This window comes from Pecten maximus, chromosome 14 (genome assembly GCF_902652985.1).
Source record: "Pecten maximus chromosome 14, xPecMax1.1, whole genome shotgun sequence".
In the NCBI taxonomy this organism is placed as follows: domain Eukaryota; kingdom Metazoa; phylum Mollusca; class Bivalvia; order Pectinida; family Pectinidae; genus Pecten; species Pecten maximus.
The window spans coordinates 29073539-29145627 of NC_047028.1; the positions used below are offsets into that span (position 1 = coordinate 29073539).

At 35.7% G+C, this 72089-nt stretch overlaps 1 protein-coding gene across 1 annotated transcript; it reads right to left on the reverse strand.

Annotated features, from left to right (window-relative positions):
* Positions 1–6141: 6141 nt before the first annotated feature.
* LOC117341916 lies at positions 6142–16329 on the reverse strand. Its single transcript, XM_033903776.1, has 8 exons — positions 15030–16329; positions 13799–13886; positions 13473–13526; positions 12664–12849; positions 9735–9920; positions 8369–8569; positions 7660–7803; positions 6142–7140 (listed from the first exon to the last, which is right to left on the reverse strand). The coding sequence occupies exons 1-8, from the start codon at positions 16242–16244 to the stop codon at positions 6800–6802; spliced, it is 2415 nt and encodes an 804-aa protein (XP_033759667.1). The 5' UTR covers positions 16245–16329; the 3' UTR covers positions 6142–6799.
* Between the last annotated feature and the right edge of the window lie 55760 nt (positions 16330–72089).

Genomic DNA, 72089 nt, shown 5'->3' on the forward strand with positions numbered 1-72089 from the left:
TTGCTCAAATCTTGTATTATAGATCAACATTAATCGTTCATGTTTTTAAGGCTAACAGTTTTCAAAAGAACCTTTTAATTTGGTATGCTATTGTAAAAACACTTTTTTTTTAAGTTGAAAATAAAAAGTGTTCATCAGAAAAGGGCTTTTTTTTGCACTGAGGCTGGTGCTTACGCTTCAATAAGTAGGAAGGTGTAAGATTTGAAATAATTGCAAAATCGAATTTACATTTATCATTGTTATACGACTTAGACAATTTCTCTTCTGTGGTTGACGGAGAGGTCCCCCTCGCCCGTAGTCAGGCATATTGTGACCGGATGGGGTGTTTCTGCTGGAAGTCATCTGTAGCACGCTTCAGTGAGATTGCACTATAAAGTCGTCAGTTCCGGACTATCACAAGGGGGCAAACACGAACACACCGCAGCCTCTAAATCCAAAAACATTCACCACATGCATGCATCAAGTTTCCTCGTTACAACGCTGAAGCGCTGACGAATTTTAAGCTACTCACTACTCACCAGCGACTTTGCGTGTTATTCGCCTGACTGCGAGGTGCCCGATTAATAGAAATCTGATCAATTATCCGATTTGTTAAGAAGTCTAACGACAGTTCTATGGCAAAATATATATAGAATCGTATACCTTTCGATTGAAATCATTTCCATCGACGTATCTTAAACGTTTCGTCAACAATCACAATTTTCTCGAACTTGGGTCGTTTTACTAGGCCCATAGAGTTCCTAACCTAGATTATAAATCGGGTGTATTCACAGACGAGTCGAGTACCAATAGGGATGAAACCATTATCTTAATATATTGCAAATCGTAGATTGGTAAAACATTTATAACGATCCGGCATGGCCTTCCTGCAGGTACGAGTTATGACCCTCGCATCGTCAAGTCTATGGTAGATTTTAAACTGTATGTTAATTGTTGCTATATTGCACTGAACCCAAATACCTAACTTACACTGGCAAGTGTCCATTTAATGCGATAAGCTCTTTTCAGAATAATTTCAACAAATGATTGGCTACTGACAGACTCTTTTATAATACTATCATACTGAATATCCTACTTCTTAGCCATTCGGCGAATCATTCGTCCCAGCGAGGAAATATTTGGTTTGGTTTAGATTTCATCCTATCAACATGGGAAATGCTTACTGGTGAATGTGTGTGTATTGGAAGGCTGTGGAGTTCCGTCGCCATGTGATAAAGCGGAGCTGATGCCGGCTTAATATTACTAACTCAATTGGAGAACCCAGGAATAATGCCCGCTGTATCCCACTACATGTTAAACATAGAAGGCGACTGAAAGTGGTTTCCCTGAAAAATCGGGAATTTTCTTTCGTGTCCTCTATTTAGGGGAATTTTAAGTAAACAAAAATATCTTTCGTAACTACTTTTGTCTTTCTGTGCTTTGTTTTCTTACTCCAGGTGTTTCATTGACACCCGTCTTCATATGACATTGGCTGTTGCGATGACGTTAAACCCCTTAAGATACGTGGGACATTGGTTCGGTTTGGTTTATTTTGTTTAATGTCCTATTAACAGCTAAGGTCATTTAAGGGCGGCCTCCCGTGTGTGTGACATGAATGGGTGTGTTTTGGATCTGGGACACCCCAACCGGTCTCGTTATACCAACAACTGGCGAACCAGCCGTTCCACAACAAAACTACCGAGCGTTCAGCAATATTAGCAACTGCCATAGTTACAGACTCTGGTATGGTTAGTGCCTCTTGACAGAGACTAATCAAACGGCGCTTGCTGCTCTCTGGGGGTACATATTAAAGTGAGGAATAATTCGCCCGTTGTCAGTATAATGTGCCCGGACGGTTTTCATGCTTTGTATATTTGGTTATTCCGTTTACATGCAACGGTCCTTGCAACAATCATCTACTAAAAAAATCAGCTTTTGCACATAGGGCAGGTCAATTTCAAACAGTTTTAACAATGCTTTTATCGATTAATTCCACACGACATATGTTTACTTCGTTCATATTATTTTAATACTCACCATATGGTCGTTGTTCATTAAATTATAAAAATCAAATTACAATTTAAAAGTACACCTACTGGCCCTGCCCACTTACCATACACACTTTATCGTTATATAATGGATGTGTTGACATTTTCACTGTTTACCGTCCTATCAACAGCTTAACGGTGAAAATGAAAGTGCAATCAAGTCAGTATCGATTTTGTGTCGAACAACGTCCTGACTCAGGAACTAATTTAATGTATCATTATTCTCTCCTACCTTATCAGCCCATTGTCATAGACTGTGACGGGACATTTTCAGGGCGATAGATTTACATTGTTATATTTGATTCTTTCTCTCATTGTTGTTGTTTTTTTACGTTCATTGTCATTAATATTAATATTAACGGTTCATCAACAACAAAAGGTAATACGCATTTACGAATGGTGAGTGTATACACTGACGTACATACATAGCTTAAAGTGATAAATGTGGCAATATATTAGTCAGTACAAAATTATGTATTATGTTAACAGTTTCATAGTGTTAGAAAAGATAAGTTATTATCGAAAATTATCTCTTGAAGGTTGTACATAACACAATAACACAAAATGTGTTTAACGGTAAATTGTTCATTTATGTGATGCACTGCAAAAACTCTTCACGCCTCAATAGCCAATCTAAAGGCGTACAAGGTCAAACTTGTCTCGGTAAGTCCTTACGCTTCAATGACTAATCTGAAGGATGACAAAGTCGAACTGGTCTTGGCAGGTCATCATGCCTCATTAACCAATCTACGACGGACGAAGTCTTGCTTATTTCGACAGGTCCTAACGCGTCTATGACCAATCTGAAGACGGACGAGGTCTTACCTATTTCGACAGGTCCTAACGCGTCTATGACCAATCTGAAGACGGACGAGGTCTTACCTATTTCGACAGGTCCTAACGCGTCTATGACCAATCTGAAGACGGACAAGGTCAAACTTGTCTCGGCAGGACCTCATCCCTCAATAACCAATCTGAAGGCTGACAAGGACAACCTTGTATCGACGGGTCCTCACGCATCAATGACTAATCTGACAACAAACAAGGTCAAACTTGTCTCGGCACGCATGTGGGTTAGTGTTGCATTTATAATTAAACGGAACAAAAATCGTTAAGTTTTAAAATAAATTCATTTTCATTGCTTAATAATTTCCCCGTCAGTTCCCTGTTTACTCGACCGGATTTTTATTTTAATGTTAGGTGTCCAACGTCCTCATCAGGATGTTTTCATCGGACCTCGTGTTTCAGGGTGGTCACGGGACCGGCACGAAGGACTACATTGACACTTGGTCGGTAAATATGGCCAGAGCACCCGATTAACGTATTTTGCCATCCAAACATACGTGATATACTTGATTATCGTAATTAGAAACCGAGGAAAAGTGCTGTACATTCTTTTATTTATTCACGTACAGTTACATAACGGCATGTTTGTCATTTTCGTAAGAATGTACAGCAATTTTCGTTGTTCTCGTACCTTCACGCTCTTATCTGTTTAATAAGTATTGATTTTAGGTAGTCGGATGCTCTAGGACGATCTATAGAGCAAATGTTAATGTTCAATATTGGAACACTTCAGTGTTTTAAGTATCGAAATCGGCATATAGAAACGAACAAACGCTGATAGGCGAATGCAATGGATCGTTATTAATTTCAATAAACTATTTACAGATGATTTCCAAAGAAATAAGGTATAGTTAGAAGTTTTCGGTTGTACATCCAACTTTGTTGATTCAACACTGTTGAAATCTTATGCGCAACATGCCGTTTTTTCTGAAATCTACATTCACACCTCATATTGATTTAGGTTGTTTTATCATACCTGATCAATTGAAATATAAGAAAACTAACAAACACACTAAAACACACAGAATGAAGCCTTCATGTCAGGCAGTGCAGATACAATGCGGGATCGGTAAACAATGTGACGTCATCGGAACGGAATGTACACGTTGCAACAATGTACAACAATGTATATTTTACATGAAGACACTGATGAACAACATAATGGGATGCAACATTAACCCACATGCGCAGGTCGTCACGCTTCTCTGACCAATCTAAAGACAGACGAGGTCTTCCTTATTTCGACAGGTTCTAACGCTTCTATGACCAATCTTAAAACGGACAAGGTCAAACTGGTCTCGGCAGGTCCTCCCGCATCAATGACTAATCTGAAGGCAGACAAGATCTAACTTGTCTCACGCTTATCTGGCCAACCTAATGACGGACGAGGTCTTGCTTATTTCGACATGTCCTCGCGCTTCAATGAACAATCTGAAGACGGACAAGGACAACCTCGTCTCGGCAGGTCTTCATGCTTTGATGACCAGCGATAAGATAATTGAAAACATTGAGTTCAAAAATTTCCCTTACAATGTCCGAACGATTTAAGTATGCAGTATGCATTATTCTGTAATATCATACTGGTATTGGATCTAAGCTTATCAATCTCAATGAATGTTGTTTTAACAATATTGCAAATGAGACTCCGTGAAATCATTCATTAACAAATGCCATCGAGATTTGAAATATCGGACGTTACATGTATAAATCGTTCCAAGTGCTGGAATAACAAACGTCATAAAACACTAAAGTACATGTATTAATGCATGGTATGCTCTGTTGATAACAGTAATTGCCGAACCTGCTATCAATATAAATCGCCCAGACAATTAATTCCCTGCTATATTTCCCCACGTTTTGTGTAAATGCAAAAAGGATAATGCAGTTTGGTAGAGTTTTTCCGATGGATTTCCCTGTATATTATTGTGGTTATCCATGCATCCTGTATAATATTAGTACTTTGATTTCCGGGACATTTGCATGATCATTTTCTTATCTTTAAAATCTACATAAATTTATTTATTTGTATTCAAATCAATATACATGTATATGTTTCTCCAGTTTGAATACAGTTCTTTATTAGAATGAGCACGATACCAGGTCACGTATATGTATTATATATCCACTTGTAAAAAAAACACTTAGTTTTCGATTTCAAACGAACATAACACCGCGTATACCGTGAGTGTAAGCTATAAACTCATGATACTACGGAACATGTTTTTTTGTCATTTTGCATTATTTATCACCAAATCGTACTCCAGCGCCCACGTGTGTGATGTAACCAATGGTTTTGGTGCCTTGTGCGATCCCAGACTTGTGTTTTTGTATTGAGATTTTGTCAAGAGTCAGTTCGATAAGTTTTTATAACATAGAGTCAAAATGTAAAATTGCAGACTAGGAATATAGAATATAATATATAAACATTAAAAGGCCAAAGCATGCACGGAAATATCTTTCAAATAAACCGATAATCACGAGATAATTTCCATTGGTGATCTTGTCACAAGAAGAGAGGGGGATATGCTCTCGTTAGTCAGTGACACCGCAAAAATACATCAAAACCCGAAAGTTGAACAATATCTCTCACCTCAATGTACCCTTCTCAAATAATTGAAATTAATCACACAGAAAGAAAATCTTGATGGATCTTCAACAAATCATAATCCGCAGAACAGAACCATTGCCACCACAATATACAGGATTTATTAAAACGTTAAAAATGTATGGCGTATATTGACATGTTTTGACGTTAGTGTGACAGTTTTCAAAACATAATTGAGTGTTGTTTTTTTTAATATAAATCTAAAATTATACGATAAATTTTCTTGTTTGCGAATATGGCATTTATTAATTGCAATGGACATTTCTTGATACATGAATGACCTTAAGTTGTTGCATTGGGCTTTTTGCAACTTTCGGGGTGTTTCCTCAAGTTCAAATAGTTTTTGAGCGCGCAGCGGAGGACCAACTTTTATAAAGTCTTACATAATTCTTTGTACAAAAAGACAGCTGAATTGCTATTCCTAAATAATGGTCATCTGTTTCGCTGGTATCGATTATTTTCACTTGGATAATTAATAAAACGTACGATTCTCTCCATATTCGTTCAAATTAAAATGTAAACAAATTGCAGCGTCGACAAGAGTCATACATGAATGGGTATTGTAAACTAATATCGAATCTACAAAATTTGTCTTTTTCATACATTATTTATTGGATATAAATACGGAATATTTTTGAAATACATTGACAACGCACGGCGCACCAATTGTGAGTTGAAAATTTGTCAAAATGCAGGAAATATATTGTAAAAGATTACGTGACCAAATAATGTGTATTGTCCTATACTTTTTTGTCATTTGTCTCCCTTGAATGGGGTAATCTGGATTAGTGATATGTATGAAAATTAAAATGCATTTCCAAAATATGGATTGTTATTAGCCAAAAATTTAAGTATTGCAATTTATTCACATTATTCCATATTGTCACCGAGAGAACAATTTTTGTGTCATCACATTTTTAAGCAAACTCTTTCTCTAGAGGAAGTATTTACTGTGCAATTTAACAGCCCGTCAAAAATTGCAATGAATAAACATTTCACAAACATTATTTTAAATATGGTCTCACGAACTTATTTGAAATAGCAGCATGAAACATAAAATGTTGGACAGTAAAATGTCGGTCGCAGGCATAATGAAAGGGAGGACGTTCCTTTTGTTATATATGACTGTTCCAGTGAAAGTTTCGAAAGTTCCATCATGTGGGTCATTGTGGAAGCAGACATAATATCATGTACCACTAATAAGCAAGATAGAAGGAATCTACAATAAATATGCAGAATCGCAAAATATCCAGACGACTGAATTATTTTTCATCGTATATCGGTCCTTTTGCTTACGTTTAAGCAACAAAACAAACTATACTTATATAACTCCGACAGGCTCCCGTTCTCGGAGGAACCTGCAAAGTCTGTCAAGATCCATCAGCATGAATCCCAATAGTCCGATAACAATTATGCTGATCATAAGCAGCCCCATGGCTTTACTGCTTCCTCTGGGGTCAGACGCGGAAACGAGACTTCTCTTGTATCTGGACGTCTCTTTTTTATTTCGTCTAAGTTGAATATTAAGGTCTTGAAGGATCTTTGCCAATTCTTCTGGAGGAGGAGGCGATGGGAAAGATGGTGTGACATTTGTAGCAGTTGGCACGGGACATGAGCACTGAGTTGGGGGTACTGTGGGTGCTGCTTCTGTAGGACCTGCTTCTGAAGAGAATAACGATACAATTATTTAAATTTGTAAAAAAAAAAAAGGCAAATGCAATGAATGAACAACGTGGGTAAAATGCTCTGCATAATAAAATTTCGAAGTACGCAATAAGAGCGGTTTCGTTTGTTTTAACATTGGTTAACATCCTATCAAGAACTATGGTCATTTAAGGACGGCCTCCCCTGTGTGCCCTGGCTGTTAATAGGATGTTAATGGGGAACAAAATAACAAAACCACTGTGTACGAGATGCATACGTTCGGTGAACGCATGTGCTTTTGAGAGTCTGCTGAGAAATGTCCACGATATGAATATATTTAGTTATATGTTAAATAGTTATTACAATAATGTATCACATTCTCAGTGGCCTAAAACATATTTCTCAACTGTACATGTTTTAAAACGACATCTTCAAATACTTTGTTAGTCCCTATATCATCATAGATGTTGAGTGGCCACTAAGTCTCTCATTAATCAATCAATATCATTATATTCGTGTTTCCATTATAGATACTACCTGATGAACAGTTCGTTGTTTGATTATTTTCTCCCATGCATTCGATTCCTGTACCGTAAGGAGCGGGGTTATTACAAGTCCTTTGTCGTATGCGTACGCATTCTGTCCAAGAGCCCCAAGTAGCCCAAATTCCATCCGTACTTCCTATCAATATAGATAAGCATGGCTGTATAATATTTAATATACAATTATCATAATGCTTTGTTCTTACTTCCAAACATTACCCGATAAAAACACAATAGCATACTCAGCAGCTTTTTATGATGTATATAATATATAATTATAATATATAATCATGTTTTATAACTCGTCTTGCGTCTTTTAAAATTGGAATATGTTGCCCTCTTTCGACGTCGATATCATGTGAGGGGTTGGGGGTCTTAGGCTACTGTACACAGATATGACATTTCATCATGATAACACTATATCGAAGGTCAGTCAGTTTTGTGTTATCACAAATTTTGTTAACTACTCGGACAGGAGAGAAAATCATTACAGACGGAAAGAGAAGGCAGTAAAGAAAAAAACCGGCAAAAATATGTTACATGAATTTGAGATACGACAGATATTTTCTCACTTCTGCACAAGCTACACTGTCAATTGATCCCATTGGTTCGTTGATACAGTCTTCTTAGCTGTCGCAACGGCGCATTAATAATCTGTCTGTCTGAAACCTTGTTCATATTATTTAAAAGTGTTCGACACTTACCCGGACAAGAAGTATTGTTTTGGCAACTCTCGGTATCTCGATAATTTCCATCACATGGTATGCCACCGTGCTGTGGGAATGGGTCGGAACATGATCTTGACCTTGTGTGTGTTCCAGTGATTATGAGGTCACTTCCTGTATATGGGTTACAAGTCATCGAACAATGATTCCACGGTTCCCAGTTTGACCATTTTCCATCAACTGCAGGATAAAACAAGTTTCTGTTTTATAAAGAATTAATGAAAAAGGTATAATTTTAAACTGTAATTTGAGATGACTGGTTAAATGGTCTTTGGTTGTGTTATGTTATCAGCATTGATTTCTATTTGCAGAGTATCGAAGAGGTATCACTCACGAAAATAAGCAGAATATACCGGACATTCTTCAAAGAGAACTGTATTGTTATCGGATTTCTTTTTTTTTTGGTATCGTTTAACGTCATATCATATATTATTCTATTGACTTCTAGTCATTTCAGGCCGGCCTCCCTAGCGTATCTTTTTCTCCTCGTGGCAGAGCGAACCTGATTTCGACTTTATGGTGGTACCTGACTGAAGCATGCTGCTGAGGACATCCAGCAGGACACTTCAGCCGGTCACATTATACTGACAACTGGCGAACTAGTCGTCCCACGCTATAAAATGCTGAGGATAAGCAGTGGTAGCAACTCCCTAATTGTAAACTCTTATACGAATTATGTCTGGGCCAGGAACCAGAACCCAAAGTCTTCGTGACAAACGCGAAAGTTCGGCTAAATGCCAAATCAGAGACAATGTAATGAGAGATATTAGGAAGAAGTTGTTAAGGAAGAAAATATAATCCAAATTCAGTCGTCTCTCAAGGTCATACAATGGCATGTAGAATTATTACGCCCTGTCAGCAGGGCATAACAATGTACGCCATGTCTGCAGGGCATAACAATGTTGTAGGTATTTCGGGTCTTCTAAGTTAATGTTAACATCGCAGCCAGTGCTGACGTGAATGATGGATGACTCGAAATGCATGACGATAATAATTAAAAAGTTAGCCTATTACATGAACTAATCAATTTGTTAATTTAAAAGCTACTCATGAAATTGCTTCTTTCGATAAGCAGTAAGATACAACAGGTTTATTATTCTATTGACCTTAAAGTATTGTATGCGTATTGGACAGCATCGGTATATTCGTATTTGTTTGCTTAAGATATTGCAGAATATGCTCGTGTAAAGTGTAATCACATGCAATCAAGATTTAGAACAAAAAATAAATAAAAGAGGATGTGAAAACAATTTGTTGGTATGGTTTACCATTAGATCATACCTCCAAATAAAAGAAATCAACGACTGCTTAAAGGTCCTGATACACGAATCCTTAACAAGCTTACTTGGACATGAGCACGTGTCGGATTCCTCAGATAGGTCATCTGCTGGACACTCCAAGCCACCAAACGCTGGACTCGGATTGGTACAGGTGCGGACTCTGGTAAGTGAACCAATGGTTGGAGTAAATGACGAAACGCATCCTGTGCAGTCACTCCATGGACTCCAGTCAGACCAGCTTCCGTTAACAGCTGTAAAAAATGGCACAATTAGACCTAAAATTATCTGTTTCCGTTAGTCATAATAAGACCTATGTTTTTGTGTCAAACCTGATTTTAGTCAAGATTCCTACATGAATTATTAACCTTTGTTTTTGTGTCAAACCTGATTTTAGACAAGATTCCTACATGAATTATTAACCTATGTTTTTATGTCAAACCTGATTTTAGACAAGATTCCTACATGAATTATTAACCTATGTTTTTGTGTCAAACGTTTTTGTGTCAAACCTGATTTTAGTCAAGATTCCTACATGTATTATTTCAAGCCTTTATACAATTGTATGTATGGTGACATTTTGTATAGGGACCAACCAACCAATTGTTTTTCCATAGACTTTAGTGTTAACGTTTTGGAGTATATCATTCAAATTCTTGAATTCAATTTGGCAATTATGGTTTATAACAAAAGTTTAGGGTCTCGTATAACACTTAATAAAAAAAAGTTGGGCCCTTCAGCTCACTGCCCTGCAGGTAGGGCGTAAGAATTGTACCTGCTGCCCCCATTGCATGATCGTAAGAGGCGACTAAATTTGGGATCTTATATTTTCTCTTCTTTCTTAACAACTTTCTTCTTCCTAATGTCTCCCTTGACAATGCCTCACATTTGGCCTTTAGTTGAGCGTTCGCCCCTGTGAGGAAGGCTTTGGGTTCTGTCCCCTAGCCCAGACATACCAAAGTCTTTAAAAATGGTAGTTGCTGCTCCTGCTTAGCGCTCAGCATATTAGGAGTGGGACGACTGGTTCGCCCGTTGTCAGTATAATGTGACCGGGTGGGGTGTGCTGCTGGGTCTTCGGCAGTATGCTTCAGTGAGGTAGCACTATAAATCGGCAAAAGTTCCGGCCTATCATAAGGAGACTTAACACGAATATACCGCAGCCTCCCAAAACACACATACGCACTCAACACACGCATGCATGTCGCACGCACGGGAGGCCGTCCTTAAATGACCTTAGCTGTTAATAGGACGTTAAACAAAATAAACCAAACCAAACCTTCAGCTCAAATTTTTTCCAGGGTAGCCATTTTGAAAATGGGTGAATTTCGCAGTAAAAATTCTGAAAAGTCTGAAATGTTTACCTGCTATTTATTATGACCTGAACCTTTGGGAAAAAATTAAATCGGACTTACGAAATTTATATCAGCATATCTTATGGACAGTTACCTATCAGGCCACATATCTATTTTGTTACTTCATAACATACTGGCCAATCAGTGGCTGCCAGACATTTTATTCCTGGCTCAACATTCTATACTCAGGGGATGTTTCAAAAATCTATTTTTTCAATTGGTTGGTTGTTCCCTATACCTGTGCAGTTGACTCGTTTTATTCCAAGTATTTGGCATTTATTTATCTATTGTAATGTCGTACAATGTTCTTTAGCAAAAACCTGCTCAATTTGCCCTTGACCTGTGTTTTAAATTTTACTTGACCTTAGGTCAGTTGACTCTTTTATTCTGACCAACTTAGCTTCATAATGTCTTACAAAAGACACAGAATTAGACCCTGACCTTGGCATTTGACTGCGACTTTTGGTCAGTTCACTTGTTTAATTCTAACCAAATGTTTATATGAAATTTGTTCCCCTTCACCCAAGACTGCTTTAGACCGAATCCTTTTATTCATTTCTACCGAGGCCGATTTAAAGAATTTGCTATAATGTCCTCTAATGGACCACGAGGGGCCAGACCCAACGTTTAAGACAAATTGGCTCCCTTTTGCTGAAGGATGTTTTAGACCAAATTTGGTCGTTCACGACAAGTACCACTTTCGAGGAAAAGGTGACGGACGACAGACGCCGCGCTACGTTATAAGCTAACCAGTCCTTCGGACCATATGAACTTTATGTTACGAGAGCACCGCGGGGCAGAATACCATAGGTCCGTCGAATGCAATATAATAGTATACACTATCTTGCATTAAAAAATATTTGCATTACCTTAAATAGTGGCTAATTTGAGGAAAACAGGTAATAAAACGTCTCCAACTTATTAAATACAACTCGCCGTGATAATAAATGCTAACAAATATCAAAGAAAATGGAAGAATTGTAGTAGAAATTAAGAAATCGCAAGAACTTCTGTAAAATTATTTAAATATAACTTTATCATGACTACAATGCAGTCCAAGTCCCAAAGCAATCGGTCGAAAATGTAGCTCTCCCGATAAAAGTCAAGTACTGAAATGAACATAGGGCATAAGCTTTTGCAAAAAATATCATATCAAAAGTACTTTCAGAAAACACCTTCTGATTATAAAAGCAAAGAAATCGGCCAAACATGTAGAAGACCAGCGAACAAAAAAATAAATTCTAAACTTAGCAAGCAACAAAGTGGGCTGATGCCGTTTGTTCGTGTCAGTCTCCTGGTGACAGCACAAAACTGAAGCCGACTTTATAGTTCAACAAATGGTATGTATTCTTTGCATAACAGCAACAAACATATACTATCAATAGAATAATGTTTCGGTTAGATATTATAACATAAGCATATCGAATACACATTTGATATTTCCTAGTATAATAAAATGTTTTAAACGTTACTAGCACGCCCTATTGTCATTGTCAACGCATCATTGAGAAAAAAACAAACAAAAAGGAAAAAACTCAATAATTTATTTTTTTTTTCCATTGAAGTTTTATTTTCTGGAAACTTCTATGAGTATTCAATCATTGAATGTACCGATATTCCCGATACAATTATTACCACAACTTACGTGGACACCTATCAGGCGTGCATGTCAAATACTCTTCACCATTTCCCGAGCAAGTTTTCCCGTCGTATTTAGGAGTAGGTTCAGAGCAAGTTCTGATTCGGACTGATTGGCCGGATGGATTGATATCTGATGTACAGGTGATGCTGCATGTTCCCCATCCTGACCAAGATGCCCAATTACCATCGACTGTAGGCCAAAACATCCAATTTAGCAATGTGAAATATCGGATATTTAGATAGCAAGCGTCAATAAACATACCGACATAATAATGACAACATAATTCTAACTCAATATCGAGATGTATGTGTCTCGTGAATTTGTGTTTTATTTGACTATGGTATGATTATTTTATCTTGTAAAAGCGCTTGGGACTGATTCCGATTTTATAGTGCTACCTTGCTGAATATTTTTTTGCAAAAACTGTCGAATCAAAATGCTTCTCAGGAAATACAACTTTTTATCTTGATTATAAAGCCTACAATGCTTCAGAATAATCTGTTAAATATGTAAGAAATCTCCGGACAAGTTATCAAATACTGAAATAAACAAAAACAAACAAAACAACAACAACAAAAAACAACAAAACACAATAAAAAAACAATTAGCTAAAATAGTCGAATCAAAACGCCTTTCATGAAAACACATACATATTATGATAATGAAATATCACATGATTCAAAGAGATCGGTTGATAAATGTAGGAGGTGATCTTCGGACAAAGACATGTTTGCGCTGCACGGACAACGCCATACCATAATACGTCATTCAGATTTGACGGGCGTATGGCAAATAAAGCATGATATACTTACTGGGGGATGTCGGTACAGCACAGTCCTCATCTATTTCTCCATCTCCATCGTCATCTGATATTCAAAATCGTTAAACCGAACGTAAATACATATATAAAGGATTCATAATTAGAGATGTTTCAGTATCAGAAAGAATAATTAGCTTCGCAGTCGAGTGTTTGTTCCGTGATACCTGTGTATTCATGAATATGTGATACACACACATGCATTGATGATCATGTACAGTGAATAGAAAAATACTCTATAATTAGCTTGCTACTTTTTCTAATAACAGGATATATCCATAAAGATAGGTGTATAGTCATAAATAAGTACAAAGGGCATACCTAAAGCGTTTGGCAGCTCCTCGTCGATAAACCCGTCACAGTCATTGTCTACTACGTCACCAGCAATCGTGGTACTGCGGCTGCAGGGCTGATTAAATAATAGTAAGAAAAGAGGAAAGAGTAAAACAAAAATGCCGAATTTGGAATTCAGGTAGCCATAATCGGTACAGTGAAGCCTGACGTTATCGACACATTATGTAACCGGGTCTGTGAAGTCAGTGTTGGCAATGACGTATGACGGATGAAAATAGAATAATACAAAAAGGATGTACTCACAATGTATTTCATTAAATATTCGTAACAAAAAGATCTTTTCGTTAAACCCCCCTTAAGAAATGGAAAATAGATATATGTGTATAAATTTCTTTTACATGAAGTGCGATGTTTAGGGTTTTAACCATTTGTTTCCATGGTTACAGGTTTGGATTTGATTTTTATTGTTTAACGTCCTGTCAGGAGCCATGGTCATTTAAGGATGGCCTCCCCTGTGTGCTTACATGTACTTTACACCGTCCTTATCATAGTCTATAAAAATGGTAGTGAGTACTCCTGCTTATCAGGATTAAGGGAAAGGGACGACTGGTTCGCCTGGTGTCAGTATAAAGTGATCGGGTGAGGTTCCCTGCTGGGTGTCGTCGGCAGCATGCTCCAGTGAGGGAGCACTATAAAGTTGTTATCTTTTCCGCGCTATCACTAGTAGACAAATACTAAAATACCACAGTCTCCCGAAACACACACAAGATCAGTACACGAATGCAAATTGCGCATAAGGGAAACCACCCTTTAGTGACCTTGGTTGTTAATAGGACGATAAACAATTACAAACCAAACTGATCAGTATAAATGCGCTGAGAGTTCAACGAAAACGATGAATTAGCGTTTGTTTGTTTTGTCCATGTATGGCTTCCTTTAAGTGGGGTTTTTGTTTTTGTTTTCAGAAGGCAAATGAAAGAGATTTCTGCCGATTTTACTCTCTTTCGTTTTATTAACGTATACGATGTCGTTCTGTGCCTCCTTACAACCAATCCGTACTATTTTGACAAGATGTAAACATGTAAAATACAAATAAATAATGGTTGATTTCCCACTCAGTCGACGGTCCGAGTTTTCTATAACCTGTTAGAAATTAAAGAAGGAAATAATATCACATCATATCTATATAGGTCCTATGCAAAATTTGATTCTTCGTCTATTTTCTATAGCTCTATAGTTGCAAAGCAGTCTTACTCACCTCATTCACATTTGCCATGCGTGTTCCGGCCGGTATGCCGTAAGTCTCAAATCTCGCCCGTCCATAGAGGTATCCGCCAAATACTACTATAGGAGAGATATGGTATACAGCGTGATATCCGTCTGATACTTCCACATATCCACCCACCAGATCAGTACCAGGGATATCAACAAACTCCGTACTGCTTGGCAGGACGTCATTGTCCACTCTAATACCTGACCGCTGGTCAGACTTAACGACAAACAGGAAGAAGTTCTGGTAGGTCCCCCAAGTGAACCGTGGCGTATTAAATCTATACTCTGACTCGTATTGTTCCACCGGTGTAATCAACATCATGGCAGGGTCATGTTTGTCTGTGTGGTCATTGGCATCTTGGCTATGCACAAACTGAACTACCATAACGGCTTTATTCGACAGAAAGGAACAATACTTCTCAAATGTTATATGCAGATGCACAAAATCTCCAGAGTTATGTAATGTTTTCTCGTAGTTCATCCTATTACCGAAACGGTCCGAACACTTTACTGTAAGAATAGTGTTTGTAGAACTAGCAACAACTTTATAGAAATCTCCAACTTTTCTTCCTGGGATAGGAACTGAAGCAAACTTTGAACCCCATTTATTTACTGGGGTCAAATATTCAACCAAATGATCACTAGACCTAGTTCCATTTCCTATATTTGTTCTCTTATTACCACTTAGGAACCCTACTGGTTTGTCTGTGCCGATGAGGGATCCAGTCAGATCGCCTTTACTCTGTATCTGTACCGAATCAAATTTATCAATCGAGATAAGTATTGTGTCACCTGGCTCATACGTGGTGTTATCAAACTGTACAACATCAGCGTTTGGATTGGTAGAAAGTGTTATTTTAACTTCTGTATTATCTTCTGTGCCAATAACAACAAACTGTGAAGGATACCATGTCGGGAAATAGCTTACAGCATAATACTTCGTCCCCAATGCCGGTTCAGGGATGGCAAGAAAGGCGTCATTTGTGTAAGTCTCGCGGTTTACCGCTATAACCACTACCTCACCGGTTGATTGAACTAGAATGCCCTTTGGTGCTACCTCTGTATTGTCAAGGCGAATCAAATTGTTGAATGTCACTTTCACATAATCTTCCTTTTGTATTGTTCGACTTTCAGAGAGTGTGTAACCAAGGAAAAGGGGTGCACTGACGTCAACTGTCACAGGCACATCAACAGCATTCATAATAAAAAGTTCCAAATCCTGAGGATAATTTCCAGTGTAATGGTTGTCCGAAAAAGCTACGAAAAACGTTTTCCCTCGGTTTCTGATCCCATCACATAAACCTGAAACGAGATAGGACTTGATAGTATTTCTTCTGTAAGCAAAACATGACGGGTTATTAACTCGTTATTATCTTTAAGTCTTCTATCGAATTTACCACTGTAAATAAGAAAGAAACTATCGTCAGAACGTATACTACGAAATACTAGACGACCATACCCTTATGTCACCAATATTCGAAGATGGGCTATCCATTTTTGGAGTGGGACGACTGATTCTCTCGTTCTCGGTATAATATGACCGGTTTGGATGCCTGCTGGGGTAACACTATACAGTCGACATCCGGTTCGCACACTTTCAAAAGAGGTGACAAACACGAACGTAACGCATCATCCAAAGCAACCACACATTGACCAGTATCTTTAACACAAGAGAAGCCGTCCTTAAATGACCTTAACTGACAGGAAGTAAACCAGCGCAAAACAAAACAAGAGGCACATCGGTCTTAACGGTCATCTAATTTAACAGACTCTGATACTATTGTAGTATACGTAGTCAAAAGCATTAAAGTAGTACTGTCAAAATTGGTATTGTGCATTAGTGTCTGTTGGTAATGACGACCATATTGGACTACCTAGCAACTTGTGGAACAAGCTAATTTTCATGGAATCATGTTTTACAAAGGTTTTTTTTTTATTTTGCCATATATCAGATATATATATAGGCAATTGTTTGAAGGCACTAAACTTACTGAAAATACTTTCGAACACCGGCTGGGGCTCAGACGGATATATGTTACTGATAATCTATAGATCACTGATTAGCTTGATTTCGGCTTAACAGGTTATGGCAAACCTTTAAAATCTTACCTTTAAATTCTCGACCCAGTACACAATTATTTATTTTGATAGTCAAGGGAGCTTTCGAAACACCTGCTCCGAGTCTATATGGGGGCTAATGAGTAGTCACTTTCAGACGGAATGACAAAACTGTCATTGCAGAATTCCCTATAAATATAATCGAACATAAGTAGTCCAACTTATGACTGTAACTTTGCCCTTAATTACACAAACTACTTTGAAATTAAAACACAAGCTATCCTGTTATGATAACTTATCTACTGTTGATAGACGATAGTAGACTAGCTGAGGCAAGTATATCTGGAAACAATGTATTTCTGTGGAATTAATAGCAATCAATTAAGCTTTATATATGACTCGTATTCAGAACTAAACCATAGTAATTGTATTCTTAGATTCATTATCCGTTTTAAGTCTCAAAACTCATGATACAAAAATATCCTGTTGAACTTGAGAAGACGTTTGAAATGTGTGGGCTTTTTTTTTGTCAAAATGGTCTACATTGCAGCCATATTGGATTATACACGGAGGTGAAAAATAACAACACCTGGCGAAGACGATCTAGGGATTATTTCATAAATGTTAGCGCTGAATCCCACTGTTCAAACTTAAGATATTTACAACATGTTTTTTAAAGATGGCGGAAGGACCAAACTTATAACAACACTTGATCAAGACCATCATGGCCGGACCAGTTCAGGCAAGTTTGAGTTAAATTCCACGGTTGGAGAAAATATTCAGCATTTGGTTTTGAAGATGGCGGCCATCTTTGATTGCGGACCGAGCCGAAAAAAAACAGGACTTGCCCAATATCATCTTAGGATTAATAAAGGGTTAATAAAGAGACATTATTTAGTCTTGAAGCTTGTTGCCCTTAAGAAACTGGCAACAATAGTGGAATGGAAACTAAATAAATTTAAAAGAAATCGGTTTAACATTTTAGGCTTTGTTTGGTATAGTACTGTTTAGTGTCCTGTCAATAGCTTTAGACATTTTAAGACGGCCTCCTTTATGTGCGATATTAATGTATGTCTCCTTGTCATAGCGCTGAATTAATGTCGACTTTATAGTGCTACCTCACTGAAGCATACTGCTCAAAATCCTCAACTGATTACAATATACTGACAACGTGCGAACTAGTCGTCCATCTCCTTAAATCTGTAGAAACTACCATTATGCAAGTATGTCTCGGCCAGGAGACACTAGACTATTTCAAAGCAAATTTGAAAAACACAAATCGCAAGTGCAAACTACTTAAAACTAATTAGTTTCTAAACAGTACGAGCATGTGCCTTTGTTAACCCTCGTTCACCAAGTGCTATCTAGATGGTATTGGCATAAATAATGCATAGGTAATGCTTTTGATCCTCACAGTGGCAAACACATAGCTTAAGGCCAAAATTGAGGTAGTGCAAGGCAAGGGAGACATTAGAAGAACGTTGTTAAGGAAGAAAAGTAAAGATACGATCATAAATTTAGTCGCCGTCTTAAGATCATATAACGGAGGCAGCAAGTACAATTTGAAGAGTAGTACGGGACAACATATGATTTGTACACCCCACAGTTTGATGATGATGTAATTTGCCTAACCATGCGTAGTCCCCATGTTATCATATAGCAAGATCCTTCGTGCTCATCGATCCGGTCCATCAACAGTAATCTATATAATTCGTAATTGTTTCTGTCATACTGACGAACATTGTTTAAAGTATCGTTGTATTGAAATTCAACAGTTGTTATCACGTTGATACCGACAGGGCTTCTCAGAAAGAGCAACAATATATGATTTTAAAAGAAAGCAAATTTAAATGATAATAATCATTATTAGATTTTTAACCGTCCATCAACAACAACAATGTCATAGGAAAGTGTAATAGAGTTTGATCAAAATCTAGGGGATACTTTGAAAGCGTTAAAATACTACACAAAAAGAGCAATCACAAATTCATGAAGGCAAATTCCATACCGCAATACTTCCTTAAAAGGACGGTGTATTTTCATAATACTTGCAATGGTTTGGTTAAAACCACTTCAAATAAGGATGACACCTCTTAGTGTCTCCAGAATTTTTTTTACTACCATTCACCTGCTATCATAGCCCATGGACATCACCTGTGTGAATGAATCGGTTATTCCTGGTGTCATAACATCCAATATACCATAAAAAATGAAATTTCTCGAGTGAGATACTACCCCCGTGATCTTGAAGAAGTATAAAACATAAAAGCTTACCCTCAGGTGTGTAGCTTAAGAAGACGAAAACCACACAAAGAATCTTCATGGTTAGCTGTGGTAGCCCGCTACAACACATGTCCATCTGATGTTCATAGTCTCAATTAGCTGTGAAAAATGGAGTTCTCGGAAGTATATTACACATTTATTATTCATGCTGATACCGCTTCGGTTAACAGCACATGATGAACGAGGGTTAATAAAGAAACATGTTCTTGATTGTTTAGAAATTAATCAATTGATAAATTCAACAGGTATGCTATTTTTCTTAAATGATACTTGATGACACGAGTGAATGTACAAAAATGTATGAAACAGATCGGTGTGTACATGGCATTTCACCAGCGAACATTCCTTTTATCTTTACCATAAAATATATATAAATATTATACTTCCAATAAGTTTGTTATGAATGCTTTCGCAATATTTACTGTGAAGAATGTTTTTGCTTCTGGTTAATTACTTTTCTTTTGAAAGGGTTTTTTTCCTTCATACATATTATTGTATATAAATGAGTTTGCAGTTATATCAAAGCGACATTCAATTTCCTCCCAGGGCATTTAATATTGAGCTTATATGAACTACAGGAAACATCACACATCACATTGTTTTACTATAAGTGTCCTGAAAACAATTTTGAAATACTTGAGTGTCTCGTTAGTCTTTTCCTTCTCTTGCTGATCAACACTAGTTTTGTTTGGTGTTGTTAATCATCCTGTCAAGGTCAATTAAGGACGACCTTCCACGTTTGGTAGATGCATGCGATTGGTGAATGCAGTATATTCGTGTTTGTCTCCAAATGATGCCCAATTCATAAAGCTACCACACTGAAACTTACTGCCGAGGACACTGAGCAGGATACCCCACTTGGTGACATGTTTAGCCAACCTGTTCCGAAAGGCTTATGCTTATGTAGAGCTTATGACGTATCACGGCGTCAGTTGTAAATCAACAACTTCTTCAAACATCTTCCTAACCGCTAATGAGGATGTAACCAAATTTAACTGAAACTAACCTTAGATGCGTGCTTGGGATTCAAAGTTATACAAATAAAGCGCTGACTCCTAGAGGGGCGAGGGTTATATGGCTTATAAGCGACTTCTCGATACTAAGTGACGGTTATCGGCCGTATTTAGCGTGAAGCATTCGTAGGTTAAATTGTACAAATTAAGGGACTGACCCCTGAGGGGGCGGGACGTAATGAGAGAAACGTAGAAAATTAATTAAAATTCACCTTTTTCTAGGATTGATTCTGAAGCATCCTTGGATAAAACAAAATTAAATTTGTATATATTAAATAAGGCTTCTAGAGTCATGAGTGTCAAGACCTAATCACTAAAACATCGCAAATTCTTTAGTGACTCTTGATTTTATTTGAAACCATTGAGATTCCCGCCCCAAGCTTTGGTTGTTGGAAATCAAGAGATAAACACAACCCCGTTGTAGAGTTAGGCCCCAGTGTCTGTCCACATCCCAAGGCACTTAGTTTCTGAATTAAATCTTTGAAATATTTTAGATCCCCATCCCATAGTCATATGTATCATTTTAGGGTATTAAATGGTAAATACAATCATAATGTAAAAATAACAATCCTTGGTGTCTTTTTACACCCTATGTAGCCTGGACTTAGTTTCATTGTGATATCTTTGAAGCAGTTGAGATCCCCACCGCATAACCATTTACACCATTGTCGGACATCAAAAATAAAGCTTTCTAATGAATTTACCATTTATATTTTTGTCGGTTGGCCAAATCCAACCAAGTGGGACTCTTTTCTAAATTCTGGTATGTCTCGACAAGGGGAAGAAGATCCAAGTTTCTTGAGGAAGCCAACTCAATGTGGCTATGTTAATATCTTGTTGTAAGGTACTCAAACTTGCTAAACAGAAAATGAACATGACACACCTTGCAATTAGCAATACAATAACAATATATATTAATACACACTAAAGGTTAATGGAAAATATATCATTATGGAACATTTCTATTGTTATAAACAAGAATGCATGAACAAACTATTATATTTTATTAACATCAGCCAGGATTCAGCCTTAATGACCACCTCAGGAGACTGAGAAATGAAAAGTTATTGTGATACACATCATTAGGACAATATAATATTCACAAGGTGACGGTTGACAGCATATAATACGTCAATCTCCTCACGTACACAATATATAGAAACATTCAATCGGATGATCGGGTTGTGCCATTTACGCACTCGACTTAAAGGGAGTATAGCGTGCACTAGCGTCAATGAGGTGTGACCACTAAATGCTCAATACAGGTAGCTAACAGTGGCATTGGCTACCTATTGCTCTCATATGTACAGAATGTTGTATACCTTACTTGCATATTACCTGTCAGTACGTTTATGAAATTAAATTTAATGATACTTTTTCTACCAAAACATATGTATATGTGTAGTAGCGTGGGGTAGCAGAAAATGGACACGGTCCCGATGATAGTGGACTAAAGTGTACTTTGTGTTTACAGTCTGATCGTTCCATTGTCTATGTCCATTTCTCACCCCACTCACGCTACCGTGGTTCAATATCAATTCCGGCGGGATGCCACGAAAAATATTACTAAAATTTTAATAAACTTCTTTCAAACTTAACATGTAACAAGATTATATATATACAAAAATAGGTAAGTGTAATATCTATTACACACTATTGGCTCATATCCCTAAGTTGGGAGTTGTGAGGTTTCTGCTACACTCCCAGTTATCTCCCTTTATAATCTGACCTAAAGGCGCGTTCGATTTATCCGCGGTTAATTACTGTAGTCCCTACATTGAAACTATTTACACTTTGTACACAATATACAAGGATAACGTCTGGTACAATATTCCTGACTTTTTGCTACGCCAATAACTTGAGTCCGGTTTTAATTTCCTCCCTTCACAACCCACTAGGTTGGCTGGGTGACAAACTACCCTAACTTTTCATATTTCTAAACTTTGCCAATTTATATCTAACTTCCGGTCTGATCTGGGCAGTTCCGTTTGGATTCTTTCCCTTACATTATATTTTCCTAAAATTAGTCACTTCTCTGGTTTACGATTGTATAAATATAAGTTCCGATCATTCCTATTTTATACTATGTGTTAGCTTAATGTATTGGAGCTGACATTGTTACTTGGGCTAGTATGGGCTAGCCCTTCCCGGACAAGCTGGGGAGGGTAAATATTCTATCCCATATTATAGTGGTGAATGGAGAGGCAGGGCCTCTCCTAAGCACTCACCTGTCAGCCTGTTTTCGAGCCTCCAGACTGATTCGAACGTGTAATGCACGAGCTTTTATTAGTCCCGCCAATATGTCGGCGGGTGCGATTAGCGGGCTATGGACCAATCAGAATCCACCTTTCACACCTCGTTCATACTTCCGGTATAATGGCGCACCCGGCAACATGCCTCGCTTTTCTATGTTTCATTGTAACATTAAAATTCAAAATAAATTCCCAAAATCTCATATGAAACTTTCCATCTCACCTGGCCAAGACCAACATCTGAGAAGCAAAATATAAAAGTTTCAACACAGCATGTTGGGCATTTGCTGGAGATATCTGTCAAAATGTGTCACCAACGTAGATTATATACATCCGGGTCAGGGGTAGAGGTCAAATCAGGACTCTTCACACAGGATCCTGGAGCACAAAATACATGATCAATATTATTATTTTACATCACAAAACCTAGATTGACATCTCTACTATAAATCCACATTAAATTCATCAACAAAAATCAAGTTCAAAGAGGCATTTTATTTGTTTTCCTGAAATACATACATTTTTGAGGGGACTTCATTCGTGGGGCCTTAACGCGGAAGTACTTAATTGTGGTCTCAGTCCATGTGTAGAACATCTATCTTCGATATTGCTATTTTAACAGCTGTGGCTACTGAACACCGTCATGATTCAAGTTGGTTTCATATCCGCTAACTAGCAAGCACTCGCTTAGGAGCTGACAACTCCCGGTAATACGACTCTGTTTATCGTCAGACCTGTGACCCAGTTTCGCTCACTGTTACATACCTCCCCAAGACATAGCTTAATCCCACTTAAGCATGTCTAACTTTTTATAGGAAGAACACAAATGCTAAACTTCTATTCTACAACTTTGATGTATCAACAATGTATTAAGCACAATAAAAGAAAATATATGTGTAAACGACATCTATCTGATTTCGTTATAAGCGACTATGAAATCAACAATTAACAAAAAATATTTGTATAAAAGGTCCATTGAAAACAATAAAACACTGCTTCCGGAAGCCGCCTACAATTTGTCACACATAGCTGAACTGGTTGAAATCGAGTTTTGGTACCCTATAGGGGACTCCGCGCTCCCCGGAAGACTTCAATCTCAGGGCTCCTCTAACAATGCCCTCCCTGAATGGCGAGGCCACCTGTGACGGTGAGGCTTCAAACATCGGTCGCCAAACGACCTCCGGGTTTGCCTTCTGCTAAGGTTTAGGAAGGGCTGGTGACGCCAGCGTTGGTGGTTCCCGTATAACATCAGGTAGGTGCGTCGGTGATCTGGGCCAAATTCTACCTGCTATTCTCTTCACTTCCCATGGCATGGCGGATTTCTCCTGGTTCCGGAACAGTCTGTTAGGCATTTTAATCTTTCCAAGCCGTATGCCGTCCAGCTTCCACTGTTTATGTGTCCGGGCGTGGGCATTGGCTCTAGCTGCCCTGGCAAACTGTCGTCAACAAAACAGGTACTCATATAGCATGCCCGTTGGGAGATGGAATTTCTCCCAATGTCCCCGAAATCCCCTGAAGCTTATAAACGCTGTTGCATCCATTCATCGTACACGGTATAGGCGTCAACAGTGCCCGAGACTCTGTAGTCTCTTTGTCGTCGAGGAAATCCTCTCCTCCAACTCTCTTAATCTTATGTCCTCGAAGTCCATAGCTGCAAAGAAGGATGACCAGTTTAGTCATTGTGACCAAGACAAGTTGTGCGACACGAACGCGCCCATTTGAAATTGATTAATTTTTGTATTACCATTATTGTACTGGAATGCGCGATGAAGCATGTGACATCCTAATCCCCCCGAGTCACTGAGACCAACGTCCCCGATGCCTCACTACCCTTCCCGTCCTAGTCTTAACTGCAGTACCCGGTTCTATGACAGGCGAATTCCCGCCGGTTGTGTAATCCAACGTATTATGAGATATCGAGTATCGAGTCTGTAGTCGACTCTATGCTCTCCTCGTTCCTCCAGACTCGACTATCTCGGTCTCACTAATCCCCTGTTCTATCTTCCCCTATAGGGTTTTAGGTGGTCTACGTGAACATTTATCTCTTTTTTCTGTTTCCTGTTTCTTTATGGTATAGGTTAAATCTGTGACCCTTTTGGTTACTAAGTATGGGCCCGTCCAACCCAACCCCAATTTATGACCAGCTGCTGGTGGATACCATCGCTTTACCCACGACCCCACGTCAAAATCTGTTTTCCTTGTTCCTACGTCATGATACTGTTTCTGACGCTTTGCCGCAGCCTCCAAATTCTGACTGGCTGTTTGGAAGGATCCTTTCGTTGTTTCTTGTAACCATTCGACATAAGCTATGGGACACGGGTTCTCATATTCTTCTCTTGGTAACCCCATCATCAGATCTACCGGAAGCTTGAGTTTTCTCCCCAACATCAGCATGCTTGGAGTACAACCAGTAATTTGCTTTATTACTTACCCTAATTCCTGCCCAAGGATAAAAACTTTACCATTTGTGCAAAGTGTTGATTTTTGGCTTTGTTATGTTTCAACCATGTGACTTATTGAACAAAGTGGATATAACAGACCACCCTGGGACACTCAAAACCTTAATACACACAGGTGCCTTGTCTTATATATTACAACCCGAAGCACACATAAAAGGAATGCCGACATGTGTAGACAACGTCCTTTAATGACCATCACTGTCAATTATAATTAGGACGTTAAGTTCTATATATGACAATAAATTTCACGATAATGACTAAACAAATCATGTAACAATATACCCCAATCTCATTGTTCTTTTGACATTACTCTTTTACATTTTAGTCAAGTAAATAGCTTTTATGTTCATGATTTGAAATATTTTAAACATTAAAGCGCTTCTATCCTATTTACAAAATTGCATCTGACGAAGAAGTAAAACACCCAATACAGTTCCGCTCTCACAATGAGAGATAGGTGTGTAGATGAGGGTTGTCAAGTTGTCGCTAGCAGAGACATTGAAACCAGGAAATCTGATACATAGATAGATATATAAGACTTCCCAAGCACAATTGGTTGCTTGGTGTTTTAAAAGCAGATGACAGTCGCTTTACTGATTATAAGAAATTGACAGGTGTTTTAATAATTATCAGAAACGACAGCCGCAACCTGTAGATCAAAGCGTTGGTGGTGTTGATGTTGATACATGACGGAACATCCCATTATTATCTATAAAAGATCTATGTTATTGTCAGTCTTCCCAAATGAACCTTATGTATGAACAGTTTCAATCATTTCAACTCATCTTTTATCAAAAATTGTGTTTTCGTTAGTCCTCAAGTATTTGTTCATATCATCTCATGTGGAAAGTTTTCAACCCTAATGTTGAAATTTGCACTGTTGAAAGAGAACAGCTTCATTTCACGGCTTCATTTCAAACAGAAAGAAACCATCACTGATCTTCTGGAGACATTTGTTGATAGAGGAGTCTTCCTTTACTCTGCGTTTCTCCTTTCTAGATGATACAGATTGTAAAACCTGGACGGAAATTTTATACGGTTTATAGAACTTCTTTCACATTATTCGTCCTCTTATTGACACTAGTATTTACACTCCAAACTGTAAGGATGCACTGTTGTTGTTCTGGGTAAAAGTGAAGACGGACATGTCGTGGAAACAGCGTTCAGCTCTAATGATTTTCGGGGAATGTTGTTTTGTTGTTGTTGTTTTTTCAAAACATAACTTGTATCCTACCTCTATTGGATTGATGTCATTGAGCCAATCGTTAAAATGATAACAGCATATCTCAATGGAATCCGATGACCCGAGATGCGAGATGCAAAGGGTAGGTTGCTTGATGGATGCAACTGCAGATAATAACGACTCCAAATATCACTGGCAACTTACTACATCGGTAAGCACATTAGTGACGATGGTAACTACGAGATCCTTATCTACTGGTACTCACGGGAAATGGAACGACGTCATATCCACTCGAGGCATATCAGCAGTGTAAAGTACAAGGTTTTAATACAGCATGGCAGCTCCGACTGCATTAGTCTCATAGGGATCATTATTGCCAGTGTCATACTGGACAGAGAACGACGGGGGTATGTGCCCGCGTAGCCGGTATAATATACTATTTAGGATACTACATGCATACGGAAACCAGTCAGGCACTGCACCCTAAATTCAAAATGTTTAAGACAAACCTCAATTAATGTAGATATCGCTACCACCCGTCATCCCCAAGGTATTACATATGACCGACAATTAGAACGACGATGTAGACCAGTACTGACATAGCCATTAAGATTTTAGGACGAGGAAGGCATATTAGATTCCAGATTAGAACTACCATATAACGTTCTTGTCGGAAAAAGGCCACTATATTCTTGTGTATATACTTGTTTTGACTTAAATGCCTATTTATAAACGTAGGACTACAGAAGCCACCAATAGCACATACAAACTTTTGTATTTGCTTCTTATGCCATTTTGAAACCCGACCTTTCCGTCGTACTTTTAGCAGTACTTAACTACTAATACATTATTTATTTCGTTAATCAACTGTAATGATATTCTCATATCACATCAAACACAGCACACAGTACCATACGGTACAGTTGTAAACTATTGATAAGTGATCGAGGTACGTTGTCGCGTTCTCGTCAGCTCCAAACTGGGTGTTATCCGAACCGTATATAGTGACATGAAAAATTAAACTAAAAAAATTAGTCGTGTATCAAATATTCATATTGACGTCAAAGCTATATCTGCACCCCGTCAAAGGATTGGTAAGGTTTTTTTACAGTGGCGGGGCGTCAACGTGTCTATGTAGGGTATCCTGCTTGGTGTCTTTGGCAGTATGCTTCAGTGAAATAGCACTACAATAGAAAGTCAGTTTTGTGCTTTTACAGGAAGAAAAAAACACTAGTATACCGCACGTTTCCCAAGCACACACTCATGCATCTCGTATGTAGGGGAGGCCGTCCTTAAATGACCATAACTGTTGAATTTATACGATACTATACCAAACCAAGCGGCATTTTCCTTCATAGTCCACTCACTTTACTCAAAAAATGTCAAACCTCAAATTTGTTGCTACATAATGTATTTTAGCTCATCGTGGAGGGCTTTGGGGTATGTACGCTAGCCGAGACATACCAGATAAATTTGGTAGTTGCCTCTCCTGCTTAACGGTCAGCATTTTAGGAGTGGGACGACTGGTTCGCCCGTTGTCAGTATAATGTGACCAGGTAGGTTGTTCTGCTGGGATCTTCGACATTATGTAATAGCACTATAAAATCCACACCAGTACCGCGCTATAACAAGGAGACAAAACACAAACATACGTAAGTCTCCCTAAGCACACAGGCAGCCATCTCTCACATGGGAGACTATCCTTAAGTGACCGTAGCTATTGATAGGACATAAAAACCATACAAAACCAAAACGTCCGTCCGCCCGCAAGTCAACTATTTCTTTAAACGACTTCAAGTTAACCGCTGATTTTAATTTAGATTAATTTGACTAGAACCATCCGTAGGTGTTGGGGATTAGAAATTGTACCATTGTTGGGAGCTCAGAGGCAGGACCAAAAGGGGTCAAATTGAATATAATGCTACGAATACTTATTCTCCGGAACGAAGAAATGGATATCAGTCATATTTGACTGGTAGCAGCCCAAATAGTGGAGCTGATCCCGTGTAGTTTAGCTATATTGTCATCAACTGCTTTTTATCTGTAACTAAGCAATGGATATTCCTCATATATGACTGGTAGAATCCGTAAGTGTGGGGATCCGGAATTCAAATTTGAATAATGGCGGGAATGACCCTTCAGGGACCTGAGAGACAGGGCCATATAGGGGAAACAGCATATTCTTGAAACCCCTTTTCCGTAGGAATAAAATAATTTGATCCACATTTGGTCTGAAGTATTCTTGGGTAAAGGGAGAATCAATTTTGTATAAAATATGGTTGTCACTGTGTCCTACATTTTGACCTTTGACCTACATCAAATAAAACGTTTGACCGGGGTCTATCTCCTTTATTTCTTGTCATTTGAACTTCATACTTAGGGTATGGCTTTACCTTATTCATTACGAATTTTATATTATATATATTCATTCTGAATTTGATTCGGCGTTTTTTTGTTGTTTTTGTTTTGTTTTGTTTTTGGGTTTTTTGTTGTTGTTTTTTTTTTCATTATATTTTGTTTAGCTCAGTTGCCTAAGATCGTGTATAAGATATTACGCACATGTTTTTTTTGCATTGTAGCTTCCCCTGTGTGAGAACTTAAGTAGCTGCTGAACATTACAAAGCGGATATAAGATTTGGGATTTAATCTTCACTTTCCCTTCTTAACAAACCTTTCTAGAGAGGACTTAATCAAGTTGTAAGAACTTTAATTGATTCTAATATTCTTCCTTTTTTTTCATTTTCAAGACAATAAAAATATATTGACAAAAAAATCTTTCCTTTTATCATCTTCCTAAACATTATGACCTTTTTCATTGAAAGTTCGCCACAGCAAGGAATTATATAAGTTTTATAAGTTGCCTTTCCAGTTTCACATAACCTTGCTTGTTACGTTCTTAGTCATTCGAATAGTAACACGCTTCAGAATGTAGGCTTGTACATAGTGTTCTTCAAATGAAATATTAAAAATTAATATAGTTATTGAATTACAGGTCTTTTACACCACCGTATCATCATTTTAGCATCTGTTCCACTGTATCTATAACTCGAATTGTTTTGGGTACGGATATCCTGTATGTCCTCTCATCTGTTAAACTAAGAAAAAGTATTAAGTAATATTTTCTGCAGAGAAGCATTTCAAAAATAAACTAAGATGTTTTCCATAACTCAAGCAATGTTTTCATACGGAAAGGTTTGGTTCGGTTTGTATTGTTTGAGGATCCTATAGACAACTATGATTATTAACGGACGGCAATCTCTGTGTGCGAGTTGTATGTTTTTTAGGAGGCTGTGGTATATAAAAGTTTGCTATAGACTTCATTATAGTGCTACCTCACTGAATCATACTGCCGAATACACAAAGCACAACACCCAACCTGGTCACATTATACTGACAACAGACAAATCAGTCGTCCCACTCCTAAAATACTGAGCGTTAAGCAAGATTAGAAGCTACCATCTTATAGTCTGGTATGTTTCGGCCAGGGGACAGAACCTAAAGCCTTCAGAATGTATATTATTATATAGTGTAAGTGTGTGTCAATAGTCTAAACTGTAATTTTCTCATTTTCTCTCTTTTTTTTTTTTTTTTGTAAGAATTCGGAAACGAAGCTTAAACCGGCTGTTTATTCCGTACTGCCAATGTTACATATTTTCCCTGATAAAACATCCCTTCCAAGGACCACGCTCTCTGTTGATCATCATTCTCAGGCATGGAAATACTTTTTTTCCGATTCTGAGGTTAAACGTCTGAAGCTGACTTATGGGGAGGAACATACTACGTGACATGAACAGAGGATATCAGAGAACATTATACATTATGTATAAAGATTTCAGTGGCAGTTTTCACAGAACACTCGTTCGTACTCCTGTTAATTTCAACGAGTTATCTCGCTTGAACCGCTTTCCTTAGCAATACATGTTCTGGCGGATGACGACACCATGTAGTATTGATTACTGTAAAGAATATTTCGCTCAGTTGACATCGCTGTAAGCTAGCTAGCTTGTGGAGATGTATTTATGTTGTTTTCCCTTTAATGGATTGGTGTACACCGAATATGGGTATTCTACCCGAGGGGTCCCGAAATGCGGTAAACACGGAGACTCGGGTTTTACCGTATTTCGGGACCCCTCGGGTAGGATATCCATACCCACATATAGTTTTTTTTATATCTGGTTTCTTTCCCACTATCCTTCATGCTCAAATATCAACGCTTTGTGTTTAAAAAAAATCGTGACAGGAAATGAATCCTTCATACCTAAAAATGACAACCAACGGCTGTACTCATCTTGAAACTCATCCCGTTGTTTGTGTAATTTTTATGAAAAAAAACTTGGTTTCTTGCCCCGTTTGTTCGAAACTTCTCAACTCCGTCCTCTAAACTTAACGTTGAATGACGTTCAAGTTTTGACGGGAAGACGGCCATTTTGTGGACGCCAAGTCATTATTGATGTTCGTTTTGACAACAATCTACAATCACAAAATTAATTACATGGTTAGCCATCCAATACAGACATAAGTAACAGCAGTTTATTTCAGGGCATACACCAGTATTACATCCGTGTAAGTATGAGAGAAAATTTGTATCCATCGGTCACGTGTCACGTCTTTTGTATTCCCTGTCTTTAACAGAATATGCAATTAGAAATGAAATTTTATATAAAAGATGTATAATCAGTGAAATAATTTTATGTTTGGTGTGGTTAGAGTACATGTCTTACATTCTTCAAACAAATATGTGCATATAACTATTTATTTTTGAAGTTTTATTTGTACTGTCCAAGACAAATATCTTCTGTAGCATCCCTTGCGCGCGCCAACTTGTTTCGCCATAGTTGTTAAATAAATAAAGTTTACATTTAAGACGGTGCACTGCATAAAAAGAGAATTGTTTTACTGTATTTCCAAAAATGTCTTTATATTTGCACGGCAGCGCTACGAAATAGAGTTCAGACAGACTTAATAGAAAAGGTATATATACTAGAAGGAAGTGTAATTAGGGCCAGATATTGGAGATGCGGGTGTCCTATAGTAATCAGTCTGTCTGTCTGTCCGTCCGCACTCTCCTAGATATACTTGTGGGATTAATTAACGATCCAGTCCGTGCAAAATATCTTCGTCGCCTACAGGAGACGAAATTAATGTAAATTTGTGTTTTTTCCCAACATTTCATCATGAAACCTCTCTGCGCATGTGCTTTTATAGCGACGGAATAAACGGAAAAAAGTGATATCGGTATCAAATCCTTACTGTGCGTTGCACCCCACAATTTCACAGGCAAAACACTAAACCTTACAAGTCGATCTTGGCCGTACGTCCGGCCATCCACATGTTTTGTCCCCCCGTCGATAAGTATTTAAGTATTACATGATCGTAAAAGGCGACTAACATTTGAGATCTTATCGGTTTACTTTTTCTCAGTAATGTCTCTTATGTCATTGCCACATATTTGGTGTTTAGCTGGAGCGTTCCACCCCTACCAGGAAGGCTTTATGTTCGGTCCCTTTGCCGAGATATACACGGACCAGTATCTAAAAGTGGTAGTTAGGGGTCGGACGACTAAGTGTCCGGCTGGGTGTCTTCCGTAGGCTTAATTACATAAGTAATAAGCGAAGTCGCACTATCACAAGGATAAATAAACTCCCAAAACACCCACACACTACACACACACTCACTCACCCTCACCCTCACACACACACACTCTACACTTATGCATCTGGTACACAGGAGAGGTCGTCCTTAGATAACTAGCTGTTAATGTGACGTTAAACAATACAATACAAAACAAAGCATCCCCGAATTACGACCAAACGAGGTCATCTATTGGTTCAAATGTTTGTTTCTCTGTTAATTATTTGATATGCCGTCTATTTCTCCTTTAGTATATTTCATGGGGGAAAAATATGGTATAAACGCGAAAAATCATTCGCTATTGTATTCCTGTGACGATGGACTTACGAATTCTTAACTGATGTTGTTTAACAATTAACGGAGCCAAGTATTTGCTAGAACCGTTTATAAGATACACACGCTGATGCTGGCATGTCCAATGAAATATTCGTGCAAGACGCGTGATATTTGTGTCCTTAATGTATTAAACTTTAAACTATATTCAGCAATGAAACGCATGGCTTCTGTATATTTCAACTTCAGTTAATTTCATTCATTAATATTTACGATAATTAGGCCTTAAATAACACAATATTTAGATTAACACGCCCACGTGACGTACATTCAATTATAATTCCTAATTGATATATAACCTGTCATGGCGATAACTGTTGTACAAATAAAAACATCTATTGCTAGATCGAAATTGACCCTGATCGATATCATCTCCCTCGTGGCCCCAAACATAATATCAAGGGAATGTTCACTTTAGCCAGCTACTGTATAATACATCCGCTCTAAATTACTACGCCAGCCGTTTCCACACAAATTTCCGGCTCTCTGGGCCCAGAGATCATCAATCTGGCCAATTAATTACCTCCCCGGCCATATTTCTACGCCATAAAAGAAGTACCGCAAAAACAACAATCACTGGCAATGAATGCTATTTAAATTAATGAACTTTCAGCAGAGAGTTGATAAATTTCGGTAGCATAAATCACCTTTATTGTCAATAGTCCCGGAGAGAAATCACTTAAAATATTCCGCCATTCCGAGGATTCACATTGAAGCTAATAACATTGCAATCAAGACCTGGCCGAGGCGGCCGATATCAATGAAACCCAGTTCACCATAGATATCAGTTCCTGTTTTCAGTGACAAGGGGTTTTGTCCTGCCCCTTTACCATCCCCTATCAAAGAAAACAAAGCGAAACATGAAAGTTGTAACATCGTAAACTTCTAATTTTGATTTCTAGAGGTTCAACAGCGGCTTTATATTATTAGAATACTAAGGAAGTATAGTTTAACAAATTCAGTTATAAATTTCCATTTACGAGGTGCATATTGACATTTAATGACCAAATAAATCCCAACCACTTAAAAAAAAGTCCATAACCAAAGAATTCAGTATCGGGGACCCCGCTGGATTATTGAATATGAAAGAAATGTGTTTAACATATTCTATCCACGCACCTTGACAACGTATTTGTGCAATGTTATCGGTAATTGACAATGATGACTTGTACTAGATAGCGACTAAATACATTTTAAAGTTTTAGCGAGTTCCAGAAATTCTTACCATAGATGAAACGTATTTATGAGAAACCCCTAAATATTTTCAAAACAGGAGGATTTCATTAATCTTAATATATTTACTTTTGACACCATAGTCTCCCATTGTCTAAATTCTAATATGGGTTGCATCTATAAGCGTATAGATGCAGTCAACATCACATGACGTGGATGTTACGTCATTTTGTTCAACGTCATGGAAGTACTTCGCTATGCGCAACAAATTAATCAAACCCAACGAGGATAATGTTTGAGAACAATTGCGTTACTATGACGTCATTTTGGCGATATGTTGAGCATCGTCACGGCAAGGCTTTGTACTGTACGTGAAACTGGTTGCATATCAATCACAGAAAGGAATTTGATTTTAAATTGCTGTTCTTTCAAGTGAACAAACAAGGAAATTGGCAAATTGAAGAATTCGTATATCATGAAAAAACAGATTTTAATATAGGTAATTGCAAATATAACGGGTGCCATTGTATTTATCTACCACCCAGATTGCATTCATATTGTCAATAAATACAATCTCACAAGCGTTTCATTGTTAAAAACATCACACTTATCTCAGTCTATTTCTTGACGATTGTATTTTTTGATATCGCCTTACTTTACAATAGTGTGGTACGTCAACCTAGGAAGAAACAGCCAATGAAGCATTCCCGTGATGTGCAAGAATGACATACTCTAATGTCACATACATGTAGCACGATTTGTAAATGGCAACTAAATGTGGGATCTTTTCTTTTCTACCTTGGTGGAAAAGGTCGATGGGGCTTTACCAAGAGACACAAGAAGGCCGTACTCTCTCACATAGCATAATTTGTAAGTGACAACTAAATGTGGGATCTTATCTTTCCTATTCTTCCTTAACAGGTGTTTTTCATCCTTCTGATTCCACTCGACACTGCCTCACTTTAGACGTATCGCCCCTTTGACGAAGGTTATAAGTTTTGTTCCGTGGCCTAGCTAAACCGCAAGTCTATAAAAGTTATAATTGTGCTCTTTGCTATTAAGTTTAAAAGTTGCTGACATGGATTAATTCGCCCGTTTTCAGGAGAGTGTGACTGGATGAGGTGTCACTCTACCATGTCCAGGTGTGGGGGTTTAGAAGGAAGGTGTTATAATATAAATGTCACGGTCAGTGGCGCCACCACTCGCCATTACATGACACTAGTTGTTCCAAGGACGACAACCCCTCACCGAACCGAAGAGTTGTCTTCTGTCAATCCGGAAACTCTAATATCTGTCCTTTTCCTCAGTGTTCTGCATTGTTGCAGCATTTCATATCCTACACCTCGGTTTTAGTTTAAACATATTGTATTGTATCATAAATATACAAAGGGATCGGGCACAAGTTTTCCAACTTATATAAAGCCCTTTCCCAAAACGGTATACCACACAAATATGTACACATTAGAATTTACATAAAGTGGTTTTATTTTTGAAAATGTGAGTTTAAGAAGAGTAGAGATAGGGTGATAATTAGAGGGAAATTGAGGGAGAGGATTTAGAAGTCTCCTTCATTTACAATTTATTTTACAATTTTTGAAGAATAATTAAAACATTTTTGACAAGAAAGTTTTAAAGTATTGTTTTTAGACAGAGTGAGTGATTTTTCTCGACTCAGCTGACATTTTTTGATATTACACTAGTCCATACTTTCAGCTGTTCAATGTTCAATGTATATCATATCTCATGCAATGTCAATTATTTTGGTTATTTTTTTATTGATCTACATCCTACAAGAGAAATTTCTATACCAGTATAACAAATTTAATTTTCTTTTTTTTTCAAACTGTTTACATATATCCAAAATGTTGAACTATCTAAAATCTGGTTGTAGCACCAGTGAACACAATATGGCAAAATGCTTTTAAAAACACAGCTATTCAATAGATAGAGGAAATTGAATGATTTCCCGTTGAATATAACATACATTTCACGAGTATGACAAAATATTGATATTTTCACGAGCGCTATACTTCAGTAGGCCATGACATTAATTAAGTCAATATGCTGGAATGTACGACATCCATTTTTTCGCTAAATAATGATTTGTTACAATCTCTACCCAGTACAAATTTTGTTTCTCAGATGCTGTTATTGGCCTGGTAAGTTGGAAAGTTGTGTATGAATGTTTGAGGATTTTTATGGAATATTATGTGACAATAAAAGTATAGTAGAAAATGTCCATTTGAGTATAAGGAACGACAACTCTGGTTGGAGATTGGATCTTCTCTGGTGTATTAACGCTGTAGTTGGTGACGAGACAAGTTTAATTCTGAAAATAAAATAAAAAAATATCTTCTTTTACTCAAATATGAAAAAATATGACGGATTATGTCCAAATCAATATTATTGAATGAATTAGCCTTCCGATTGATGAAAATTGATGAAAATCGGGACAATTGTAATAGAAAAATACAATCAAAAAAACTAAAATGTCTTCTTAATATCAATGAATAGTCATGCATGGGAAACTGTGAGTTTTATTTCTGGAAACCAATTATGTTTTCAGGTCAACTGACCTACCGTCATCGTGCTTCGTCCGCCGTTCATAAAGTGTTCACATTTCAAACTTCTCAAGTTTCACAAGTGCGATTCAACTCAAACTTGCCTAAAATGATCAGAAGATAGTCTGGACAAAGTGTTGTTACTTTCCGGGTCGGTCCGAAATCCAAGATGGCCTCTATGGTCACCATCTTAAAAAACACATTTTAAACTACGTTTCCTGTTCCTCTGGTACCAATGAGCTGAAAATTGGCAGATATGTTAAGGAAGGAAAACCAACAAAGTGTTGTTATTTTTCGGCTTCATGACATGGCAGTCACGGCGGCCATTTTGCGCAATCACGGTTTTCCTGAACAACACCTATTTCAAACTTCTCAAATTACACCAGCCTATTCCAGCTCTAAATTTCATGAAATGATCCTAAGATGGTACTGACCAAGTGTTGGTATTTGTCAGGTCGTTCCGAAGTTCAAGATGGCCTCCATCTTCAAAAACACGTTTTAAACTTCTTCTCGAGTTCCACTGTTTTTGTTGGTTTTTTTTGTTGTTTTTTTTTGTTTTTTTTGTTTGTTTGTTTGTTTGTTTTTGGCCTGGTGAAACTTCGCCTTGATAGCCACAGTAGTCATTTTGTAATATGATAGCTTTTCCTAAATAACACCTATTTCGAACTTCATTCGGCTCTTACTTTCCTCAAATGATCCAGAGACGGTCTAGGCCAACTGTTCGTACATGTATATGCGGTTTAGTCAGAAATCCAAGATGGCCGCCATATGCAACAGTACCACGATATGAAATCTATTGTACATGCTACAAGTATATATCATGTATACTACAATATAACTAGAGTATTTAAAGTCAGGCGATTGTTAAGGTCCATGGGTCTCTTGTTTATGTCTTGTCAATAATGTCTTTTCCGGTGTAACAAAGCTTATATCTCATTATATAGATATTTAGTTGTCACTTAATTGGAATTTTCATTTGTATACACAAATGTGTATAAATCTGAAAAAGAATGTTATTTGTTTTATTTGTCATTCATTCATTCATTCATTCATTCATTCATTCATGCATCCATTCATTCATTCATTCATGCATCCATTCATTCATGCATTCATTTATTCATGCATTCATTCATTCATTTGAACTTATTATGAATTGATCAAATAGATTTGGAAAAGGTTCATAATAGACGAACCCATTCGTATAAATGTTATACAATGAAATATGTTGAAATGAAATAAAAAAAAAACGAAAAAAATGTTTTGTTCGACAATTTATTTTATTTGATATATCTATCATGCTATGTTATGTTATTTAATATCTTCATATTTTTCGATGAGTTTGAGTGTTTTTAACATTAACCCATGCAGGAGCGGTATCAAGCAGATACCAACAGCCAGGGTCATATGAGGACGGATGTCAATGAGATACCAATAGCCTGGGTCATATGAGGACGGATGTCAATGAGATACCAATAGCCTGGGTCATATGAGGACAGGTGTCAAGGAGACACCTATAGAGGGAAAAAAAACAGTGTGGAAAGAAAAGAAGAATTTTAGATCCCAAGTGTTACAAGATCTATTTTGGTCTGTCTAATGTCCCCGAAATGCAGTGGAATACCACGGCCTTCACCCGACTCAGCAGGGGGTCTCCACAGTCAGTCGCCTCTTACCACATGCATTGAGATACAGCAGTCATATTCTTTCCCCCGTCCTCATATAACCCTGACTGTTGGTGTCTCCTTGACACCCGTCCTCATATAACCCTGACTGTTGGTGTCTCCTTGACACCCGTCCTCATATAACCCTGACTGTTGGTGTCTCCTTGACACCCGTCCTCATATAACCCTGACTGTTGGTGTTTCCTTGACACCCGTCCTCATATAACCCTGGCTGTTGGTGTCTCCTTGACACCCGTTATCATATGACCCTGAACATTGGTATCTCCTTGACACCCGTCATCATATAACCCTGAATGTTGGTGTCTCCTTGACACCCGTCATCATATAACCCTGACTGTTGGTGTCTCCTTGACACCCGTCCTCATATGACCATGGCTGTTGGTGTCTCCTTGACACCCGTCCTCATATGACCCTGACTGTTGGTGTCTCCTTGACACCCGTCATCATATGACCCAAACTATCGATGTCTCCTTGACACCCGTCCTCATATGGCCCAGGCTGTTGATGTCTCCTTGTCACTCGTTCTCATATGACCTTGACTGTTGGTGTCCCATTGACACCCGTCATCATATGGTACATGCTGTTGGTATCTGCTTGACACCCGTCTTTATAAGGCCAGGCTGTTGACAGAAAATTAAACACCTACAACAAATAAAAAGAGTTCATTAAAGTAGCTGTATGTTTATTTGAACAATTTTGTTATCAACATATTGAACATCTTTGAAATCTGGAGTTTTAGTGTGAATTCGCCAAGGCAATTAGCCCGGTGTTCTGGCCGTACAAAATAACTATCCATGGCATGATTAGTGTCAACTGGTGTCCTCACCATGAGGTCTCGTTGTGAAGCGAGATTTTGTCGAGATGTGTTAGAAAACAAACAACGAAAAAAACATTAACCAAACATAACAACAATTGGGAAATAAATAACACAGTTGTCATGATGTTAAAGATTACACAAGCATGCCGTGAAAAGAATGTTTATTTATCTGTTCGCCGATTGCTTGTACTAGAGCCCTTTAGTAATAATTAGTGTCGTTAAGAGTCTGTCAACTTAAAATACGGTCAATTAGCGAGGTAAGTTTGATTCATAGGATGATTAAGATTTGATAATATGGCATTAATTTTCTATAAACGACATCCGAAACCTTGTTGCGAGATAAACAGGCCACCTAGCGGGGATAGTGTGATCCTATTATCGCCCCTGATGAAAGAGGATAATCCCTTTCACACCAGGTGGCGCACTGACACTTCGGTTAAAATCAGTCATACTTTGTTTTTTCTCTGTCGGTGTCAAGTTGATATCAATCGAGGGGTTATACTAGTGATGTTTTCTTGCGGATAAACATTCAAGTTATTTTCAATCCTATATTTCGGATAGTTTAAGAGTCCTGATTAAACAGATGTTCTGATAAGTTCAACAGCTGTCCAGGCGCTGCTCACGTAAATGTTCATATTAGTCTACATATGTATATCATAAAACTGACCTGCTATAAAACGAAATATCGTCCATGTCGAAATTTTCACCTCTGATACAGAAAATAATTTGAAATTTTTCATTGATATTTTCATAGTAAGAGTTATGTGATGAACATATTCTTACACTCGTGTCTATGTCATATGGAATTTATCAAACTCGTTCAATAATTTGATAAGGCACTCGCCTTAAGACTTGCGGTATATCAAATTATCATATATTAAAACAACTGTATAATAGCTTCAATATGACACATGCGTACATGTAAGATGCTCTATATAAGTTTATATCCTCTATATTGTAAAGGTCTTTTTCACGAATCTTTACGTCCAAAATTAAGAATATTAAATACATATTTATGTATGCCGTGCACACAATGAATGATGCAGAATCGAAAAACGTGCATAAACAATTTCAGGTGATATTAACTTTTCTCAAAACATCAATATTTATACATTTTAAACAGTTTACTTAATAGCAAACTGTTCCTGAATCTTAAAAATGCCAATTTGAAATTTATACTGAAGTAAGTTCCACCTGGAAAATCAAATTGAAAAAACGGTCCCCGTAGTTACTTGTTGAGGAAAATAGCTGCTCTTTGCCAAATTCAAATTCATTTATTATCTCAACACCTGTACAGAAAAGGTATACAGAGATAGACTACAAAATGCAATACATGTAAATTTACAATAATATGAAATTTGGTCAACATGCGTGGATATACAGAGGGATGAAAGTATAATAAAGATGTAAACTTATATTTGAATTAAAATATCTACTCAGGGGAACATACGAAATTGATTTTTTTGATAAAGTTACATAACTTTTTTAAGGAAGAGAGTCTTTTGGACATTATGATATCTTGCAATGAAATTACACTATGTCGGATGATTAATTTTTGAGGTAAAAAACTTCTCCTTTCAATATCTAAGGTCGAACATTAAAAAATATAGTGATATTCGTCTCCAATATCTCTTTTATTACAATTCTGGCAGAGACGTTCTTCCCTCGGTATATGTCGCCAACTTCCAGTTTCAATAGGTAAATGACTATTTCTTGTTCTGAATTTACACAATAATATAGCATCTTTTCTGGAAGGAATATTAAAATAAATTTCAAAAGTAACTTCAGATTTAAAAACTCTATAATTTATGGATTTTGGAGAGTTTCTACATGTTTCCGCCCAGCTTTGTTTAAATTGGTCGATCAATGTTAGTTTTATCTTTAAAGGAAGCCATTTCGGATTTACAGATTTTTGATTCAACCATATGTTGGAGAGTCCACAGTTATTCAATATGTTTTTAATGCATTCGGTCCAGGCAATTGAACCACCATTTTCTTCATTTACTATGGCTGATGCCTTATATAATAAGTTACTTATTTTACCTTCTTTAGCTGCTGTTAATCGTGTCCAAAAACTTATCATTCTGGTTTTAATTTCGATATCTAGTGGATGTCTGCCGAGCTCTCCATCAACCATAAAATCAGGAGTTGATGATTTAAGGTGAAGTAACATCTTACAAAACTTTAAATGAACTCTTTCAATTATAGTGTTATTTGAAAAACCTCACACTTCACAACCGTATAGCAGAACTGGTGACACAATTTTGTCAAATAAATCCAGTTGACACTATTGATAGATTATGTAATCTCCCCTTTTTAACACTTCATACATGGCTCTAGTTCCTTTAAGTGCTTGGTTCTTTTTAGCTCTTAAGAAATTCCCCGATTTAAAAAATAATATACCAAGGTAATTTAATTCAGTAACTATGTCTATGTCGTATACTGTATCAGAGTATAAACTATATATAGGATGTTGTTCAAATGTAGTTCGCTTTAGGACCTCTTAAAGCAATTATTGCATACAGTTATTGTATGTTTAAAATGTAACCATGCGTCCGTACGTTTTTACCGTTCGTCCGTTGGAGGTTAGTTTTATCCTTGTGTTAAGCTTGCGGACATAGCAACATACGCACAGATTAGTTAGTATACTCAGTTGTGCTTTGAAAAAATGAAAACACAAATATGTGGCGTGTCGAAAACAAGCTTTACTAATTTTAAGGCGCTACAAAATGTTTTATTAACACACAACAAATAATATAAAATGCACCGTCTGTCCTAAAATGATTACTTATTATAAAGACAGAATGTTACGAACAAAATAAAGAGGGGAGCGATAGAGAGTCACTTCAGAATAAAATTCCAAATTTGTTCACTTCAAATTAAAAAGTGACATTCAATGTTTTGGAGGTTAGTAATTGCGTGAAGTATGTAAAGTTTGGTATTATATATAAATATATATATATATATATATGTGATAGTAAACGGAGCCCCAACAGCTAATACAAATATATATTAACAGTTCTTAACATGCCGTCTGAACCTTTTGTCTATGACATCACAGAAATAATGACGTCATGGTCATCCTCAGTGTTCTGTTGTCGTCACTCTGGTTGGTCGACTTTTTTGCATCGATATCGAACAAACGCACATCGAAAAATCCTGTCACCGTTTATTTATTTATTTTTTTTTTTTTTTTATTTTGTTTCTTCATGCCTCGTGTCTAGTTATATGTGTTATCGCATCATCAACTGTTCTTGAAACGATGAAACTGGTATTTCATAACAACTGAGAGATCAATTTGTCCATAGGAACAACCTCCTTTGTATCTCTATTTAATTCACTTTTATATGGAATTTCGTTTTATAATTATTGAACATCAAACAGACGCCGTGGACAGAAAATGGCAAGGCCTCGGAAAACACAACGCTTAACAATTGTACCATCTTGTTTATAATTAAAACTGATTGGAAGACTGTGTAAAAATTGCGCATTAACTCTGTGCTATATTAGTTTTGTTAATCGGGGATAATAGCGAAAGGACATTACGCTCGGAATTAGAGGAAACAAACAAAGTCCCCCCGCTGCGCATGTCGGAACTACGAAATCTCGCTCTTCATCATACGCTGAGAGTTAGCGAGATTGCTACGGAGCACCGCGGGATTTAACGAAATTCCTCTGTTTAGCCACTGTTCCATGTCGACAGTCGCGTGTGTGCTTTACCGATCGAATACAGAGCTCGCAGTGTGACATCAAAACTTTCAAATTCACAAGACATCTGAATCGCACCAGCGCCATTTCCTCGAATTAGAAAAACCAGCGCGAAAACTCGGGAGAACTGTTCAGGCACGCACCATGGTTGTGTAACATTGTATGGGGTCTTTCTGCAGACCAATGCCGACACTCACCTCTCGATTTTCATGAGCTACATGCATGAACTATGGTCATTATAAAGCATGTCGTTAAACGTTACAGTTAAATAGACAGACTGAAAGTCGCGTCTCAAATCGGCGTGGCGGTGCAAACAGATAGACGAAGCTATTCTCCCGCGTGATTTTTTTACAATTATATTCAACAATATTAAACATGTAACGTTCAATACCAGTGTGTTTTAACTTTAAAATATCTTGTTTTTATGTATTATTTTCAATGCTATGTATTTTCTATTTTAGCAACACCATGTTTTTTTTATATCTCTAATGCGTCAAAGATTAAGTGGACTGTTTCAGTATTCCATATCAGACTCAATGCATTGCACGGATACCTGCCGTTCTGATGTCATCATCCGGAAGCAGGATTCTAGAATTGCATTTCATTTAAAGGTGATTTTAATTTAAAACCTAGAAATCAGTACTCCTGGAGTGTAAGTGCATTTTGAAAAAGAAAAATAACAAAATACTTCTCCTAACGGCCCATCAACACAGGAAAGCTGATTAAGGCCAACAAATGGCGGGTTAAGCTAGGAAAAAAATTTAAAAAAAATGTAAAAGCCAGTATCGAATGATATCACATATATGCAGAAGACAAATATTATCATGCTGACATACAGTTAAAAAAACAAGTAGTAATGGTAAGCTGCTGTCGAATAGGCCAACGGCTTTCATGTAATGTAAACTTTTGTTTATTCTGACAGTCACAAAAAGAGATCTCGGATGTGTTGTATTTGAAACTCACCCCGCGATAAATTTCTTAGCTTGGTAATCAACTCGTTCAACTGATAGTATAAATTTGTGTATATCTTTGTTTTTTGCAAAAAGCATTATTGCTTTTTTGGACATAAATCAACATGCCCGTGTGCATGATAGAACTTAATAGATTGTAAAAGTTTTTATAGTATGCCGTAGGAGCAACATTCAGTAAAGTGTTACATTCATAATATTTTCGTACGATTTCAGTCAACAACGAGTAATAAAATGATAAATGAAACATTTCTTCAAAGTATTTCTGACAGACTTTTAAATTTTGGTTTATTCTGTTTAATTCTTATTCCAAGTCATGGTCATTTAAGGACGTGCCAGGTTTTGGAGGTGGAGGAAACCGGAGTACCCGGAGAAAAAAACATTTGCCTATGGTCAGTACCAGACGACTGTCCCAACTCGCGACCCAGAGGTTGAGGGCTGGTGATAAAGTGTCTGGCCACCTTAACCACTCGGCCACCGCGGCCCTAGACTAATGAAGCTTAGAAACAGTATTACCATGAATATGGTGTTCCACCTCTTACAAAGTAATGTTTTTCAGAACACTGTGTATCGTACTATGACGATTCTTCTTAAAACATCTATTTTAAAACTATGAAAATGAAATCCTCGGAACTCGTCTGAATTCAGCGACGATTTGGGTTAAAGGTCAATTTAACTCAATATCATTTTTCCTCATATATTTCTTCAAGGCAAAATACTTTTTTTCTTACTAAAAAAGACATGGAAAGTCGAATGAATCTCCTTTTTTAATGATAAACGTATCATCGCTGACATTCAGGGCACGCGCGGGTTAAATATGGAAACTCGTATACGTAATAATAGAGAGAGCTCCGATTTCGTTTGGAAGGTTTGAGATGGACAGCCAACTCACGCGAACTCTCGCGCGAACTGAACGCCTATAATAACGCCCGACTTGAGAATCCTTATTTTATTGTGAAGATATTCATGTTTTTGGTAAAAAAGTATTCAGTGTTTAACTTTGAACACTTGATTGTCTTAAATTGTTTCCAACTACAGAATCATCAACCCTCGGGACGTTTCGACAAGGAACAATTATGATAAAAAATCATGTTATAATTTTCATTCGCAAGAACAAAAAGAGAAAAAAAAACTACCAGTATTATTTCCAAAATTCATGAATGTGATGATAAATTTCTTAATTCTTTATTTATTTGAAATTAAGTTTGTTTAATGTGAAAAACCCACCGAAATATATCTTATTCAAGTTTTATTAAAGAAAGAAGAAACTGTATCTGATTTACAAAAGTGTATCTTAAGCAATTTTGTTGTTTAATAGGTGTATACATGGTAATTTGATACCGTTTAAATTTCATACTTATTTAACGTTGATTTCTTCTTATAGATTGTTAACTTAACTATATATCCTTTTCTAATAACACGCCTGTTTGATATTTTTCATTAGGGATTTTTACAGTTAATGTCGCTTTGAGAATAACTAGCATTCGTGTCAAAATAGTTCATTTCCTTATTTCTGCAGCTCGAAGCGAAAAGCTCAAAGAATACTTCACTGAAAAGGCGATTATTTTGTTTAAGAAAATGTTTACAACTACCAGTTTTGACAAATATCGTGACTTTCTAAAAGTTTTCTTCTGTGCTTCACGTTGTATTTTGACAATGGCAAATAATGTTTCCCTTTATGTTCCGACGGTTCGATGATTAGAGCCCCATCTGTCATTCTAGATAAGTTTGTTTACGTTTCAGATCGCCCTTAGCAACCCACTTTATTCGTCAAGCGTCAAGGGGACTCAGACGATTAGTGACAAAAGTTTGACTCCTTGAGGAGCTTTGACTGATCCCCTCGGGAATCGACAGCGCCATGGCCGGAGGGAAATCCGACTATTTCTTCCATCAAGGCTATCTGTTTGTTTACACAGAATCTAAAGAATAGGAATCTATAATTAAGAGGATTTCTATTGGTCTGTCTAACATTTATCAAGGATCTGCTCTTCTGATGAACATCTTAAAGTTCTTTGTGTGGGTATTTTTGTGGGTTTTTTTTTGTTTTTGTTGATTTTTTCAATATTTTGCGTAATGATTTAATAACTTAAGATTTCACTAAAATTTTACTTTATTTCAAACAAAAGATCTTCATTTGTATTCACTTTTCAAAGCATGACTGCATGTCTAACAACCCGAGCATGGTTCTGGTCGGCTTATGTACATATGAAGACTTTTTGACTAACAGCGATGTTTTAATTACCCGGATGCCTTACTATATTTACTTTTCGTGAACTGGTCATTAAATGAATTTATTTACACGAATTTCACAATATAACATTATTTTCAACTGACGGCCACACGACCTAGGTCTATCGCAAACTATAACTACAGAATCACGAGAACGCAGTTGCCGGCCGGTGTGTTGTTTCTGAATTATTTCACATTCAAACCTTCCAAATATATATTATGGTAAATATACCTTCCGCGATGCTAGGAGCCAAAATAATAACTTAAAAAACCCAATTATTTGGTTTTCATTTCTATATTTCCAAAGTTTTGGTCCCCAAGCATCACTGAATAGTCTCAGAAGGACAAACCAACTGTATGATATCGATGTAGTTGTGTTTACATCATTCTCAATATACTATATAATCATACTTCTGAGTTAATAATTGAGGGTGCAATACACTTAGTATTAACTTATCAGTTTAAATCCTGTTCATCATACCAACACAAATGAAGCCTGTTGGGAGTAATATAATCATAATTGATTTTATTTTCCTAGATTTTATTCCCTTCAAGCTTAGTGTATTTGATAAGTAGTATATCTATGTCGAGTCTTTCTTTGTGTGGTCGGGTGGCGTAGTGGTGACACGTTCGCCTTTCACTAATAGACGGCCGAATAGAGTTTTGTTTGGTTTTGTCTAATACCCGATCAACAGCTATGGTCATTTCAGGACGGTGTCCTCTGGTGTGATGTTCAACGTCCTATCAACAGCTATTGTCATTTCAGGACGGTGTTCTCTGTGTTGGTCAACGTCCTATCAACAGCGTTGGTCATTTCAGGCCGGTGTTCTCTGTGTTGGTCAATGTCGTATCAACAGCTATGGTCATTTCAGGACGGTGTCCTCTGTGTTGGTCAACGTCCTATCAACAGCTATGGTCATTTCAGGCCGGTGTCCTCTGTGTTGGTCAACGTCCTATCAACAGCTATGGTCATTTCAGGCCGTTGTCCTCTGTTTTGGTCAACGTCCTATCAACAGCTTTGGTCATTTCAGGACGGCGATGCTTTTCTTTTGGTACTCTTTTTGCCCCACACAGTAAGACCCCGTGCGCCCCTTTATCAAAGCCAACAAGAGTGATTAATATAAGTAAATGTAAATTATTTCGTACTTGTCATGAAATGAATAAAAATTATTTAACGAAAGAAAGTAATCAACTTTTAAATTCTGTGATATAGTTTAAACAGCAAATTATTTAATCCATAGACATTGCATACAAAAATACAAAAATGTCAGTTCATGATTTGCGAAAGGATCTGGAAACAAGCTTAACGCTTATATAGTTTTTCTTGTTTTCATGATCTTGCTCTTGACCATGCTAGGCTTCCATACAATGGATAACCAGTCGCGAGTGTTTATTAGCGAAGCCCCTCCCCTGCGTTCTTAGTCCCTCCACCGGCGGGAGACAGCGCCGAGTAATGACATCAAAATCAGTGTGACGTCTCGCGCTGACTTCCTCGCTAGGACCGATCGTAAAGGCATACGGTATGAAAAACCTCCAACCGAAAGGAAATTATATCTTTTCGGGCCAATTTACGACGTCGAAAATTGCCGGCAAGAAGAAACATACACGAATTACTGGGTGAAATTATAAATTGATTCATCTGTTATTTCTCCTCCCCATAATAGAATTTGTAAATAAGGTCATTATCCAGTATTAAAAATTGATGATGCTGAAAAGTGATTTTACGGAGAGCGGAAGGTTGGAATGGAGATTGATATAGGGAATACCGTTAAAGGGCTACCATCAATTAACTAGAACCAAGTTCCTGAGCAACTCGCTCATCAATTTCTGCGAGCGACTTTTCATGTATTTGTTGTGGTCCAACGTAATTTGTCATTTATCGCCTTGCTGTGCAATTTCTCGCGAAATAGATCCTTTTTTACTTGCTAGATACAAATCTCTTAAATTGAAGTTTTGTTAAGAAATCAATCAGGAATATACTAGAGGTAAATATAACATATGCCCTTTTTGAAGTGAACTAGCAATTTTCAGACGAGACGCTTTAAAAGATATGCTTTATATTAATCTGAGACTATCAGAAGACTTTCTCTGTCGACACATTCAGGTATCACATCAACATTTTTAAGCGTCGGTAGACCAATGTCGGAAGCAGTTTTCTGACACCATATCTTAAAAGAATATCAAAAAGAATCGACATTTATTTTGGGGGTACACATTCATGGTTTCATGATACAAAAATAATGATGAAGATTGGGCAAATATTTTGAAATCGGATGACGTTGGTCTCTTTGAAAATTTGTTTAATTCCATTCCTTGAAGATGTTCTTTAACCTTTTCATGGATCCGACAAAGAAGTTTGATTTTACTTAAATTTTGGTGCAACTATCGTATACTGTACGTATTGAACTATTTTTAAACGTATTAGGAATCTTCATGGACTTAAGCTTCCACGAATTCAATATTTCTCTTCACCTAAATAAAACCGTAGAGAGCTTCTCGGATAAAGAAACGATTATGAAAATTTGTCCTTTCGCTGTTTGCAGCATGGTTATTGAAGCATGAATATTTCGTGAATGCCTGCATATTACTACACCAGTTATGTTAGTTTTTGCATGTTAAGTAAAAATTTAATTTGAGTTTGAGTTTCAAGTAACCATTAAACCTCCATACACCGGGATGTCTTTCAATATTTCAATATTCTAAAGGTAACACTATATATAAGATAGAGGATTTTAATTCCAGGAGTGTTTTTGGTAAACAGACACAAGATATAGCGTTTGCTCGTAAGTTAATCTTTACAACTAAATGATTAACATCGTACGTGATATCCAGTTATATGCCGACTGATTTTACGAGGTCTGTAAACCTTACAGTAAGCCTGCAGAATGCCACGACCAGATTTCTACTCATTAAAATATATAACTGTACAATTTCAGGCAGTGTCGCTTCAGATAGCTGTGTTTGACAAAAAATATAATGTTCGTTTCTTTTGCTCCGATTTGGAAATTTATACCTGCCATAACTGTCATTCAGCGGGTTTACCAGCGGATGATTTAAGGGTTTCCCTCACTCGCGGGGCATTTATAGACGGTACTTACTGCTGAACAAATGTTCGTAGATTAAAATGTAAATAATGGAAGGGCATCTCTGGCTTTGATAGAGATTCTGCTTGATAAACTATTTTTTATCTCGGAAGCTCATTTTCACCTCGGATCGCGCCGCGGTCACAGCGGGACCTTGTTGTGCGCTACAGGAAACTGCATGGCGGGCGCCAGGGTAAATTTTATAACTTGATAACATGGATGATTTGGATAGTTTTATCATATACTACAAAGATAATGGAAATTGAAGTCCAAATTTTGTAGTGACTATTTCTTGCTGTTTATCTGGAATATTTCGTTTTATTTTACTCTTAAGATTGAAACAGAGTATATATACGTATACTTCTGTTATGGTTTTAATGTGTATTTGTTTATCGTTCTTGATTGTTCCATTAAGAAGCTTTGGAATGTTTAGAATTCATTACATTGATAAGAATATTGGTTTTAGCAATCTGGCTAAAATGGTTTTAGATTTTTGAATTAAGAAAATGTATCGTATGAATGTACTGTAGCCTAACATACGATTAGATTATGTGCTTATAGTTTAGATATAGTGTGATTCATTTAAGATATTGAGGATTTCTGATGAGCCACATTTCAAATATGATATGTGACAACGCTGACGCCATATAAGTGAAGTGTATTCAATGTTCAGTGCAAAACCATTAAGGATTTTTTTAGTTTCTTTACATTATCAAAATGGATTGTTGAGGTTAAATGCTAAGTCAGCTGAATTATTGAGACAAATCACAACCAATTAACTACGGACGAGACAAAAAGTAGATCAAATTCGTCGAAACATTTCATCAAAGTGTGATGAGCGAAAGCATGCATGTGCAATGTTGTTTTCCCATCCTACGTGATTTCAAACAAAACACAAGTCATGTTGCTAAATACCAACATAGAATATTATCTCAAAATCGACAAAAGAAGTACAAAATACGAAGAAACAGAAAGATTTGCATAAAAGCATTGAAAAATTATTAGGACATTGAGCTACATTTGAACACATTCATTCTATGAGCTACATATATTTTCATATTAAATAATATGAAATATCAAAATTTATTTAGCTCATAGCATGAGTGAGTGAAAATGTATAATGTAGCTCCCTCTCTACTTTATTAAAACGTTTTATCGTATGATATAGTCTGGAGAAAGAATGATGTTTCAAACAAGAGCAAATGAGACAAAAATGAAAATGAACGAGTGAAAGAACTGAAAGAGACCACCTGTGAGAGGCTTCATGGTGTAAGAGGGCTGAACCCTGGCTCCCAAACATGACATCCCTCAAAATTTGCTTAGACAATGAAATAGAATTTGAAACAAACAAAAGGGGAAAGGATCGCCCATTTTCCTGAAACCATTGTCGTACATGTACATACTCAAACTTTGATTTTTTCCTGAAGCATATTTTCTTGTAGAGATTATCAAAACATATCGAAATATTATTTTATCCATGACGTTGACACAAAATGAGACTCCAAGCCAAATACTGTTTGCTATGCATACATTTGACGTTAAGGCCACTTGACATGCTTTAAGTGACATTGTTGGTTTTCGCAAAAAATCCATTCTGGATCATGAGAATGGTTTCTTGATTACGGACCCATGTGTTCCGAAGAATTAAGCGTCTTTAGCTAGTTCTCGAGACATTATATAAAAGCAAACCCTAATTAAGAAACAATAGAAATATACAATAAATCAGAATCAAAGGATTTTTCATCTTCAGGACCAGGTTTTTTTAACTGTTAATAGGCTTATTGCAGTTTAAGAAAAATTTCAACACCATAATCAAATTATTTCTGGCAATACTATCTTGACATATTTTTATGAAATTTGATATCATTCATCAGTTTCTTCCTACCTGTCAACTTTTGAAGGAATATACATGCATAGGTAGATTCTGAAGTAAAGGACAGATTAGAATTTCGCTAATCACCTTTTGAACAACTGGGCCCTTTTTTCTAAAAGCATTTGCTCAGTTAGAGGAGTATGACATTATCACTCTGTAAACCCGAGATCGAATCCTGTCCAGTCACTCGATAGGATATATGATTTTCACTACTCTTTCACAGTAGTGCCGTCAGTTGAGCTTAACATTAAAACTGATCAAATTTTCAGCAGGAAACCCAAGGAGTCGTACATGAAATTACGACTATCTACTATACTGAGGCAATTCTGTTCGCACAAAAAGTGTTATTTTCAACGAACTGGTGAAATGGATTGTTATTTTCTCTGCATGTGCCTGTATTAGTTAATAACTTTCAGTGTGTTGATTTAAACGCAAAAAAAAAACAACAAAAAAACACGAAATGTTGCTGTTAACGGTTTATTCTTTGAGAAACTCTGTGTAAGACATTCAACCCTGACTGGTATAACATGTAGCAAAAGTCAAGGTCATGCCTTACAATTTAGCGGATATTCTGAAATCGCTGTGTATATATTGTTTAACGTGGGAGAGAATTTCCGAACCACGCTCTGCAATGATATCAAAATTGATGTTTTTCTACCCCTTTTTCTTTATAAATTGTTTACAATAAAAAAAAGGTCGCCTAACAAGGTCACACCTTACATTTTATTATTATACCACAAAAATATTTTTATACATGAACACTTACTATCTTAAGAATTTGTATACATTCCATTCGGTGAATAGTTTACATAACATTTATTCGTCAAATGACTACTTTTTTAATTCTAATTATTCGATTTAAACCACCATTATCTTGAAATATGTACGGTTCTGTATTTTTATCAGTGGACTTATAGAAAATTTTCCTATACATAATGTAGAAACATTTATTCAAATAACATATTAAAGGAGAAAAACTATAAAGTAAATAGTTTTACTGAATTAATGTTTAACATTAAATGGGAATTTTCGACAAATGTAGATTTTATCCGAAACGAACCTGATAATATATCGTTTTTTTTATCCAACTCAATTTTTATAAAGATGTAAAAATGCACAATAAATTTGCGACTTATCATGGAAATTAGTACTTAAAAACTCGCGGATCTATCTACCAGCGAATTATCGCGAGATATAAAAATGTTGAGATAAAATGAAATGTGTTGTTAAATAGTTTTACTACAATTTATCCATTTTAAGACGGGTCATATACACCATACACAAACAGAATACTTTCTGATAAAAAAAATTCCATATCATCGCCATCTTGAATTTAGGGGAGCTCACAGGGTGACGCTCACCTGTACCGCAAGATTCCGCACCTCCGCCACAAGATTCAATTAAGTGGTATCTTTAATACCCGCCGACTGTCGGAGAATCTCCATATTTTATTTTACATATGTCAAAACCACTCCCCATGCTGCGTTTAAAGTGTCTCCATTTAATTATCTTAGCGGGGTAGATTCGAAAACTAGACCAGTCAAGTGTGCAAACTAGCGCCTTCCACTTAGGTCGACGGAATGGACGGCAGGGGTGAAAATCGAAAACCCCCAACAAATGCTGAAAATGTATTATGAGATTTTTTGCTCGTCAAACGCATGTAAGATTTTTAATATGTATATGTACTTTGATTAACTCCTGTTATTATACCCAGAACCATCTCCATCTTATACAGATTAGGTTTAAGATATGAAAACTAATACGAATTTAGATTGCGTCTCGGAATTTTAATACCATTGCTTTTCGCACCACTTTCGGTGACCGATAGCACATCCCTTGGTACAAGTGCTTAAAAGTAGCTCGTAATTGACATAATTATGAGAGAGACATTTAGCTCCCCAAATATGTAAATGTTTCGAGTACTCCCCGTTTCTGAATCAGTTTGAACCCGACTGCATAGTTGACACACCCATTAAACCATTTCGCCATCGTTAAATTCGTCCTCCTCATTAAGGTTACACCTACCTCTTTCCGTAACTACTTGTACTTGTCCCATATAGTGTCCCCAGGTACACTGTTGATGGCATTCAGTATGCGATGTCCCGAATTATCCTTTGAAAATTCACCTTAATCACTAAAAAACTGAAAATAATTATGACCATTATTAAAATAATTAACTAAATGTCTTTTAGTACTATCATTATAAACAAACCTCAAGAGAAAAATAGTATAAAAAGTTGATAAGATATTAATATGTAATTGCATCATACAGCTTTTTTGTCCTTCTAGGACTTGTAAGTGATTCTTTGGACCAAAAGTGTCAAAATGAAGATTAAAAAGATTGAAATTGTTAAAGCATAGGTTAGGAGGTGGACTTACAATATTTTATGATTGAGATTGGTAGGATTATTTGATTAGATAATTTGGAAACAGCATGGAAGAAAAACAATTAGCAATGACAGTTTTGATGTCGTTGTTGGTATTGAGCTTTGTTATGTTACTGTCAGTTAAACGTTACATTAGTATTAAATTTATATTGTTTCTTGAAGACAAGATCAAATACAATCAACAAATATAACTTCAGGGCTGAACAGGATATGAAAAACAAACTGTAACGTTTATGTTAAACCACTTCCTTTCAAATGAACTTTACAATACTGCGATGGACAAGATCAATATTAAAACAACATGTGAAAGAAGTTTTGATCAAATATAAATATACATTATCGGAGAGGGTGGTTGTGCAGGGAATAGGGTCAAATGAGTATGCGATGAGCTTGCTAGATGAATTGCTTATAAATGGTTTTAAACCTAACCAATGCTTTCATGATTATGCATGTCTTCAAATTAGAAAAAAATACCAGGATACATCGATAACTGACTTGATTTAATTCCAAAGTGACAGATGAAGCTATTCTAGAGAAGAAATTGTACTGAATCATTTACTTCTCGTAAGAAATTGTGCAATAGTCATGTTGTCTGCCAGAGATGATGTTTCATTAGTTAGCATTTCAGTTTTTACATTAGTGGCATTTAGTTATTTTCTGGTAGGATAAGTAATCATGTCTAGAATGTTTTGCAATAGGTAAATAACTCTAGTAGAAAAAACATGTTTTGCATGTAATTTCATACTGTGATTGAAGTATGTAATTAGTAGTTGGTTTAGTATTTAGATAATTATATGTCAGTAATGGCAAGTTTTGTATAGATACAATATAATACTATTTTATACATTATATAATACTTATATATTATTTGTATCAATGAACAAGTAATCACAGAGTTATGTTTGATTTCATATTTGTGTTAGTAATTTAATCTTTTTTGTTAGTAATAACGTGTTTGTAATAGTAATTTGATATTTACTGTAGTATTTAGAGGGAAATGTAAGTAATTCATATTTGTGATACAGTAGCATTTTAATGCTTTATACAAATACTTACTTATTGTTATTAGTAATATATTATTTGGTTATAAACATTATCGATCTAAATTCATTTTTCTTGGGTTTTATTTAATGACGTAAGAGGTTTTTAACTTGAGCATTTTACAAACCGTTTATAATTCTGCAATGTGTATACATTGAAATAACTAAGAGTAAATGATATTCAGAAATTTGAATGTTTTTCGGCGTCTTTCAATTTAACAACAGGCATTAAATGATCGTATTGTGTCGACATAATAGGATGTTCAACAATATCACATCAAGTTGTCATTGTTATAATATATAGAAAAAGACAATATCTGTCTATTTCAAAATTCGATACACAGTTGCACAGATTATGATGCAAGCACAAATAAAATACCTTCATGTACACATTTGGGCAAAAATTGCTGTAAGTGAACATGATTGGCGTGTTCCATGCAAACAAGACAATCAAGCATAAAAAATAATGCATATTTGCTATTGTGAAAGTCACTTAGCTTCAAGCGGAATAACATTCAAATCAAGTTCGCTTAAATCAATAAAGTATTCTTCTAAGAGATTTCCTCTATAACCTATTATATACCTGGTGTCAGATAAATTTCTCTAATTGAGGTGAAAAGGGTTATTAATTATCAAAACCTTTTTCGATCGATATTGTAAACAATACTGAAAAATTTAAAGTTTGAAATGGTTATTGTGTTCATTTAATATTTCTAGTTTTAAAAACATGAATTATCCGTCTAGCATAAACAATACACGTCTTTCAGTATTCTTGTAAAAAAAAATATTCTAACACGTAAATGTATGAAAATGTAATTGCAGAATTCTATTCAATCTAAAAGAAGATTTATAGATATGTTTCATTGGTGTCTTTAAAAGATTGTGTTATTTGATGTCATCATTTCAATTCGTTTGATTTCTGAGAAATAAATTATAACTGCATCAGAAGAAATGACTCTCGATGGTTATCAAGTCTTCATGTATTTTTAATGGTGTTATAGAAATGTAACTGCAGCAAAAATGCTGTCAAATCGATACTAAAAAAGATAATACGCGTGTCTGGAAAGCAATAATTTCTGAGAGCGATTGAACCCGGTTGTAATTGGAGATTTGTTTTATAATTAATCTTTAAATATTTAACGAAAACAATAGCACATCAAATATCGAAATGAATGCAACTAATAGATTAACTCTCTTTATTAAGGTATACCTCCCCCCCCCCCTCCCTCCCCGACAATCGATATGTGGCCAGATTATTGTCATTAAGAATCCCTACCCTACCCTGCAGCAGTATTTGAACACATGATACACCCCATTGTTAGCTTGATAGCTTGACTTAAAATATGCATTTAGTACACAAATGAATATTTTGCGTTTGTCGCTTAAAACTGGGTCGTACTTTCGCACACATTATGTACTCTTAAAGATCACTACCAAATATATCTTTAGTGGTGGATCGATAAAGCTGTACAGTTACAAACATAATAAAAATTACGACGTCAAGACAACCAAACATAAACAAAACATTGAGCAACGATCAATAAAATATGTACTTGAACCTCGTGGGATAAAAAAACAAAATCTATTAAAGCCTTGTCATCATCTCAACAATAGCAATGACACAAAATAGAGAATCATTCTAGGACGATGTCGTGAATGAATCTGCATTGCTATTGTACTTGAATGAGAACATAATTCCTCGCTTGGAAGCGTCTTTTTATCTTTTTTTTCCACAATTAATGGTGAATTCCTGTATTTCCATACCGAAATCTCCCTCCAGCAAATAATCCACAGAGAACTTCTCCCTCATTTGCTGTCATCTGTTATTGACAGTCCCCAGAGAGACCAAACGTTGATACAAGCGTATGCGTAGCTCTGTGTCAACCTCGTGGCTTCAATGTTTCCATGGATTACTTCAATCTTCGAAAGGACTTTAGTCCACGAGGTTTGCCACCGCATCCTGTATGCCACGTTTGAATAGTTCAGAATATACCCATGTACATGTACTTGTCGTTTGTTTGCAATGAAATATTGAAAATTATGAAATTTATTGAATTATGGGCCTATGATGCCTCCCATCGAGATTTTGGCATTTCTGTCTACCTGTTTACGTTTCGTCTCCAGGGTATTAACACTTCAGCCCCAAAGCATCACTGGTGAGTACATTAGATGTACTTGAAGGAAGAAACAGCTGCATGAGTGCACTTTAAATTCTTTGGCTCTACTATATCCAGTTTTTATTTGTGTTGAAATGTACTAATATATTGCGTGTCTCTTGTACAGTCCACTAATACATTAACTGGATGTTTACTAATGACAGTATAAAGACGTTATAGCTACGACAGAGTATACAGCGCTACCTACAAAAATATCCTAAAATGATGCTAAAAGTATATAAATATATATATGATAAGCAATATAAACTTAAAATAATAACAACATCCGAAAGAAAAATCATCGCTTATAATACAGGAATTTTTAAACAAAACACAAAGGCTGTGCATGATAAAATTTCGCCATTATGCAATTATGAATTGATCATATTAAATCTAAAATATATAGATGTAAGTTCAAATTTTCCGTAGGTGGTAATAGCATGTAATATGTTTGATATAAACGTGTTACAGTCTATTCTTTTTCAAGTAGTCATATATCTCTTTGTTAGAGATGCAGTGCCCTTTATCTGTCTGTTAAACAGTTTTATTATGTATCAATAAGTATTTTGGTATACATGTATTTCGAAATTATGGTCATTCGCCCTGGGTACATGTGACATGCCAATCCAGGAAGGATATTGATATCATTTACACTTTTGACTATATGTTGACTAAGATGAACAGCTACGTATATGTTGTTTCGAGACTACGTTTAATTGGACCCATTGAAATCACTAATTTGTTTTGATTTATATTTTGGTTGTTTATCGCTCAGCGATAGTTGAAGGCCTTGGAGGAAAAAGACTTGCACAATAAGAAATCAACCAAACTTAACCGATTAAAACGTTAAAAAGGTTTAAAAAAATTGCCTAAAAGCTATTCCTTGGAAATGCGTTGATTAAAATAGTCAGATGTTATCTTAAAGGTACATGTACATGTAATTCTCAATTATGTTACATCGCATTGGCCATAGACATCAACAAACATAATTGAACAAGACTCGTTGTCAGTACAAATAGGGTAAATAAAGATGATGGCTACAAACACAATTAGAGCATATCATACAGCATGGTTATGGTCTAAAAATAAACATTTACTTCTGTTTCAATAGTATCCAAAACAATAAGTTATTATATTATTTAGATTGTGTTGAGTTATCTTCCACCATCCCCCTTATTTTTGTTTGGATTTAGATCGATTTGAATTTCTTGGCCATTGTATGGAATACTTTAGTTTATCATTTGGGAATATGTTGTGTATCATAAATGTAATATTAAATCTTTCGTCTTTTATTCGTCTTTCAACATCCTGTTATGTGTCAAGTACATTGATGCAATCTTCTATACCTGGGAATGATCATAAATCTTCAATTCAAGTATAAACATCAATAAAAATGAATAATATATACATATATATCTATGTATATCCATTGTGTCGTAAGCTTTATTAAAGGTCATTACAGAAATCAGGGAAAACACGTGTAATTTTGACAAAATTGTCTTGAAAACACCCCAATAATAATAACAAAAGAAAACAAACCTTTCGTGTTAATTACAGGCTGAATGGCTAACGCTAAGACAATTTAAGATACTTTAGACGTAAACAAAAGTCGAGTGGATGTCTCATCGGAATCTAAGGCTCCAGATAAAATATTTTGTAATAGGTAACGAGAGAAAAGCTGTCCATTCTTTTAATGAAATACTCTCTAAATGCATCATGTCCCACATAAATGATGACGTCATTTGACAATTCCACAGAGGTATAATGATCAGCATTCGGCTTAGTACTTGTATACAGCAACTGACAGTATTTGCATAAAAAATCATAATGTTTTTAATAAACTCATGGAACTGTGAAATTGAGTTTCCCTGCACTGTTTAATTTCTATTACATTACTAAATGAAACATCTCTATATATCCATAGCTTACCTTGAGAAATTCGATTAAACTAACTCTGGGGAAAGTGACTCAGTAGATTAATTAAGTAGCTTTGGTCATCTGGATTATTGATGTTTATTTGTAGGATATCAATAAAATTCGTTTGGCATGTTTATCGTATTGGCGACAAGGAAATGTTTATTTCTACTAATCAGTATCCCATTAATGAGAGTATTTTTGTTTAATCTTCTGAACCATTCTGCTATCTCATTCAAATATACGTTAAATAACTTACGAAAAAAAGATGGAATAAATTATGTCTATGTGTTTTCTTATCAACCCTGGTAAATCACACATCAGACAATTAAGTTTCAATTAAGCTTGATTAGTAGAAGAAAATCATGTCGTAAATTCAATAGACCTTATTGTGTGACGTAAAAAGATACCATCCGGGTATGAAAACTGCATTGCATAAATGTCCGACGTGTCAATAAACGCATGTGACGTGTCAATAATATGCGTGTTACGTCACGATAATTTTCAGTTAAGTGTTTTCCGCTTACATGACCTCGTCTATTGTAAATGTAAACTATTCATTATGATTTTTGGTCCGGATGGAAGCGCACAGCTGGTATTACTGTGGAAGGAAACCGGAGTACCCTGGGAAAGCCCACGTGATCTGGCAGCTTACCCCATACCTATTTACGTTCGATTGGGGAATCGAACCCTGGCCTCTGAGGTGAAATGCATGTGTGTTACCACTGTTACATCTGGCCACCCGTCTATTGTGGCGTCGTCTCATTCGTCATAGACTGTGGACATCATTTTACTTACTATAACATGTGACGTGGAAATAGTATTTATGTGACGAAATAGTAAATTACTGCCACTGTAATTTTCTTTTTATATTTCAAATTAATGAAACCAGTCTTCTTTGCTGGATATCAATTAAACTTCTGATAAAGGTCTACTTTTCATACGTGTATAAACACATTTACCAATGACATTTTGTGATTATGAGAATGCGGGAGAAATGAAAAACATTAATTTCAAACCAGATCATGACATTCTTTTTAACTTTTTATTTGGTTTAAGTTATTTATTATAATTCAAACTGATATCAAACAATAATTTCGTATAAAACAAATTATCTATACAGATATGAATTAATAATGTTTACTTAAACAAATTCAAATCGAGATTGTGGGGTTTAACACATTTAGAAATAAACTGTTGGACACCCTCCTTTAAATATGAAATATCAACTCGGATGATATTCATATCAACCCAGTATCTTACTTTCATAAATAACAGACCTGTGTTTTGTAATAGAAAATTGATATTGACATTTGACAAGACGTCAAGCCTTTAATATCTACTGGTCTTAATGAGACTACATGGTTTCTTTAAGATGAAAACCTATAAAATATAAGATACATCACTTTCACTATCAAATTCCGCTGGGAAGTTTTTATTCTAGCCGTGGGAGGTTGAAGAGTTCCCAGTAAGGGAAGCTTATTAAAAAGAAACAGAAGCTGAAAAGTCCACTGCCGGATATACAATTTGGTTTTGGGTTGTCTTGACTATTTTTTTCTGTTTTTACATATCCTAGCGTAAAACTTGTTGTACTATCGCGAATTTTTCTAATGAACAGTTTTTTTAGATTGTTTTTCAATTACACTTCCTTTGTATATGACTCGTTTGACGAACCATTACCTCAAAACAACATTTTAATTGATCTGTCTTGTAGATTAAAATACTGATTAAAACCGCAAACATCATGACGTAATGAATGATTGTGTTATGTGTTACAGTGCATACTTTACTATAATACGTTCATAACTGGAGTTGTAGGATACAGCCTTAACACACATGCGGTGTGAAATATAAATCACAATCAATTACTATCCTCAACTAATGGTTAGATTAATCATAAATTGACAATTTATAAGCTTTATATTCTTGAACATATTAGAAATACTACATAGAAATTTATCTGTTTGATATTCTTAAACATAATAAAAATATGTTTATATAATCCACAACACTTAATATAAACACCACAAATATTGTAATTACCAAAAATGACAATATTGACATGAAAACAAATCAGTAAATCGAAAGAAGGAAATTGTAAATGTACAAATTCGAGCGTTTTTCATGCAGGTTTGGTTTGGTTTTATTTGTTTAATGTCCTATTAACAGCTAAGGTCATTAAGGACGGCACATTTGATACACTATTATTGGTATATACTCATTCAGCATTGTGCTTGTCTTTTAAGATTTGATAATGCACTAAAATTCGAGCATGCCAAAATTACTTCGTTAACAGTATTTCATACTATATTAATCTAGGTCACCACAAAATAATGAAATGAAAAAGTAATTATTCATGAATGCATGTATCACTTACACCAATTACAATAACAACCGAGATAGTGGCTCCCTTACATATTCCTTAATATCTGTATAATAGACTCCATAGATTGAATCACTAGGCATAATGGCGACACTTTACCCGTATAATAGGTCAACCGGTGTACAGGGTAAATGTACCTTGGAAAATAAAATCCGTATTTGGGTGACTACAACATATTAACAATGCCACTTGAAAGAGTACAAGAAGAAAGCGCAAGAAGAAATACCCCAGATGTAACATCAGACAAATCACAAGAACCGTATATTAGGTCAACCGGTGTACAGGGTAAATATTCCCTGGAAAATGAACTCACAATATATTGACAATGCCACTTGAAAAGAAACATGAAAAAAGCGTCAGCAGAATTAACCCAAATGTAACTGGAGACAAATCACATGAACCGTATATGGTTTCCTGTAGACTTTTATGTAGCAGTATCTTCTTGATATGTATTACTTCAGTATTTGAGTGTGTGCTTTGGAGACGCACATGGGAACAACTTCATGCAAATAAATCAATTATTGATACAGGGCATGCCGAATGACAGTTACATGCATCAAATGCATCCTATAAGAGTGTCACTTGCTCTGAGCACAGAATAAATTTATTTATAGATGTTGTCATCTTTTCAGTATGGAATGTTAGAAGACAAATACCATAATTTCATTATATTTTTATTATAAAACAATGAATGCAAGACCAATTCTCTATTAAATAGAGAGAAAATATGTACGCATCTCAACATTGCTCAGTATATATAAGATTAATATCCTTGCAAATAATTGTAACCTCGCCTAGTCTGTTGATGTCTCCGGCCTTTTAAAAAATAAAACCTTCGAAAGGACAAGCGATATATTTTGAACGTTTTCGACAAAGCTGCATTTATCAATACAAACATGTTTTGCAATACTATCATAATCATGTAGGCGTTATCAAATTAATATCGATGTCAACGGCACAATGTATACCTGTTACTGACTGAAGAAAAGTGCACATGACCTTAGGAGTCCACATTGATGCAAGACACGATATATTTGTACCAGGTGTATGTGATAGTAAGAGATATGTAACGGTATAGACGTGATTGGTATGGTTAGGTTTATTGTGTTTAACGTCCTATTAACAGCCATGGTCATTTAAGGACGTGCCAGGTTTGGAGGTGGAGGAAAGCAGGAGTACCCGGAGAAAAACCACCGGCCTACAGTCAGTACCTGGCAACTGCCCCACTTTGGTTTCGAACCGCACAACCCAGAGGTGGAGGACTAGTGATAAAGTGTCGGGACACCTTAACCACTCGGTCGACGCAGCCCCATATAGACATAAAGGCGTGGAATGAGAATTGGTACATCACATACCGTGGTATGAAAATAAAAATTATGCAAGAAAAATAAATTTACAAAATCAACTAGCATTGTGCTTATTAGTTTTACATGTGTGTACTTATATAACTAGTGGCTGTATTGCCATCATGTCATGCTGCTTGCAGTTTTGTATTGTTTTGCGTCCTATCAACACCTAAGGTCATTTAAGGACGGCCTCCCCTGTATGCGAGATGCATACGTGTAGTGTATGTTTGTGTTTTGGGAGGCTGCGGTATGTTAATGTTTGTCTCCTTGTGAAAGCGAGAAACTAATGTCCAGTTTATAGTGTACCTCACTGAACCCTGCTGCCGAAGACACGCAGCAGGACACCCCACCCGGTCACATTATACTGACAACGGGCGAGTCAGTCGCCCCACTCCTAAAATACAGTATGTGTGTTAAGCAAGGACACCAGCTACCATTTTTATAGACTCTGGTATGTCTCGACCCGGGGATAGAACCAAAAGCCTTCCTCAAAGAGGCGAATGTTCAACTAAAGGCCAAAAGTGAGGCAGTGTAAAGGAGATATTAGGAAGGAGAAAACTGTTAAGAAATAAGGGAAAAGACAAAATCCCATACGTGACCTTTTACGACCATGCAATGTGGACAGTCGGTACCATTCTTACGCCCTACAAGCATGTGACTTTGTTTTGTGAATGCGATTTAGAATTACATGGGTTCAGTCGATGAAGTAGAAGACGCCTACCCTCCGAAACGCATGGTCCTATTCTCCATATACTTTTAGAATGGTTTCGTGCAAATCGTAATATTTGGCACTCGTTTTGTTCATATTGACATAGAAATAAGTTCTGTTGTGAGATTGTTTGTTTGTGCTTAACTTCCTATTAACAGCCAGGGTCATTTGAGCACGTGTCAGGTTTTGGAGGTGGAGGAAAGCCGAAGTACCCGGAGAAAAACCACCGGCCTACGGCCAGTACCTGGCAACTGCCCCATGTAGGTTTCGAACTCTCGACCCAAAGGTGGAGGGCTAGTGATAAGGTATCTGTTCACATTAATCACTCGACCACCGCGGCCCCTGTTCTGAGAGGCACCGAACTGAACGCAAACTTGACTCTCACACAGCCATGTCCCTGTTTTCAGGGGTTAATAACATTTTAGACATTCTTGGTATATCCTTGTATTGGAAATACTTAATTCATTGTATACCCTATAAACTTCACGGTGTCCCTCCCACTGTTCATTCGAAGTACATCAAATCTCAACAGAAGTTATTAAGGCTTTATAATTAACAACGGTTTAAAAGGGCATTAGAGTACATCAAAATTATGCTGTTTGATATTCAAAACTATAGAGATAATATCGGGTGAAATATTTTACCGTTACTTTGCTGTCGTAAAAACTTACACTGTTAAAAGAAACACGTGCTAAAAATTAAATTGATATTTATTAATTGTTTCATGAAGATAGAAATTTGTTGTGTATGGATCTATGACCTCGGTGTACATTAGTTCTATTTTGTTTATTTTGTTTTGTTAATGTGATTATAAATCCAGAGCAGCAGTCGATGAATTATTTGTAAATGCTTAGTGTTGATGCAATTTACCTTATATCAACATTCTTGCTTAATCTAAAACATTTTTAAAAAATTCCGGTACGAACATTTACCTTGTGCGATCTGTATGTTTAACAACTATTTGCAAAAAAAACAGAACAAAAAACAAACAGAAAGAAAAAGAAACAGGCAGTTAGTCCTGAACTTCTTTCTCCGAAGAAACGAAGAGGAAAAAGTCCCAGCATTTTCATTATTTTATTCATTCTCAATTTCGTTAATTACAATTTTACAGTTTGTTTTTTTCTAAAGAAGAACATCGATAAATGCAAGTTGCACCATACCTCGGGGACTCAAGTCAACAGATTGAACAAAATCTATTTGAAAGCATGTACATGTACTACGCAAACCTAATTGTACCAATATACTGTTGTGGTATGAGGGTTCTGGAGGGGGTGCCGTATTCATTTTTGTCTTAAATTGTTCGTGTCTGTTGTCATTTCGTGTCGATGATGTTTAAGCTTGTTGACGTCGTTTCTAGGTACTTAAAAGATATTTTCCAATTTAAATGAGAAACATGAAATTTGAAACTTAACTTAGCTGGTCATTTGGTACACAAATATATGCCATTAATACACCATCAAGTTTACTGCACACTCAACGTAATCCGGGTTGATTACAAAACCAGGAAGAGCGGAATCAACCAGTACAGATCATGTGGTGTCTGTAACAAACTCAAAATCCCCCCTTATTATTAGAGGAGGGGCAGTATGAATTTCTAGCGAAAAAAATACATTTAATATTAAATTTTCTTCATCCATTGGACCAATTACGACGAAAAGTAGATTCAGAGCGCAATGCCAGGCTATCAACGAAGACCAATTTCATTTTCGCTGATCCGTCCAGACGCTTCCATGATCCTGGTATTGGAAAACCATCAGTGGCAACATCATCTCACAAGTCCGCTTAACAGAAATTTCCATTTATAATTTAAGATATTTCGTTGCATTTAATCAGGCAATATTAACATTTATTCAATCGTGATTAAAGTATATTTCAAACTGATGCAAATAATTATTCAGATTTGAAATTAAAACCTGTCAAATTTTTATTGTAAACTGTGAATTAATAAACTGTAAAATTGACCATACTCGACACGGTCAGTGAGGATTAATATATAGACGTAGGGATTTAGTTGCGGACTGTGACGTTAGCTACCCTACAGTTTCGGTAAGCTTTCGAGAGTCTAGTGCTTCTAGTTTTAGCTCTTAATTTTATCACTTTATCGTGCATACAAACTTATGGAGTCCTGGGTAGCGATGGAGAGTTAATGAAACATGTCAAAACCATAGAAAATTTCAATAAACTTGGCGTTATTGTGCCCGCTATCTGCTATTTGTTAGCGAGGCGAACCTCGCAGCTTCGCTTCGTCTGCAACTGACATATTCTTAGCTGTAAGCCGTGGCACCGTCGCGAGTCCTGCCTGAAGCCCAACGGGCGATTTTTGTTCTGAATATGCGGAGAAATAGAAACTGGTTAAGAATCCTTGCTGTTTTCTCGGCAAGGATTCGAACAGTCTGTGAAACTATCTCTACAGGAGAGAAAGTCAGAAAGCTTCATTTTCAAAATAAAAATGCTTCGTTTTCCACGCACACCCCACACAATCGTATTGCAAATGTAGAGGTTCAGATGAAAGGACTCACAACATTGTCACATTTTTGAGTCGAAGTAACATCTAACAAGACGGCATGTTCCAGTGTTATCCGTGATGTGTGCTTGTTAAGTGTAATGTGTTAGTTCTTGCTTTATTTATCCACGTACAAAACTTTAACCATTTAGATATAATTAGTGGAAGTTAAGTTGATAATTTGCCAGTAAACGTACTGCGTCCGTGTGTGATAATGCTTTCCCATGATAATAATAATTATATCTTTTAAAGGATGTCAACGCTGATCGCATGGATTAACTTCAATATCATATCACTTCGTCCGGAATATATCAATATTCGATGAATGTGAGAGGTAAGTTTGTTCATTGAGGCATTACGAGATATGTTTCATTACTTGGAGTATGTCCATATATGGATACAGTTTACGACCGAGTGAACATGCTGGATTAGCCTATTCTACAAAAGATTGGAATTTGTCTTCTTGTGACTTTTTTGTTTTTTGAATCACAACATTGTTTATTATGGCTATGGGCATGTGTCATTAATTCAATTAACACACCACTTTCTTAATATTCGGATTTTATTTTTCATAAAGCAAAATCAATTATCTTAAAAATCGTTTTGTGCCTGAATATGATTATTCAATAAAGTCAAAAAGACAAAACAGATTTTTTTTATTTCATTTTTTGAAGATGAGTCAAGATATTAATTTTATTAATGAGTAAAATATAACCAGTAAAAGGAGAAGAAAAAATAGTAATAATGATAATAGTAGCCTCTCGTAACTGGAATATTTCACAAGAGGTATAAAACATCTTGCTAAGCCGCGAAGATTTCCACTTATAACCATTGAGTTCAAAAAACTGCTTCTCGCTCTCTTGATGCATTAAGGGGTTGATTATAAACCTTAATTCTTTTTTTAATGTATGATACATTTTACAAAGCAGATTTATATTTATGCATTTAGTTCATTTAATTAGTTTACCGTCACACAGTCCTATGGGTCATCAATTGTTATGTGGGTAAACCACCATTATTTTATTACAGTAAACCACTTACCATGGTGAGAGGGGAGAAGTGGATGACGTTTTCAGACTTGACTATTTTTGTTATTTTGTTTCGTCTTGAAATAATTGCCCCAATTTATTAAATCATATTCTATCATCTATCTTTTTATTTTTATTTGTACTCTACTCCATCATATGACAATAGATGCATATGCGAGTACATGTCGCCACAGTGTGTCTAAGAGGCATTTCAACCTTTCCTGTTTCGGGGATAGTTATAATATTATATACATGTATGTAACGAGAGCACTGTCTGCCGTGAACTGATCACGATTGAAAACTAGAATAAACACGAAGATATCCCCTGTACATGGATTAAGACATTACTATTCGTGTTAATGTATCACATTTATTTATCATGAAATTTAAGAGCAAGTATTTGGCAGGGACATATTTAAATAAGGATTTATAGATTACAAATGATATCTTAATACAGAGCTCCTCAATGTACGCCTAGAACGTCCATACCAGTTTCGTCTGTTTTCTGTAATAGATAAAATGTATATCCTATACCTAAATATTTTTCAGGATAATATCAATCCAAGAAAACCTACTAAGTTTTCTGAAATTTCAGAAGCACTGAAGAGTTACATGTAAATTAGATGTTTGATTTAAATTTCATTTAAAATGAAAAGTTTTTTTAATTTTTGTTCATTTTTTAAATGTGTCCGCTATGATATGTACTTCGTAATTCTAAAATATCTACATTGTACTATAATTGTACAGTGAAGAATTTACCATCACTGACTTTTGTGTTTTTAAGTAATATTTTTGAGGAATTTAATAAATTCCAAAAAACAAAATCATAGATGTACAGAAATAATTTGTTTAAAATTGAAATGAAATTTAATTTGAAGTACTCATTCCTATTTCATAATTCATAGGATATGTTTTATTAGATCTAGTACCTGGATTTTGTATTTCATCTATAACAATACTAGTTAGTTCGTGCCTAATGATCACAACATTATATAGCTTGGATGGAAGTTTCTAATTAATGATATTTCTAATAGTTATTATCTGTAAGAATTAAAGGATATTTACAAGTAGAAATATGTACCCTCTGAATACAGTTTTGTGTGAATATAATGTATATAGGAGTACGAGATCGGAGTGGGCTTGTGTACAGGGACTTTTTGAAATATAGACATAAAATATCCATACTATTCACCTCCTCCAAGATATGGGGTACTATTGGTAATGATATTAACAGAAAACTTAACATCAGCACCTAAAGGCAATGAGTATCAGACAATAAAATAGTGATTTTGAGGTAAAATAGAAAAAAAAACCGACTTGGATGCATTTGGTATACAGATATGATTATGACATAAATAGAAGTAGATATATATGTTTTCTGTGGTATTTTTTTACGTTTTTGTTTACACAACAACGTCGCTTATAGACGTTAATACGATGTAAGTATATCATAATGGCTAGGATGAAATGTGGATATTTGTTAAGTCATTCGCAGAACTAATTTTCTGACTGGAAAATACTTTTAAGGTATAAATCAAAATTTTCGTTAGTAATTCAATATGCAGTGGCAAACAAACTTGAGCATATATACAAATGTATGCAAAACCAACACAAACGAAAACTAATTCTGGTCAAAACTTGGTTTATAACAAGTATTCAGGTTATTTATGAAATACATTATGGATGCATTTATATTTCATTCTTATTTGGTACGTAATTAAATTTGTTTTAGTTTGTTTATTTATCTTCGTTGTTTTTTTTTGTTTTTGTTTTTGTTTTTATTCCATTGGAATTTCCTCATTTTGAGAAACTTGTTAAAATCTTAACACCATTATCAGAAACAGTGATTGCAGGTATTCCACTGTTTAATGATACAAATGTTTAAAGAGCTAAACCTTATGAAATCACAAGCCTTGCTGGAGTTGGTTTTCTGGCCTAAATAATTTCCTTGACCTTTAGTTTTGACATTGTAGTATATGTGTTTTCTCTATATTCCCTTTATAAAATGCTGCGCATCATAGTTTTCAAAACGTTAATAGACTTATTGTTTGCATGATATTTTATGAATACAATTCAATTGTTGATATTTTACTCGAGGGTGTATGTTTTCACGAAAAAATGTTTTAAGAGGACGCATATCCATCAAGGGATTTGATAAATCTAAACTGCAAAGAAGATAATAAACAGCTTTCGAGCAAACATTTTAATATATTTTAAATCTAAAACGCTAGTAAAATTTAATTGGTTTTTGCAATCCGCTGTACAAACTCATTTCAAGAAATAATTTATTGGGCTTTGCCTGAAAACATTTCTTATTAATGTCGTTTTTCAATTATATTTCCTTCGACCAGAATGCAAAAACATGAATTTTTTATTATCACTTTCTATTAAAACTAATCTAATAGCGATATTCGTCGAGATAAAATACGAAGCCAGTCGGTAAGTTAAACTATCAAATTTTCATTAAGGCGATTGGGTTTCGCCCCTGTGTTTACCAGGACTTAAGCCTAGTAAACTGCGGGAGACAAGAGGGGGGACATTGGTGGGTGGGAGGGAGGAAGATAAATATTTTAAGATTTGCCTGTATATCATTACTCTAGGTATACAGTTTCTTTATTAACGATGCTACAAACATTTCAGCTGATTTGCTCCCCATCATTAGTTTAACACGCCACAGGGAGGGGGATAATCACCACAGGGAGTTGCTACTGGGGCGCCATAACGGCCTAAAACTCTGGCGATCTGTAAAGAAGAAAAACGCATTTTGTTCACGCTCTTAATTTCAAACTTTAAAGCTACTATAAAACTACAAGAGTGCTAAACAACAAAAATAAAAAGACCACAGCTATGTTAAAGTGATAAAAAATATATCTGCTCTTTATTTCTCCTTTTCTGATAAAACAAACTACACAAGATTGATACATATATAAACTAGTAGATATTTATTAGGGAAATACCTCCAAATCATTGAACAATAAAGGTATCAACTTACTGACTAATCCCTTTGTCAATTTATGTCAATAAAATATGTTTAAACTATAGTGTAATATTCAACTTTCAATGACACAATTACGTTCACGTACCCTCTCGTCACGTGATAAATCGACCATATTCAAAACACATACATTAATATATGTTTTGATTTGGCATAAAATTACTCAACAAATTTAACGCTTTAAAAACACATTTATAATGTCATTTTCATGTACAATTGTAATATCATAAAAATGTCAGGAATAAAAATACTTCAGTGAATAATGATATTTGTTTTCCTATCAAATAATCTAAAAATAGTCATTTTTTCAACAACTTGCACACTTTAACACGGTAATTATATTGAGGGTAATTTTAAAGAGAAGTCAATCCCGTCGCTACATATAGTATCACTCTACAAGTACAATAGATATGCTTCATTGTTATCTGTGTTCTTTAAACAATAGAGTTTGATGGTTGCTACACGATGAAATTGCATTGTTTCATTCATTTCTCACTAGTGTACTGGTGATTTTTTAAATTATTTATTTGTTAAATGACAATTTTACCCCGTTTTGAATTCTGCATATGTAAACATCGTGTCAATAAGTAAGAAATGGTTTGGCGGAATTAATTTTTCATGTCAGGAAATTATCATAAGTCAGAATTACCCTTCAATAATCCTGATGATAGATTGATTATCAAACAACTCTATTTTCTAATAATTTGCCTTTTGATTGTCCTGTTTTTCAAATACTAGTAAAAATTAACAATGAAAATAAATTATTTGAGTGCTTTAATAATCTTACAAGAAAAACTAGTATCCCTTAACTTAATGTTACTATTAATACGATCCCTTACAATATAACCAAACATAATAACCTTTAAAACGATGTAACAAAAAATAATAACAAAAAAACTAACATGTAAAACAATATAACCGAAAACACTACCCGTAACACAATGTTACTTGCAACACTAACGCGTACCACAGTGTAACCGAAAATACTAGCCAAAAACTAATGAAACAGAAAATGATAAACAAAAAAAATGTAACCGAAAAGACTAACCCAAAAAATATTGCAACCAAAAATAACAACCGAACAACATTGTAACCGAAAATTCTAACCCAAAAAATATTGAAATCTAAGATAATAATCCAAAAAACATTGTAACCGAAAATAATAACCCAAAAAACATTGTAACCGAAAATAACAACCCCAAAACAAGTATTACCGAAAATAATAACCCCAAAACAAGTATTACCGAAAATAATAACCCCAAAACAAGTATTACCGAAAATAATAACCCAAAAACAAGTATTACCGAAAATAATAACTCAAAAAGCAATGTAACTTTAAATAATAACAAAAAACATTGTAACTGAAAATGATAACCCCAAAAACATTGTAACCGAAAAAAAGTAACAAAGAATACAATGTAATCACCATCGCTATTCCATAATACAATGTTACTGAAAATACTAGACCGTAATACAATATATCCATCAACGTTATTTGCAATACTAGGTAACTATAGGCGGTATTTGTTATATCAAAGTAACTATAAACGCTAACTGTTCGTATTAACCACAGAAACAACCTCCTAATAAATACTACTCCGTCATACAATATTACTATGAAAACTCAATAACCACAAACATTACCTTTATAATCATCCAAAATATGAACTCATAGTACTGTACAATGTTACCACAAACACTATATCTTAATAACTGTTTGTGCTTATGTAAGTTTATATATATCATATATCGTCTTCTTCAGTGACTAAAAGCTGAATATCTACCACAAACTGTGTTGATTACGAAGGCGGCATTAATAAATTCATATCATGTGCGACGCTGACGACATAATTTGCTAATTAGTGGTTTAATTAATTAGATTAATTATCCACTTGCAGACTAAATGTCTGCGGCTAATGACTCGTTGGAATAATTTGCAGAAAGCATAAATGTATTCATGGATACGTTTCATGCTGTGGGATACTTTGACTGAGAAAATATTTTGCGGATTCTTCCATATGTCAACCTTGTTTTCTTTCATGAATGGAATGGATTTTGAATGGAATACTGTTTCATAGCATCTCCAACTGACAAAATTACTTTCCCCGATTGTTGACTTGAATAGGTCGCGAAAATATTAATAAGCATGAACACAAATCAATGGTATTAGTATTTGACTACATGACAAATTTACAATCAATTCAATATATTCTTACAATTACATTCTAGTTTTTTTATTCACTTTAACTATGAATGATACGTTTTCTTATCGGATCTATATTCCTTGCAATACACTCTTTTTGAGTGGTATGCAATATTATATTTTTAAACATTTAATCATCAAGAAATGTGTAACAAAAGTTATAAAAACAGGTTTAATGAATATGTACATATCCCATTGTGTTATCTTTGTTATCTTACCGTATGAATAAGAAACTGGGCGGAAGAAGGACGAGAATGAGAGAGTAGATTACTTACTGTGTGGACGAAGAAATCATTAAAGATTAAAGAGCTTGATGAAATAGGAATAATTGTATAACTTTCCAATTTACTTATCCCCTTTATAGCACGTATTACATCCATATTGCAAAATTACCTATATACATAAACTCGTGTATTTCATAATTTATATATAATAACACTTTTTGTCTTACTAATTAGGATTCATATACAAATGTAAGTATGCTCGTGTTTATATTATATGCTTTATTTGTTTTATATATACGTAGCATGTACATATTCTGTACGTCTATTATTTTAGATTAATACCACATTAAATATATTTCTACAACCAGATGGAAGCAGCAAACACCATTTTCACGTTTTTCTCCCTTTCTATTAACTACAATATACTTAAATTATATGATCAAATTCGAACTGGTGTTTTCGCATTAGACTCCATTGTCATTATGATATGATGTTGTGTTTGTTCAATGGAAATTGACAAATAAAATACAGTTTAAGCTTAGTATTTATTTACTAATATATCAGTGTTGTTATGTAGTAAATATGTACAGTAACAAACGCATACGATTCGGTAATTATCTAATATATACAAAGCATTTTGTATAACTGTTTTTGTTTTATTTCAAAACACTCAAATCAATCAATAAAATAATTCAAAACCAATTTGTTAAATACAATGTATATTAAATCATATGTTTATTCAGCTATCTACAAATGTAGTTTATATTGATAAATACAAGAAGCAAAAAAGGTTATAACTTATTTAAAAAGACATATTTGGGAAAAGTATATGTTTAGTGCAAATCGGGTTTTTTT

Coding starts and splice junctions, on each gene's coding strand:
- LOC117341916 (XM_033903776.1), bottom strand. CDS start 16,244: ATGAATGCTGTTGATGTGCCTGTGACAGTTGACGTCAGTGCACCCCTT. Junction 12,850..13,472: donor TGCTGTACCGACATCCCCCA/GTAAGTATATCA, acceptor TTTGGCCTACAG/TCGATGGTAATTGGGCATCT. Junction 9,921..12,663: donor CACGCCTGATAGGTGTCCAC/GTAAGTTGTGGT, acceptor CATTTTTTACAG/CTGTTAACGGAAGCTGGTCT.